At 51.6% G+C, this 70,290-nt stretch overlaps 2 protein-coding genes across 2 annotated transcripts; one reads left to right on the top strand and one right to left on the bottom strand.

The window, feature by feature from the left end:
* Positions 1–19,330: 19,330 nt before the first annotated feature.
* LOC103195561 lies at positions 19,331–26,804 on the bottom strand. Its single transcript, XM_007939147.1, has 4 exons — positions 26,732–26,804; positions 22,465–22,632; positions 20,445–20,576; positions 19,331–19,467 (listed from the first exon to the last, which is right to left on the bottom strand). The coding sequence occupies exons 1-4, from the start codon at positions 26,802–26,804 to the stop codon at positions 19,331–19,333; spliced, it is 510 nt and encodes a 169-aa protein (XP_007937338.1).
* Positions 26,805–28,368: 1,564 nt separating this feature from the next.
* Positions 28,369–47,214, top strand: EMC8 (ER membrane protein complex subunit 8). Its single transcript, XM_007939146.2, has 5 exons — positions 28,369–28,599; positions 37,236–37,312; positions 45,084–45,153; positions 46,430–46,524; positions 47,055–47,214. Exons 1-5 carry the CDS (start codon positions 28,369–28,371, stop codon positions 47,212–47,214), a joined length of 633 nt encoding a protein of 210 aa, XP_007937337.1.
* The last annotated feature ends 23,076 nt before the right edge of the window (positions 47,215–70,290 follow it).

Genomic DNA, 70,290 nt, shown 5'->3' with positions numbered 1-70,290 from the left:
TGCATTGACCTGCATCTGACCTTCGGAAACACACAGACACATAAACAGAGTGAGAAGGACGCAGCAGGGACATTCGCTGTGAAGAGAGACAGACAGCTGAGAACCTCAAGAGGGAAGTAAGTGGTCGTGTTGTTTAAATTGAGCACGTTTGTTGCTGCGTTGCAGCCCGGTTCCTGCCAACAGCTGTCCTTGGCTAGATTATTAAAGCCCAAGTGCTCTTGGCTCCAGAAACATGGAGGAACTGTGCAAGGAAGGGGTTAAAGTCTTGATACCTAGGGGCAGAGCAGCAGACACCTGGAGGAGCATTTCAGGAACCTTATGAAGCAAGGTGTTTGATGCACAAGTGTCAGGAGCCAAAGAATAATGACTAGACATCCCTATCCCTGAAAACTGAAGAGTAAAGCATGACACTAGAATCGCTCCCAGCACCTAACTGAGGCACTGCCAGCGTACAGCCAAGCGTTAGGCCTGAACTGGCCTGGCCCCTGTTCTGGATCACGTTGAGGGTTCTGGAAGTACCAGTGGTCGCCTGAGCCTCCTTGTGTTACTCATGGGTTGTTTGTCAAACATGCATCTTTCCTGATATCAGTAACCCCTGAAAAGCCAGGCCTCATCACCTTCTTTCACCTGTCTCTCCCAAGGACTTCATGCAGACCTAGCCAATAGTAACTTGGTGGGTTCATGTTTGTCAATGGACTCGCTGGAGCTATACAGAGTTAGGGTGTGTGGCCAGAGAGGGGGATAGAAGCTTCAGCATGATGGGACTGCCAGGAGGAGCAGGGGAAAGAGGGCCTAGGAGTCCAAGTCTTCATCTGTGGAAGGTGCACAGAAGCTAGCTCCTTCTTCCTTCCCCATGGCCCTGAAGCCCTGGACTAGGCATGAGTGCGGGGCCGCGGACCAGGCACGAGTGCGGGGCTGTGGCAGAAGAAGTAGGAGACCCTGATTCAGGTCCCACCTGCCCACGCCCGTGCCCACCCAACCTCATCCAGGCACTCTTTTTTAATTTAATTATGACAAAAATAACAATAAAATAAAATTTAAAAATATATATATAAAACAAAAAATTTGCCATTTTAACAATTTTAAATGTACAATCACCATGTTGTCTTAACATAACCTCTACTCATTTTCAAAAGATTTTTATCACCCCAAGGAGAAACTCAGGAATTCTTCTTATGAATTAAATTGTGCCCCCCACTAAAGTCAATTGGCATAACATGGTCCACAAAAAAAAATGTTCTATATCCCAATTTGGTGAGGAGCAACTGGGGTCTTAAGAGCTTGTGAACTGAGATCTGAGGTGCAATTATTGATCTCTCCCCATCCTGAGCAAAGAAGACTGAAGAAAATCAAAGATGCGAGGAAACAATTAGTCCAAAGGACTAATGGACCATGTGGACCTTAGCTCTATGACCCTGAGACCAGAAGAACAAGATGGTGCCCAGCTGGTCACTCTGACAAGGATCACAGTAGGAGCTCCCAGAAAGAGTGAAAGATGTGGAACAAAACTCACAATCATTAAAAAAAAAAAAACAGGCTTACTGGTCTGATAGGGTCTGGTGGAACCCCTGAAGCTGTGGCCCTTGTTGTTGTTGTTATGTGCCGTCGAGTCGGACCCGACTCATAGCGACCCCTCCTTGGGTTTCTGAGGCAGTATCACTACGGAAGTAGATTGCCCCATCTTCCTTCTGAGGAGTGGCTGGTGGGTTTGAACCTCCAGCCTTCTGATTAGCAGGCAAATGCCTTAGGCACTGCGCTACCAGAGTTCCTGTGGCCCTTAGACACCCTTCAAGCCTGGAACTGAACTCACACCCATGGCTCAGCTTTCAGCCAAAAGTTGGCCTAGAAGGTGAACAGTAACACCAGGGAGGTGTGCACCCCTTAGAACAACCAAGCACACATGGTCAAAAGGCAGCATTTGCCCGGGGAGAAAGCCCAGAAGGCAGGAAGGGCTGGGAAAGAAGGACGAATGGAAATGAACAGTAAACACCGGGAGGAAGTGGGAAGAGTGCTGTTACATGGAGGGGACTGCAAAGAACGTCACAAAACGAAATGTGTATGAATTGTTGAATGGAAAGCCAATTTGCTCTGTAAACTTTCACCTAAATCACAATAAAAATAAATTATGCCCCCCAAAATATGTGTTAGACTCCTAGTCCCTTTACCTGTGAAGATGAGCAATTTGGAAAGAGCGTCTGCTTTGTTCTGTTAATTAGATCAGACCCTGGTGGGGTGGGTTCGAAATCTAATCACTTGTGAGTTATAAAAAGAACAGATTAAACACCGAGGCACACGTCTACTGGGGACGACAGACACCATGTGAGGATTTTCTACAAGCCAAGGAACCAAGGAGCCCAGGGCTCCCAACAAAGAAGGAGTCAACACGGCCAAAAGGAACCCTGATTTGGACTTGAAGCCTCCAGGGCCGTGTTCTTCAAAGCCTCCCGTTATGGTATGTGTGCCCCAGCAGCACTGTTTTTGTGGTTGTTATGTGCCATTGTTGTCATGACCCGACTCATGGTGACCCCTCTTTGGGTTTCTGAGGCAGTATCTCTATGAAAGTAGATTGACCAGCCTTCCTTCTGAGGAACGGCTGGTGGGTTTGAACTGCCAGCCTTCTGATTAGCAGTCAAGTGCCTTAGGCAGCACTGTTGTTGTTGTTGTTATGTGCCGTCGAGTCGGCCCCAACTCATAGCGACCCCTCCTCGGGTTTCCGAGGCAATATCACTATGGAAGTAGATTGCCCAACCTTCCTTCCGAGGAGTGGCTGGTGGGTTTGAACCGCCAGCCTTCTGGTTAGCAGTCACGTGCTTTAGCCACTATGCTACCAGCACTAGGTAACTCAAAAAAAAAAAAAACCTCACCGCCATTGAGTCGATTCGTTGATTCTGACTCAGCGACTCCCACTGGGTTTCCAAAGTGGTAAATCTTTACAGAAGTAGATTGCCTCATCTTCCTTCCATGGAGTGGGTGGTGGGTTTGAACTGCCAACCTTCTGGTTAGTGGTCAAATGCCTAAGGCACTGCATCACCAGATTAGAAACCCATTAAACAGTCACTGCCCGTTCCTTCACCCAGTTGTGGAAATCACCTATCTACTTTCTGAATCTATGCGTTTGCCCAGTTGGACAGTTCATGTCATGGGACCACTTGCCCTGCTGTCTCTGGCTTCTGTCCCTCAGGGTCCTCTTCCTTGTGGTCCTGAGATGGTAGCTGCATGACATTTTACCCTTCTCTTCTTTGGTCAACACTAGCCCCCTTAGTGACAATGACTGAACGTCACTTGACTGAGTTCTCAGGGGCCAGCTGTTTCCCAATGTCCCGTCATGATGTTTCTTGTCACAAGGGGTGGTGTGTGGCATTCTCTCAGTCAAGAATGGAGCTCCGACAGCAATTCTGGAACAACACATGCTGAGTTCTTTGGGGCTGCCTTTCCCACCTGTTGTCACGTTTCATTAAGTTGATCTCTGTTCCATAGTGGTTCATTCCAAATTTACTACCTTGTACACCCTATTCAAGAGGAGTGTACACCCTATTCAAGAGGATCCCCTAAGTAAACACAGCTCATGGCCTCTCAATTTGGGGGTGCAGGGAAGCTTGCCCTCTCACCCCTCCTAGAGAGACAACCCTCATCTGTGTTAAAAATAGGAACACCTGGGGTTCAGCCTCTGGTCTGTGACTTATTTGTGTTGATTGGGTGAGTCACTCTGTGGTTCCCAGCTGTGAGGCTGGGAGACCAAACCGTACCTCCAGTGAAAGCAAGGAGTTGAACTGAAGGCTTCCTGAGGCCCCCAAGCTCTAAGATTTACAATTCCAAGTTATATAACCACTGTGGGCCATTTCCTCATCTGAAGATGGGAGCCTGCTGGTATCTCTGAAGGCACTTCCACTTCAGGAAGTCAGGAGCCATGGCCTGTGGATTCCATGCTCAGGACATCCCCCGGACGCTGGGCTTCCTTTAGTCGTTCTAATGCCAGTGTGCTTCCTTATAATGTGCCTCTTTCTCCTGAATGTGGAATTTCTAAGATTCCCTTATCTGAAGTTTTACTTCATTATAAATTCTCAGAACCACATTAACTCCTATATTTCAAAAGAATAGTGTGGTCTCTGACACCAAACATCATTTTTGATTGCCACTGTTTCAGTCTGAGAGTTTGGATGGAAATTTGACCAATCTCAGAAACCAGGAACCTATTTTGAAAGTCATCTTACTTAAGCCTCCAATTATTACTGCCCCAGCTTTTGAATCTGCTTTGAAGAGTGACCTTTGAAACTTGAGAGTTTCACTGGCTTCCCCAACAACCCCGAGGTGGAGACTAGGATCCCCTTTGACAAGAGGCAAACGGAGGCCTGAGGACAGGTTAGAAGGCACCATATGTGCACCATCTAAGTCCAGTGAGTGAGTCAGTCTACGGGATAGTGGCAGGTTTCTTCAACATACGAATGGCGAGGAAAAAGGATTAAAAGACACATTGGGGACATGGCAATGTGTTTGGGCTCTTAATTCAAGCAAACCAATTTTAGGAAGACATTTGCAAGAAAGTCAGGAGCATCTACACACTGACTGGGTATCACACGAAATAAAGAAATTGTGGTTAAACTGCCCAGATGGAGAACATGCTATTGTTGTGAAGTGATGGAGAAGTCCTCATCTCTAAGATGATGTACATGGACTTGTCATGAGATGAGGTTGGGGGATGCTTAAAAAAATACCAGCGTGGCTGTTGGGGACATGGAGATTGTTTGCACTAGTCACGGTACTTTTGTAGACATTTGGAATTTTCCATAAACATGTTGTTTCAAGAACTTATGAATTAAAACTGTCCAGCTGCCCAGGGCTGATGAGGACGTCACTGCACACCGCTGCAGCCTGGGCAATGCGTGGGAGAATCTGTCGTGTAAATGCTGCTGATGTCTCTACCACGATATGAGTTACACACAAAAACAAGGAGTGTGGCAAAATGAGAATTGCTACGGGGTTTAGGTCAGAGATCTGGGTACAATTTTTGTCTTTCTCTGAACTTTTCCTAAGAGAGTTAACTTAGTTTTTGGAAATGAGTTACACACAACCTGAGTAATAGGAGAGAGGATGTTAACACATGAGAAATAAGGAGAGAGCTGAGGGAGTGAGCTAGAAGCATCATTCCAGTGAGTTCCAGCAGCTTCTGTGTGTGTGTGTGCACGTGCATGCGTGCATGTGTGTGAAAACCTCTCCTGACTTTTGAGAATGGTGGTCTCATCCAATGTTTCTCCTCCAACAGCTTCTTGGGAGAGGCCAGCTGGAGTGTTATGTCTACCTCAGGGATATGCTAGAAGACCCAGGAGCCCAGAGCAAGGGGAGCTGTGCCACCGTGGAAAATGGAGATGTTGAAAATAGGTCCTCTCAGAAGGACAAGATGCCAGCTACCAGTCCCACTGTTCTCATCAAGGCCACAACAGATGGATTCTGACAAAGAGGAAGAGAAGCGTGGAACACAATCCAAATTCTTTGAAAGCCCAGACTGACTGGACTGGTTGAGACTTTCTGACCCTTGAACTTGAAGACTGGACGTCCCAAAGTGGCGCCACCCTGGGAACAGCTGTGAAAGGGGGTGGCTGTCTGCACAGCACGCCTGTACCCCGCCCCAGCACAGCCTGCGCCTCTGCCTGCTCACACAGCCCCTGTCATGGGGTCACTGCCCTTTGGCGGGCCCCAGGCCCCCAAGGCTCTTTCCACCCTAACCTCTCGCATCGCACACCCCGATCTATCAGGTTCCCGTACTTCAGGACACTGACGTCTCCAGGCCCTCATGGATGGCCCTCGGTGGTGTGCAGCGGGGCTTGGACGCAGGGCTCTGGCAGCAGCAGGACAACGGTACCCCTTGGCCCCTGTGCTGCAGCGGGCCCGCAGGTCCACGTGGAGGGGCTTCCGCTGCCCTGCCGCCCGCGGGCACTCGCGCTGCAGCTGCCGCCCCCGTGGCTGCGGTTCCCTGGGCCAATCTGGGCTCCACGTTGCTCAACGCCCCGGGCTCACCCTCTTCCCCTTTCCCGCGTCTGCAGCAGCAGCCCTCCGGGTGCGGTTCACCCACAGACCCCCGCCCGCAGGGCCGTTTCCACGTCTCAGATTGCTCTTCCGGGGTCGCTGTGCAGATGGTGAAGAAACCCTTCCTTTTGCTTTTTTATTTTGGGGAACAAGAGCCTGGCGCTGTCTGCTGGCCAGCACGGCCCAATCAAGATGGCAGGTATCTGGACGGGCCCCTGGCCACCACAAGGACAGCTGGATGTGCCCTCGCTGCTCAAGTGTCCTGCGCTGTGGCAACACAATACCACCCACTGGGAGGCTTTTAAAAACAGTTCATTGTCTCAGAGGGCTGGAGCTCATGAGTTCCAATTCAGGGCACCGCCAAGCTTGTCTCTGCCTCCTTCCCTCTCCCTCCCGGGTCTGCGGGCTCTAGGGGAAGAGCCAGGTCCCTCTCAGCTTCCACAGCCCTGGGCGTTTCTTGGCTGCTTGTCAACTTGTCTCCACATGGCACCTGTCTTCCTCCAGGTGTTTCTATCCACTTTGCTCTTTTTTCAAGACACCACTCGGAAGGGAGTAGGTGGCCCCACTCTGCTGTAGGATGGCCGGATCAACATGCAAGAAAAATTAGCTCCGAGCAAGGCCATACTTACAGGTACAGGTGCTGGGACTTCAACAGGACATCTGGGGGGACAAATTCAATCTATCTATAACAGTAGCCATTCCCCAAGGTGCACATCTGTGTCCCTGCTTTGTGAGAAGATTTGCTTTGAAACTCTAGCGCCTTCTAGAATTCCACAGCCGGAGCAACCACCCTTGTCATGTGAATCCAGGGATCCTAACCCAGGTGTCTACGTGTTGTCAAGTCCAAAGAAGACTAGACTGCCAAGACGTCTGAGACAAACATGGGCCTTTTGAACTCTGCATTCTCCAAAGATCTTTAAGGGGCCAAGATATCACTACTTCAAGTCCTTCAAGTGTGGCTTCATGGCCAGTGACCATCAGCATCTTGATGAGTAAAAGTCAAGCTGAGGCAGGCGCTGCGGGAGGAGAGGGCCCCCTGGACTTGGGGTGCTACGACGCCACGGTGGGCCTGCGACCAGGCTCCCCAAACACTGGCCCCCTTTGGCGCTCAGGGTGTTGGTGGGGGCTCGGGATCCTGAGACACCTTCACAAAGCAGTGAGCCTGTGCTTCTTATGTGGGACCTGGGGAGCATGGTGGTCTGCAGCTAAAAGGTTCCCCAGTGCCCCAAGCTCCCCGAGCCAACACTATGACATCTACCTGAGTTGGGGTCTTTGCTCACAAAGAACAAAAGCCAGCCCACCTTACTTAAGCAAGGGGGACGGAACTTATGGAACTGCATAACTGGAGTCCAGGAACAGAGCTACCGTGAAGGAGTCTAGAGTCTTAAAGTTGTCGGTCTTCAGAGAGACATGAATGGGTTGTGTGTGCACATATGTGTCTCTGCGTGTGTGTGCATGTGTGTATGCATCTGTGACTGTGTGTCTATGCAGGTGTGCACGCAGGTGTGTATGGATGCATGTGTTATGTGTGCATTGTGTACCTGTGTGTTTGTGCATGTATGTGTTATATGTGTGCACTGGTGTGCGTGAATAGGTGCCCTGTGTACATACATGCACACATATATGCATGTATATACATGCACATATTGTCACATATGCTCTCTGTCTGTGTGTGTGAAGCCTGTATTCCAGGAAGACCTCTGAGCTGGGGCCTCCCAGGGAGTCACTGGTGGCCTAGAACAGACCCCTGAGAGAGTTCCTGGTGCCAGGTTCCGTGGTTCTTCATACTATGGGTTCCTTTGAGACATCTAGAAACTTCTAGAAGTCTACACCCAGAGCAACCCCAATTCCAAAGGAGGGACACTGTCTTCCTCTCTCCTGTCCCTTTGACATTTCTAAATACTGCAAATTCTGCCACGTATAACATGATAACCACATGCCGCTGTTGAGAGCTGACCAATGTCGGCACGTTTCTGTATTTACCCCAGGTCATGTTAAAGAACTAAAACACAACAGGTGGCTAGCGGGCCCTTGTTCTCCTCCTGAGCCCCTGCCCGCCCTCCTCAGGGCAGCCCTTCCTGGTCGGCACGGACCCCACATCCATGTTTTTGTCCTTTTGTTATAGGTGAATGCATCCATGAGGATGGGGTCCTGTTTCTTCAGTGAACAGTTGTGCATGCGTGTTTCCACAGGCACACCTCCTCACACCTTGCTCCACTCCCAGGCTGAGCGGGTCCAGATCCTCCTGCTGATTCCTTAGATCTGTGCCTCCAGCTTCAGGGCTGGACACTGTCCTAGGTGGGGCTGTGCCACCGTTCGCTCCCTGTTCCTCTCTTGGCCAGCACTCGGGTGCTTTCCACCAGTATAAACAGGGCCACACACACGTCCTCAGAAGCTGGGGGATCCACATCCCGCTTTGCCTGGGTGGGCCCTTGCTGTGGTCCCAACTCACACTCCCACCCACAGTGTCTGAGAATTGGTGGGGGGTCCTCTCTCAGCCTGCCCGACTGGGACAGGCAGAGAATGGTGCGATGACTAATGTCCAGGAAGGGAAGGTGGGCCAGCCAGGGACTGGACGACTGCTACCTGCTCTACCTGCTCTGCCAAGGCGGGAGACCAGGGCACGAGGGACGCCATGGCTGGACTCCACTGACTTCAGAGCCCAGAGAGACCCTGGGTCACCTCATCACAACCAAATCCAACCCCCAAATAAAGGGATCCAAAGGGACTGATTGGCTCATGTAAGCAAAGGTCCAGGAGCACCTGGTCTCAGGTGAGACCGAACCCAGCCTCGGGCTCCCATCTCAGGGGCTGCCATGCTGTGAGAAAGCCCGGCCTCTCCCCCTCTGTTGGCTCCATCATCGGGGGCTCATGCCGCCAACGTCCCCAGTGGGCCCAGACTCACAGCCTTGGAGCCCAAGTCCAGTACAAAGAGACACCTCCCCCAGGATCTCAGCACAACCCCAGAGCAGTGACCACCACAGTCACCAGGCCCTTTGTGAACAAGTCCCACCAACAGGACTGGACCACAGAGATGGCGTAGGTCAGTTCCCCACCAGTCCTGGCCCAGGGGTGCTGATGTCCCCATAAGCATAGATGCCACGTGGGGTTACGAGGAAGGGGTGGGGACAGGAGTAGAAGCAGAAATGTCCACAGCACTCTGAAAGCTCCTCCAATGAGCTCAAGTCTGGGCACTCTGGTGGCTTCGGGTAAGGCCACCAGGCACGGCAAGAGGCCTGCGGGCCTGGCACCCTGTCTGCAGAGATGGGTTGAGGGCGCCATATGTTCTGGGTGAATGGTGTCACCAAAGTGACGTGTCTGATCCTACCTCTGGAACCTGCAAACATGCCTTTCTTTGGAATTAAGGACCTTGCAGACATGATCAAGTTCAACGAGCCAGTACCAGGGTCCTCATAAGGAGAAGGAGGCTGAAAGGCACAGACACACCGGGAGGAGAAGGCAGAAACTGGGGCAGCACGTCCACAAGCCACAGTGACCAGGTAATGCCGGACCCTCAGACCCTGGGAGGGCCTCTGGTGGAGCGCGGAGTGGTCTGTGCACCATTTCGACTTGAGAACTTCCAGAGAACATCGCCTGGTGTCTGCCACTGCCCAGTTGGGGCTGACTGTCATGCCAGACCCAGAACTCTCACACACAGCCAGCCCTTGACCCCCAGGTAGAGCAGACAGTACACCCACGCACATGGAGACGTGGTCCCTCAGCCTCCCCAAGTTCCCCGTCCGCCTAGGATGGCTGGCTCTCCCAGGCAGGAAGAGCCCTACTGGTGTTTTCCAAAGAGGCCATGGGAGGTTTGAGGAAACGGGGGCCCTCGTGGCTGGGGAAGTCCTCCCAGCAGCCTTGTGATGCCTGCACAGGTGACCCCAGAGAATGAAGAAGCACCTCTCAAAGTCCCCACAGGCTCCTGATCAAGGGGAAGCCCCACGAGCCCTACTGGCCCAGCATAGCCATGGCGCAAGGGAGATGCCTGGGCAGCACCAGGAAGCCATGAACCCAGTGGTCACACCCTCTGGACACGCGTGGTTGACTCCAGCTGGCACCCTGTGGTATCTGGGCACTGGACTGCCTCAGTGCCCAACAGAGGAGCTCAAGGGTAAGCCCTCTGGGCTCGTGTCTCGCCTGGGGCTGTGCTGGTGATGTCCCAACAAGTGTGAGGCTGGCACGGGGCGGACAGTGTCTCCTTCTTTTATACGTGAGGTCACTGCAAGTCAGGGCTGCCTCACCAGCACCCAATAACAAATGTGCCAGGCAATGTCCCAGAAGCCAGGGTTACAGAGGCGAGCAAAACCAACAGAGTGAGTTTGGAGCGTATGAAGATGAAGGAGGAAGGGGGCAGATGAGGAGAGGAAACGGGAGAGGAGGCAGGGGGATGTTGCTGTTGCTGTTGCTGTTGGTGATGAAGATGACGGTGAGGATGATGAAGATGGCGATGATGAAGATGAATCCAAGGTCCCTTTCTCCATGTGGACCACAAGACCCTAGAGAGCAGAAGCTGTATCCCGCATCTCTCGTCCCCTTGGTGTGTAGCCCAGTCCCCCGCACACACTAGGTGCTGTTGACACATTCCTCAAGCTGCTTCAGGCTGCGAGTAACCCCCTCAAGGGTCTGGAGACACAGCTCCCGCTGCCCCTGACGCAAATCCCTGTGAAGTCTTGTGTTTTCCCTTGAAGATCGATCTCAGCTTTTTATTCTAATACGTGGTCCCTCCATGTTTGCTTTGCCTATAAACAACAGGAACTTTTTTCCAAAACTGAGCGAAAATGATGACCCAAGAAAGTATGCCCTGTTTATTCCTGTGGTTTTTGAGGTACTACCTGCCCCCAACACACACCACCCCAGCCCCCGGGGCTGTCCCCACGGACTTGAAGGCCACAGAGCCCAGGGCCAGGGCAGGGAGCAGTCTCTGGGTGGTACTCGGCCGGGCAGGAAGGGCTGAAGTGGACTAGGCAGGGTCCTCTTAGCACAAGCTCCTCGCCACTCGGCATCCTGAATGGCAGGGATGCTAAGCCGAAATGAAGTACTGACAGGAAAAGGCCCTAGAAGATCTCGAGCCGTTTTCCCTTTAAACATAGCACGGGTACTCCAAATGCAGGGGCCAGGCCATGGGATGGGGCAAACCCTGGGTGATGAGGCAGCATGCACCAGTTCTAGGCCCGGATGAAGCCCGTGCTGGGCATGTCCTGAACAATTACTGTGTGCCGGCCACAGCTGTGGGGACTTTGCCTGTAATGGGGCACGCACTCCACAGGGACAGAAGTGCCACTGTCACTGCCTTTCAGGTGAAGCATGAAGAGTAAGGCCATCACCCAGGGAGATGGGGGAGGCCACGACTTGACTCAGAGTGGACCGCACGGCACGCAGCCCGCTGTCCCGGAGCTTGTTTCCGTTTCTAAAGTGGGTCCTCACAGACTCACTCTCTGGCGCAGCTCTGTGAGGTCACATCCATCCTCAGGAGCGTGAGCAGCTGTGCATGGTAATTTGATAAGGACACGTGTTTGGAGCAAATCAGAACGTATCGAGCAGATGAAGGTGGGTCTCACTGGCCCCCTGAGGAGGGGTGTCCTGCTGGGCACTGATGAGAACATCAGTCAAGGGTGGGGACCAACCGCATGTACTCTGCTCTCTGCTGGGAGGCAGGTGTTCAGCCCAGACCATTTAGCTCTGAGCATCTCAGACCCCAGAGGGTGCGTGGGCCGCTGCGGGCGTCGAGTGTGCAGGTGTGGTGTCTGCAGAAGCCAAGGCACCTTCCTGGGGTGTCTGTAACTCGTGATAGGTGGAAATGAGGATTTCTGTATTAAAACCGATGCAGTGGGACCTCAGAGCAAAATACAGGTTCCTTTGGGTTTTTAAGACCAAACACAGGCTTTTGTTGTTGTTGTGAATGTACCCAGCCAAACATGCAGCAAGTCAGCAGTTTGCACGTGTGCAATGCAGTGACACCAGTTACCCTCTAATTCATTACATGGTGCAACTTTTCTCACCCTCCTTCTCTGAGTTCTTCCTCCCCCATTAGCATAACCTCACTGCCCCTGCGTTTCCCAGAGATAGATTGTAAAGGGGCCCAGAGCAAGGCCGACCATTTTCACTAGGTAAGCTAGACCACTGTTCGGTTTTAAGAAGACTTCAGAGGAGATTGTGGTCTGAAGTTTAAAGGTTATCTCGACAATAGTTTCAGAGGTTCATCCAGCCTCCATGGCTCCAGAAAAGTCTGGAGTCCAGGAGAACGTGAAATTCTGTTCTACATTTTTCCTCTTTTGATCATGATTCTTCTAGAAAAATCGTTGATCAAAACAAATACAGGGTTTTAAAGAAAACCTCATGCACACAACAGGACAGTTCCAGCAGGGCATCTAAGCTTTCCCCGCAACTTAATCAGGGGATGAGCTGAAGAGCCAGCACTGTGGCAGGCTTCAGGACAAGTGTGGTGACTTGGTGCCACCTAGTGCTGGCTTGGGGTGTACCAGCCAGCCCACATCACTGTGATTAATGCGCCTATACAGGGCTTTGAACCAGCTGATTCTAGTTAAAACCCCTGCTGAGAGGTTGCATTTCTACCCCAGATACACTGAATCAGAGTCTTAATTTTAACAAGCTGTATGCATAAGAATCACCTGTGGTCTGTAAGCATCACCTGACCATCTTGTTAAAAATCACCAGGCTTTTCTCCCACAGAGCCACTGCGCGGGTTTGAACAGCCGGCTTCCTCATTAGCTGTCAGGCGCTTTAACCAGGGTGCAACAGGGCTCCTGTGCTATGTGCCACAGGTGGTGTATCTCTTATCTTGTTTGCTGTTACTGCAAATAACAGGTGTTGTGCTAAACTCCTGATACACACAACCAAAGTAAATTCTTCCCACCATAAGGAAGCGGGCGTGGTTAGGGTGCCCACTATATAGATTATACAGATGAGGTGCAAGGGGGTTAAGTAACCTGCCCAGGTCCAGGTGGGGCCCAGGCTGACACGAGGCACGTGACTGCAGTCCTGGAGGAAGGGGTAAGAAACCTGCTTGAGGCCCAGGTGGGTGCAGTCCTAGGGGAGGTCATTCATAGGCTGCCTGCCCTTCCCCGCCAGGCTGCTTCAACAGCTGGGATCCTCTGTTGATGGTGGTGTGTGTCGATGCCATCTGACCTCAAGGAGCACCTGTGGGCTTGCTCACCTGAGATGCCCAAGCCCGGAGAGTCTAATTTGGGAGCTCTGGGTTGGGATCCAGAAATGTGTTTTCAACCCATTTTCCAGACAACTCTTAGGACCAGGCGACTTGGGGCCTGGTGCAGAGGTGAGGACCTGTGTTAGAATCTCCCAGAGGAGCCCTCCAGATGCAGCTGGGTGAGGCCCAGCAATGCCTCCAAGACATTTCCCAGGTGGTTGTAACGGGCGGCCTGGCCCGAGCAGCAGTGCTGAAGCCCTACGTCATTGGGATTTCCTGAAGCGCAGGTGTCCTCCGGAAGGACCCGTTCTCACTGCGGCTTCTCCGCAGGGTGACCAGCCTTCTGGCCTGCCTGGGACTCAGCACTTCTGGCCACGGGCAGGTTGTCAGGTGTCCCGTGTTAAGTGACACTGTCTGTCCTGCTCTTGTATGGACTTTATCAGGACCCCCTAAATGCCCCATATTCAGGTCTTTTCAGCAAATCTCAAAAAGTCAGCATTTGGAGCTTTTTTCCACAACGGTTGTGGTGGTTGTTATGTGCTGTTGAGTCGATTTCGACTCATAGCGACCCCTCCTTAGGTTTCTGAGGTGGTATCACTACCGAAGTAGGTTGCCCAACCTTCCTTCCGAGGAGTGGCTGGTGGGTTTGAACCGCCAGCCTTGCGGTTAGCAGTCAAGTGCCTTAGCCACTAAGCTTAGACCATTGTTGTTATGTGCCGTGGAGTTCCACCCGACTCATAGAGACCCCTCCTTGGGTTTCCGAGGCAGTATCACTACGGATTGCCACATCTTCCTTCCGAGGAGTGGCTGGTGGTATTAAAATCACCTGGATGACACTATGGAGGCAGAGCTTCAGTGCGGACACTAGGGGGCGCCGGCGAGCTAGGCTCCTGCGTCCTCAGACCTGCTCAGCATCTTGCTGTGTACGTGTGGGGCGCAGCTGAAGCCTCCCTCACATTCTTAACCCGGTATGTAGTTCCCAAGGCTAGGCATGTCTGCATACACAATCACCCCCCACCCCGTGCTCTTGCAGAACACGCGGCAGCCGCCCTGTACAAGGACGTTCACTGAGAACCTGCAGGGCAGGTCCAGGAAGGGGAGGCACGGGTGTGAGAGGTCCGGCGGCGTGCAGCGGGCACCTGGGGCTGAGCTGGTTTCCTGTTGACTTTTGATGTGGTTCAGGGATCAAGAGGCCAAAAGACAAGGAAGTTGAGGGAGGGGAGACCCTTAGTTGGTGACCCATTCTGAGAGCTGGGGCACGTTCATTCATTTACTAAACACTGAACACCTACTGTGTGCCAAGCAGTGTACTGGGTGCTCAAGCACGAACAGCACCATCGCATGCATGGATCGGACTTGGAGAAGACAGTGCGTCTTTCCTGGCTGTGTGACCTTGGGCTCTCACTGAACCTCTCTGTGCCGCTACCTCATCATCTGCCTCATCATCTGCTAAGGAGGAGTCATAACCGAGCACCTCTGGCTGCAGTGCGGGAGAACGCACGCAGGGAGCACGCGAGACCTCGGGCTCAGATCTGCGTTCGGGCCACGCCCCTAACTCCTGCACCAGGCTGCTCCTAGGAACGCCCTCGGGCGCTTAGGTCAGGGGTTGGAAGCCAGAGCTCCATGCAAGCGGCTCGTAAAGCTGGCTTAGTCCATGGAATCCCACAGGCTCAGGGAGACTCAGGTCGGGGTTACTTAAGGCTACAGAGTCCGTGCACAGAACCCTGGAACAGCGCACCGTTGCGGAGCCAGCACCCACGCCAGGACGTCCGCACTGGCCACAGGAGGTCTGCGGGAAACAGGTTGGGCGGCCGGGGACACGAAGCCCCGGCGACGGTCGCTCGATCGCCTAGCGAGTAACGCGCTTGGTCGTAAACCCGCCTGGCGGCCCCTGGCTCCAGCTACGAGCCGTGGGAGGGGAAGGCGAGAAGCGTGGCCTCGCACCGGCCGCCCGGTCTGCAGGCAGCGCACAGGCTCCTGCCTGGGAGCCCTATTGGGGAACGCCTTCCGCTGCAAACAGGATGTCCGGTCTCGGAGCGCCCTCTGCTGACCCGAGCTGAGAATGCAAGCACCGAGGCCGCCCGCCCTTGACCGCGGGAACTCAGAGACACAGGTTCCAACTGCTTGGGCTTGAGGCACCTGCAGGCTGGAGACAGCCCTTCCAAAAGGCACCTGAGCCCCCGCCCCACGGCTGGCTCTGCAGCTCCGGGTGATAAACGGACAGGAGCAGAAGTCAACCGTGCCTGCCTCAGGTACACAGCTTTGGAGCACTCGTGGAATAGAGTTCCCTGGCCACCCCCCCCCCAACTCTCAAAGCCTCCCAGGCCCACCCCGCGGCTTCTGGGCTTTCGGGAGGTCACAGGAAACTCCCTGCCCCATGCTGCCCTCGACCTGTGCTAGGGCCTCTCAGAAATGGGACCCTCCCCTGTCGCTGTGGGAGTGTGGAACGGTGCGGGTGTGTGGAGTAGTCTGCAGCTCCTCGGGAATTAAATATGAAACTACGAATGACCCCGCGGTTCTATTCCTCGGTATCTACCCCAGGGAAATGGAAACATGGGTGACATAAAGACTGGCAAGCAAACTACGCTGCAGCAGCTTCGTTTAGGATAGCCAGAAATGAGATGACCAAGTGTCCACCCACCAGTGAACAGATGCACAAAACGTGGGGGGTGCACACAGTGATCACCTGGCCGTCAAAAGGGATGAAGTGGAGACGCAAGCTAGACAGGGACGAACTGTGAAGGTATTGCGTTGAGTGGGAGACCAAGGCTGCAGGGTGCAGAGCAGGGTCCATAGTGCAAGTGGGTCAGTGGTTCCGAGCCGCCTCCGCTGCACCCTCCTTCGCCCAGATGCTCACTAAAGCTCAGGCCCGCACGTCTCTCTTCTGTACTTTCTCGGGTTACTCCACTCATTGTCATGCCATCACATGGCACCTCTATACTGGCTCCTGGATTTAGATAATGAATTTGAACCTCTTTTCTGAGCACTAGAATTGCATTCTGAAGTACTAGTTGCCACCTCACACACACGGCAAACATTAAAAATAAAACTCTCATCCGCGCCCCCATCCAACACTGTCCCCTATTTCCATCTTGCCCATCTCAATAGATGGCACCACCATCCACTTGGTAACTCAAACCAGCAGCCCAGAAATCACCCTGAGCTCTTCATTCTCCCTCCACCCTCACCCTAACATCAGTCCAGCCCCAGGAGTGTTCACTCTGCCTTGAAGATGTGCGTCAATGCTGAGCGCAGAGCAGCTAGATGGTGCCCAGCTGCCTCGCCACCGCTCTGAAAGGGATCACGAGGCGGCCCTGGAGAGAGGGGAGAAAGATGTGCCACAGAACTCCCAATCATGAAACAGACCAGGGCTAGGTGCCCGATAAAGACGGTGAAACCCGAGACCATGGCCCCTACACACCCTTCAAGCCTGGACCTGAACTCATGCCCATGGCTCAACCTCCAGGCTTATTAGGTAAACAATAACTTCAGGGAACTACTCCTGTCAGAAACATCAACCATGTGAGAGCAGAAGGGCGGCATTTGCCCAGGGATGAAGCTCAGAAGGCAGGGACAGAAAAAAAAACAAAACTCATATAAAAAAAGCTGTCCCTCAAGCCCATCCATTTCTTCCCTTTTCCACACCGTAGCCTGGCCCAACCCCCACCCTCTCCCTCCAGGCCTCTGCAGCAGCCTCCTGACCGGCCCCTGCATCCAGGCTCCTCTTCCCCAACACGGATCAAGCCAGAACTGTGCTCTGAAGAAAAGGCCAAAGTATGTCCACTTGTGGTTATGGGGAGGGCACAGCTCATGGTGATGGAAGACTGCACTAAGGGTGGGGTTGCACAGCTGACTCTTGTAATTGATATCAAAAGCTGTACATCTGTGGAAAGGTGAAGTGACCAAAAACAAAACCATCTTGCCCTGCTCCCGTTTAACCCTTTCAAGACCAAATCATTTTGTTTCGAAGTTTTGTTGGAACCATGTTTTCAGCAACGGAAGGCATTTTCAATGAAGTGAAATCAGTTGTTTTGAGGTAATATGGATTTTGATACGATGGGTGGGACACATGTCCCAAGGAGTCACTGGGGCTGGGGTTGGTGGGGCAGTTATATAGGCCCCCAGCTGGTGGCAGCACACTGTAAAAATGCGATAGCAGGTTCCCAGTAAAACCCAGAGGTAGATGTGGGTGGGCACCGTATGTCCCAGGTCATGCAAGCAGCTTCCTATTGAACCTAGAATTTGGTTCACCTCTTCCCCAGTGCCCACAGGGCTCCATCTTCTCTAGAACCTGGACTCTCAGGCCTCAGACCTCCATCCTGTCAGTGCTCTGGCCCACTGGTCCACCTTCAGCTCTCCTACCCCAAGGCCCTGTTTGCTGTTCTCCCTGGCCTGAACTGTCTCCACCTGCCACCCCCAGGCCACCCAAGTTCCAACATAAAGGCTCCTTGTCAGTCTCCAAGCCTCAGCTAAGCGTTCCTCCGCTGTGAGGGCCCTCCAACCAACCTGACTGTTCCCTCCAATCCACCCACAAGGCTCTCCATGGCCCCTTCAGAGCACACACTAACCCCCCAGTTATCTTGTCTCCATCACTAGAATGGGGTCCCATGAGGAGGACCATGCAGGCCATGTTCATGGTGGCATCCTCACGACACAGATGGCCAATGTATGTCTGCCCAGTGGATCCATGGCTTAAGGACAGAACCCCTGCCCCATCCCATTCCCACTGAGAATGAAGGTGTCAAATGGCAGAAACCACAAAGACCAAGTATAGGAGGGAGTCGCGTTTTGGAATCTGGAAAGTGATGTGAAAGTGGTCATTCTCAGCCAACTCAAGGGAGCAGGTTCCTGAGTGGCAACAGGGGTCAGAAGAGCTGGCTTAGTCCATGGAATCCCACAGGCTCAGGGAGACTCAGGTCGGGGCTACTTCAGGCTACAGCAGAGTTTGGGAGGCAGGTGACCTACAGTCCCAGTCCTATCACCACCACTTACGGTCACTCAGGACACCACTGCCTCCCTCAGCTCCGTTCAGTCCCATCAAGCAGACCGGGGTCACTGCCATGCCTCTGGGGGATGCTCTGGGGGTGGAGGGATAGCAGAGACCAGGTGCCGGCCCTGAGCAGGGGCTCAGCCTCACAGAAGGAGCCCTCCTTGGGAAGGAGCTGGACGTGGCACAGCCCAGACAGGAGCTGTGTGGTGAAGCCATTCGGGGCCCACACCTGGCTCTCCTAGCAGGACTCCGCACCCCACAGCCTCTGGCATTTCCTCTCTTCCCCAGAAGCATGGCGGCCTCCCAGGGAAGGCACAGGGCCCTGTGAGACCCAGAGATCAAGGGCGTCTCCAGAGCAGCAGGCAGCCGATGCCATCAGACACCCACCCAGCTCTTCAACGGTTCCAGTGGTCCAGCTCCCTAGGCCCCTTTCTGGCTCTAAGCGTCCAGCCTTCCTTCCAGTTACAGCTGGGCTTCTCGGGGATGACTCCGTGACCCCTGCCCCACCGGCCCCTCTGCTGCGCTCACTGGAAGCAGATGCCCTTCAAGGCCAGGAGGACCTTCTCCACGCAGGATGCCACGCCCGGGCCTGAGATCAGTCGGGGGACTGGTGGGATGAGACCCCCACAGGGAGCTAGTCAGTGCCAGGATGCACTGCCTCGTGAAACATTAACATGAGATAGAAAGGAGCCGGGGGACTGGCCCAACTGGTTCTCATCCAGACCTCAGCCAGGAGGCTCTGGCCCACCCTGGCCTCCCCAGGCCGGTGGCTGCCCACTCCAGCAAGTGTCAGTGACTCCGAGGTGGAGGAGGGCACGGTCCCAGAAAGAAGGTGGGCCGTGGTCATTCCTCTATCAATCTGGTTACTGCAATGGGCCCTTACCCATATGTGGAAATCTCTTGTCAAAACCCCAACGGCCAGACAGGGGACTCTCTTGTTTTGACATGATATCCCCTGGCACAACTTAAGATATGAGATTCTTTCTAGGTACTTCAGACACTCGGGAGGAAGCTACTGCATGCCAACCACAGACACCGCCACAGAGGACACCATGTAAACTGTGCGTTTATTAGCGTCACCACTGTTTGCCGGATGGCTTCCAGTAGTCAAGGTAGGCTGCATGGAGGAGGCAGAACACGTGCACAGCAGGTTCCTATTTCTTCCACTCATTCTTGTCGTAGTCCCACTTCGCAGAGAAGCCCTGGATGGGGCTGACCTTCATGTCTAGCATCCTCTTGGTCTGCTTGGCCACCCACTCCTCCTCAAAGGTGTGAGGGACAGGGCCATACACTGCAGTTCAAGACAACAGCGGGAGGCAAGGTGGTCTTTACAAGTGGTTTGCAAGCCAGCGAGCCAGGTGGGTTAGGGCCCGACACTGGCCAGCTGGCCGGCAGTCATCTGCCACACTGGTACCCCCCACAAACACAGTTCTGGGCAGGGACAGCTGTCAGTTCTTTTAAATAACTCCTTTGTTTACAGAATAACCTAAAAGCAGCACGTGACCTCTACAGGAGTGGACAGTAGGGCCCACAGGCTAGTACGTAGCACAAACAGAACCTAAGAGGACTTGGGAGAGCCAACACAGGAGCAGGATGTGTTACCTGCTACCGGAAGAACAGGTTGCACCTATTCAAAGTGAAGCAGCTCTGGTGGCACAGTGGTTAAAGTGCTCGGCTGCTCCAAGGGACAAAGATTAAGGCAGGCGGTCTGCTGCTGTGACGTTACCAGCCCTGGAAGCCTCTGGGCGGTCCCACGCTACAGAGTCGCCGAGCTGACATCAACTCAGCAGCGGTGGGTTTGGGTTTACAGAGTGACAGGCTGCCTAATGTGCCTGACAGAAAACCCAGAAAGAGAGGTGCTCCAGAGCGTCTAGGCAGAAACCCCAAGGTCAGAAGCCCCAGAGCACTTGTCACTGGGACGCTGTCCTATACCAGCCCAGAACTGATGCACCCTTCTTCCCTAAGCCAGCGGATACTGGTCACAGACACTGCCACTAGGTGGTCTTGTGGGGAGAGTACGGGGGCATTTCCACTCCAGGCCAGAGAGGCCCACGGGAAGTCACAGTCTGGCTTCTAAGTCAGCCTCCCATGACATCAGCCAACTTGAGCCAGCATCTGGAAACCTGGTAAGCAATCTTAAGGTGGACCCTGCAGGGGGTCACCATCCTGCAACTCAACATGCCTGGAGGCCACCCCACAGCCCGCCCCTCGGCTGAACGGGAACCTTCAGCCGACAGGAGAGGTGCCTGCCACCCGCCCCTCGCTCACCATAGTGCTTCTCCCAGATGAGGATGAGTGCAGTGAAGCCGATGAAGAACAGGGCAGTGCCCACAACCGTCTTCCACTCGTTGGTGCTCCTGTTCATTTCTGCGAAGCTCTCGTTGAATTTAATGCGGTACACTGCAAGGAGGAAGAGCCGGCTCGTGGGCGGGGGAGCCTCAACCAACAGCTCTCTTTCCCGCCGTCCTCAGCCATCAACACAACTTGTCTGATCACAGGGCAGAGGGCATCCCACGCACACTCAGCCACACGGCCTCACACATGCTTGCTCATTCTCTCTCACTCGCTCTTTCACACACACACACACACACACAGGGTCAAGAAGGAAAGAAAACGAAGGTGGGAGTTTGCTCTGTAAACCCACCACCACCACGAGCCACGCTGTGTCCTTGCCCCGCTCCTGTGGGTGTGCAGTCACGTGCACAGAGCCCCGCTAACGGAGAGCAAAGGGCCCTGGTAGGATCCGGACAGCAGACAGAGCAGAGAAAGGGGCCGTGGAACGCCCCAGAGAAAGCCAGCACACCTCCTTGTCCCCCTACTCTCCCACTCCCCAGGACACACAACGGAGGACTCACACCCCAAGGCACGAACAATTCTTGCCCTCACACACGCTTTCCGGTGACGCCCAGCAAGATGCTGGTTCAACCGAAACCAGGGTAGAGGCAGCAGCCTCTATGGCAGGAGCACCACCCTACATGTTCTGTGAACCATCCCACTAGTCCGCCCAAGAGCCCAGGTGGCAGGGACTGTACCCTTTCCACAGACAACCACTAAGGCCAAGGACACACAGGGAGTGGAGGGGAGCCGGGGTGCAGAAGCAGGCCCAGGGAGCTGGCCCGCCCGGCACACGCACAGTGCAGTGGTCAGCTCCCAACATCCGCCCAGCCTTCCCGTCCCCCAGCTGCAGCGAGCAGGGCTGCCCTGGCACCCACCAGCCTCAGGTTGACCCCCACTGCTGACGGATATACTGCAAGGGTTCACTGAGGCCAGGCACTAGTAACCAGGCAGCTGGAGTCACCTCACTGAGAATTTTAGAAGATGGTACTGGCAGCCGTGACGACAGCTGCCAGGGGCCCAGGGTGAAGAACCCTGGAGCTCAGAGTCCAACTCTCCTTGCAAGGAGGAGGGCCCGAGGCCCAGAGAGGGAAAGACTGAGCTGGTACACCACACAGCTACTACACGGCCAGCTCCAGACCCAAACCCATGTCCTCAGCCCGTGGCTTTCTGCTTAAGGACCCTGGTGAGGACACTAGGCCACAAGCTTCACTGCCAGCAGGCGTCACAGAACAAAGAAACCATGTGACCTAGAAAGCAGGTCTATGGACAGAATTCTCTTCCTTCAAGCTCTGCAGTGGCGGCAGGCTGCCGACTAAACGTGCACCCTCTATTCCCACACTAAGCGGGTGCTGGGGTGCAGGCCTTCTGGTGAGAGGGTGGGAAAACCTGGGGACAGACACAGGGTGGCTGAGCAACCGGATACACGGAAGCAATGGCACCGGCTGGACACGGGCAGAGCGCAAGCGGCAACTGTTCGACACCTGAATGTTACCACGGAGAGAAAAGCAAGCAGGACAAACAAAACCAAACGTCCGTCTTGGTCTCCAGGAGGTGGGGCTGGCGCTGAGCCGCGGCACACGCCTCCGAAGCAGCGCTGCCTCCTCTCTGGGCCGGAGGACGACGGGAAGCACGCCGGGCACTCCAACCCGGCCAGCAGCGCGGGGCTATGCCGCTTCCTAACTGCACAGGTCAGGACACGCACCTGGGGGCTCGCTACGCAGTCCCGGGACTCCACCCGTCACCCATCACCATCAAGTCCCAGGATCCCATCAAGCCTGACTCCCAGCTCCTCCGGCACAGGCAGCCCTCATGCACACGTGCGCCACACTTTCCCCTGGGGGTGAAGGACGGTGTCTAGCCACGAAGCCACAGGCAGCACCAGAACTGAAGGCATTACTGTCAAACAGATGACACCAGGGTGGGCGTGGCTGCAATGCCCATCGATACCCACGTTCTACTTTCTCGTCGATGGACAGGGAGCTCCAGGCAGCCTTCTCCTTCTCCTTCAAGGCCTTCTGCTGGGCAGACAGGTTCTTCACGTGGGCCACATCAGGCAAGGGGTAGTCACGCCGGTCAACATAGGCCGGGAGAGCATAATCTTCATGCTTCACGACACTTCCTAAAAGCAAGATAAACACACGTGAAGTTCACACAGGCTGAGACCAAAACCAGATTCACTAACCTCGAGTCCATTCCGACTCGTCATGACCCCCACGGGGTTTCCAAGGCTCTCAACCTTGACGGGAGGAGACTGTGTCAGCTTCCTTCCATGGGGCAGTTGGTGAGTTTGAACCACCAACCTCTTGGTTAGCCGCTAAATGCCTTACCCACTACACCACCAGAGCTCCTCACAGGCCAACGGTACTCGTAAAACCAGCAACAAGCATGCGGACACACACTGAAAGGCCTGTGTGTGGGACAGGGAGCAGACGTGTCCTGCGCAGCCCCGGACACACAGTGAGGCTGGTAGGCAGCCGCGTGATAGGAAGCTCTTCCCATCACAGAAGAGGCCTGCCGGCCACATCGCGAATAAGCACAGGCTTGCTGCCTCCCGAGCGGGCACGCTTCCTGCCACCAAAGTGGTCAAGCAGAAGTAGAGAGCTGCTTGCAGGGTTCCCTGCCCTGGACTAGAGGCCCTTCTGCTGGAACCCAAACTAACGAGGAAGAAGAAACGCAAGGCATGATCCACAGGAGAAAGGTGTTCCAGGTTCAGACACATGTGAAAAGGTGGCTCCCGCGGCCTCGTTTACAACAGCAGAGAACTGGGAACAGTCTGTGCCCCACAGAGACCGAGCGCAGAGATGACACCGTCTCCTCAGAAACCTGTGTCATGGAGCCATTTACTCCACAAACATCGGCCAAGCACCCGCTCCATGCTAAGCATGGTTCCAGACGAGCAGACCAAACGCCATCGAGTAGAGCCCCACTCCGGAGGCGGGAAACGAAAGACCTAACCAATGGGCATGCAGCAAGCAAAAAGAAGAGCTGGCCCCAGAACAAGATGGCCTGTGTTCTTTCAGTCACACTGTGTGTAAATAAACACAGAGTCCTGAAGAGGAAACCCCAAATCGTGACCAATGGGAGGAGGGGTGGACTGAGCAGGGTCTTTTGCTGCTGGCGTAGTGCCTAAGGCATGTGACTGCTAACCAGATGGCTACAAACCCCCCAGCCGCTCTCCGGAAGGAAAACTGGGCAATCTACTTCCGTGAAGATTTACTGCCTTGGAAACCCAAGGAGGGGTCGCTATGAGTCGGAATCGACCCGATGGCAGTGAGTTCTCTGCTGTCTTACGGCCTCACCACCTATCACCAAGGGGAAAAGCAGACAGCAGAGGAAAGGCCTGTCTCGCCAAGGACTGCCTCACTGCTCGGAGCCCTCTGTACAGCTCTGTCCGACACGTGCTTCAACACTGCGTCCCCGCTTGGCCGCAGATCAGAAGGCCTACTTCCCCTCCACCACAAGGCCCAGTTACCCAAATCTCCCCAATCTTGTTAGCAGTGAAGGGACATGTTAATCTGAAAGCAGTGAGATGTCTCTAGATGCTTATCTTGGCTACCAAGTGGCCAGAGCCCTTCCATACTCCTACCCAACCTCACCTCAAAAGTTCTGGGGTGAAGATGCTAGAATCGTTTTCTGATTTCAAGATTACAGCATTCTATTACAGTGACAACCACACTAAAAATAACGGCCAGACACTGGACAGTGATCAAGTTCACCCCCCCCCAGATGCACAGAGCTCCAGAGGATCTAAAGCACTCAACAAGCACATCCATCATTAAAGAGACGCCAACCAGGACAATGAAAAGGTTAGAAGACCGAGTGTGGTGATGGCACCTGCTCTCTGAATAACTAAAGACCCTGAGTAGTACACGTCACATGATTGCACTTGATGTGAATTACATCTCAATAAAGCTGTTACAAAGAAAGCTACAGGGAAACTCTCATAACCCCAGAGCAAACTATGCATAAGGCTGAAACTTCTAGAACAGGGCAGCCAGCTCAAGGTCGTAGCATTGCCAGGGATCCTTTGGTCTGGTCCCCAGAAAATAGAGGGTGAAAGCAAAAACTCACACCCCAGATGCTCCTTAAGGAAAAAACGAGAGAGAATAAAGGCGGCATGTTCTACCGAGGGCTTGTCTTCCACTGAGGCTGTCTCGTGGGCTGAGTGCCTTGCTGGTGAAATCAAGCTCACCTGTCAATCAGATGAGTCACTGTACCAAAAAAGAGCCAAACCAACTACAGTGGTTACCAGGCACACTCCTTACTGTTTCAGTATTTTATACGGACAAGTTTGAGTACTCATGCAGGACCTGAAGATAACAACTGAAGGACAACTCTGTCTAGAGTTGGTCTTGTTCGTCGGCCTACTATGTGCTGGAGGTAGACAAGCAAGGTCCCTGGCCGCAGGTGTACACTCACGCAGACAACACACAGCCGCACAACTGAACACGAGCACGTCACGCCAAGGAAAACCAGGCAGGTGCTGTGCAATGGGGAGGGCTAAGAATGGGTTCAGGAAAGGGCCTTCTGAAATCACACTGGCACTGCGTGAACAGTCTGAGAGCCAGCCAAGCACAGCTCAGGGACTCTGGGGCAGGAGGCGCCAGCTGGTGTACGAGGTGCAAATGGGGCGGGGGTGTGGGCACTGAGCAAGCGGGCAGAGGTGGTTTGGGCGTTGGTTTTGAGTAGCGTGGTGAGATCCGAGAGGCAGGCAAGAGCAGCTGAAGGGGCCAGGTTGTAGGCATTACTCTGGGCACAAAGAGAAGTCACTGGCGGTTTCACCAGGGGAAACGACGTGGTCTTGCTCTCCCTGCCAAAAACACGATGCCTAGTGAGTAACCTGTGGCCATCACACTACCCCGTGGAGCTATAAATTGCCTTCATACAAAGTTCTGAACGACCAGGAAAGGGCATGAGGAACTTTTGTGGGTGATGGGGATGTTCTAGGCCTGGCTGTGGTTATTCAACCGTGTCAGGTGGTCAAATGCAGAGACCACTGCACCCAGACTGTCAGTTATACCTCAAACAAACAAAACAAGCTAAGGAAATGTATCAGCAAAGCCAAACTAAAACAAAATGTAACTTGCATGTAATTGCATGTAAGTTCTCTCTGCATGTACTAGTTAAAACAAGTCCTTTTTCTTTATGCCCCAATTACTGATACAACTATTTCACTAAGGCTCTCACTAGAATTACCTGTTTTAGACTCAGGTCCACAGTGCTACCCCGGGCAGAATAAAGAACAGAGAGCAACATGGCAGCACCATCCACTGACGAGCAGCATCTCGGAGAAGCACAGAAAGCGTGGACATGACAGTGGTCACCACAGACAAAGCACTAGAGGCTAAGGCCTCCCGGCATCATCAGTGACCCTCAATGCTGGGCAAGCCGCCACGCCAACTCATGGTTCTAACTCTGCTGCTTTTCCCTTCGCCTGGAATGCCATTCCACTCTCCAACGTAAGGCTAATGCTACTCGCCCTTCAGTAAAGCAGAACCTCTCTCCTAAACCGAGTCAAGCTAAAACCCTCTCCTCCAGTGCTACCATCTCTTACTGAGGCACTGTCTTCGCGTGTTCGTCCTGCAGACTGTAACCATCACTATCTCGTGGTTTTTTTTTCACTGTCTCCAGCGTTACACAATGAAGATGCTTCCTATACAGAACTCACCTTGCTACATGCTGTGCACTGCACTAGGCTCGTTCCATGAACCTCAGAGGAGGAAACAGAGTCCTGAATGAAACAGCTTGTCCAAGATCGAACTGAAATTTGAACACAGCTCAGTCGCTATAAAGTCCAGTTTTGTTCACTTCCATGACACCTACACTGTAAATGGTACTACATGGTTGGGAGTTTTGTCGGGGGAAAGAAGGTTAAGGTCAAGTACAGTGGAGATGATCTTCTGATCATCTAAGGCATCTGGTACCTAAAGATGATTCGAAGAAAGAAACTGAGTCCAAGAGAAAAAGATTGAGCAGGGTAGTTAAGGAAAGGGGAAAGAAAAATCAGTAGAAGAAAAGACTAACGGTGAGTACGATTCCTCACACTCCTGAATCCAGAACGAGGCCCTACTGAAACAGGCATCCCTGCTCAAGTCCCTCAACAGCACGGTCAGGAGGTCAGTGATCTCTGTGTGAAACTCCAGTGCCCAGGAAAGGGTCTTCTACGTCACAGGAGCAAAAATGGAACATATTTATGTAAGAGCAAAAATCACACTTACCATGCGCTCGCACACACACCGAGGTGGAGATGGCTCGTTTGCCGATCAGGCTGAACACCCTGGTAGCCAACATTCTGAAAGACAAGAGCAAACACCTTCTCCATGAACAAGGGACCCCTGCCAGGAATGAGCTTGCTTTCTGTCCCTTGGCATCTTGGGCTTTCATGTCATTTTTCTTTTCCTGCTTCTGGCCAACACAAACCATCCATTCTTCATCACTAACTCTGGACTCTCAATAACCCAGGATGAGGTTTTACAACAGGTTTTTATGCAGCTTTGCTATAGACCAAGTACCGCAATAGGCTTCCGGGACTTAGTAGAAAATTAACCTTCTTTAAACGGGAAAAAAAAAGGAATAGGAGACTGAGAAAATCCGTGTTGCCAGGTGGGTAACATTCCTAGGTACTGGCCCCCATTAGATTCGACTATTTGTTTCAAAATTTAACACGTGCATAAGATCTGAAGGTGCACTAGTGACAATACTGCAAAAACAGTGCGGTCCACGAGCAAGTGCCGCACAACTGTGACCTCGATGACTCACTCCCTCCTGGGCTCTTTCTGATTCGGGCCCATTTACCGCCCCCCCATCTGCCCTTTAAAACTGGACCCTTCAGAGGACTGTTGACTAAAAGTATTCCAAACGCACCCGGAAAACACCCCCAGGAAGACAGAGCTAGCAGAGGAAGGACGTCGCTCCCATCTCGAGCTTCTCCTCCCGCAGGGCCCGCGCGTGGGTGGACGCAGAGCGCCCTCCGGGCCCGGAAGCGGGGCGCCTCCCCGGGAGTCCCGTATTAACCCCGGCGGTGGTGGCAACGAGATCGTTTCAAGAGGTGAAGGGCCGAGGCTGCAGCGCGGACACTGGTACTGCCTCCCGGGGCCCGCACCATCGCCTAGCGGGCACCTCAAGGTCAAGGCCCGAAACCCGACAAGGGCCGCGTAGTCGCAGGTGAAACCGAGCGGAACGCCTCTGCGACTCACAAAGGCCGCGGCCCCGCGACCCCGGAGCCCGGAACCCCCACGGGCGGGCTTCAATGTCACCGGGCTCCGCGGTCCAACCGCCGCGTCCCGCTCAGCATCAAGCCGCCGGGCCGCTAGGGAGGCCTGGCTCCTGGCCCTTCGACCCTCCTCGGCCTAGCTGCGCGGCGTCTAGCGTCCCAGCCTCACCTGCTACCGCCGCCCAGCAGCTACCCGCCGCGACCGCCCTCTAAGCCGGGCTGCTTGCGACCGGAAGAGCGCGAGGCCGCCCCGCGAAGCACCACGGGATCGAAGCAGACTCCGCCCCGCGCCCGGCCGCGCGGAGGTCAAGGCAGAGCGGAACAAGGTGAGTGCAGCGAACGCCGTAAAAAGCCCGGCCGCTCTGCTTTCCGGCCTGCGCTGGAGACACCACTTTCCGGCAGTAGCCACGAGCGAGCGGGCTGAGGCGGGGCGTCTCTGGCTTTCTGGAGAAGTGAGTTGGTCTCCGAGGAACCAAGGCCGAGAGGGAGACCGAGCCTTTGGGGGCCTCTGCCAGCCGCGGGGCCGCGCCGGAGCGTCACCGTCGCCTCATTCTGCTTCTCTGCTGAGGCGCCGCGCGGCCGGACAGCGGGTCCAGGCCTAAGCCGGGCGCCCAGGGCCTTCCGGGGCCACCCGGGCTCAGCATGCCCGGGGTGAAGCTGACCACCCAGGCTTACTGCAAAATGGTGCTGCACGGCGCCAAGTACCCCCACTGCGCCGTCAACGGACTCCTGGTGGCCGAGAAGCAGAAGCCGCGCAAGGAGCACCTCCCGCTGGGCGGCCCGGGCGCGCACCACACCCTCTTCGTGGACTGCATCCCCCTTTTCCACGGCACCCTGGCCCTCGCCCCCATGCTGGAGGTAGCTCTCACCTTGGTAAGCCCCGCAGAGGGCGCCTCGGGTCGGGTCGGCGGAGGGGAGCGCGGCCGCTCCGGGGGGACCTCCGGAAGGTGGGATGAGCCACGCCGAGCGCTCGGGTCCCGGCCGCGCTCGGAGGAGCAGCAGCGGTGACCTTAGCCGCCGGGGATGTTCCGAACCGGGTGAAAGGACCCGACGGGCTTGTTGAGGTTCGGAGTTGCGAGACGTTTTCCAGGCTAGCGCTTGGCGTGTCAGCACCTTCCCAGGGGCCGTTCGTGATCGGACGTTGGGTGCAAACGCAGGGGCTCTTTGGACCGTAGGCCTCGGGACGCAGGTCAGACAGGTTGGGGAAGGGCGGCGTGGACGGCCGAACCCGGCGCTCGGGACCGGGCGTCTGCCTCGTGCGAGGAGAGCTCGGCTGCTCCCGGTCGGGGTTAGTGACTTCTCCGGAACGCCTCCCCTGGTTTCCCAAGGGAAAGCATTTTTGCGGAATTAAAGAGCAGGATCCGCGCGTCTTCCGACGCACGGGACCCTTGGGTGTCGCTGCGTGCAGGGGACGGCCTTGCTGAAGCGCCGGGAGGAAAATGTGGGGCGCCCGCCTAGACTGGCTGGGCACTGAACTCGAGGCAAACCCACTGCCGTCGGGTCGATCCGACTCACAGCGACCCCCTTGGCTTTCCCAGGCGGTGTCACTACGGAAGTAGGTGGCCCAGTCTTCTTCCGAGGAATGGCTGGTGGCTTTGAACCGCCAGCCTTCTGGTTAGCAGTCAGACGCCTTAGGCACTGTGCCACCGTTTTTGAGAAGAAGAAAGGAGTGTGGGTAAATTCCCTTGCGTTGTTAAAACCTTAGGAAGACACGAACTGTTGGTCTCAGCCCTTCCTGGGAGCTGTGTGGTTTCTTTTCCACTGAAGTATCACCTGTGATATAGAGTCGTATTCATTAATTCATTCAAAGGGTGGTTGAGAAGGTGTAGGTTGAAATCCTTTCTCTATGGTTCCAACTAAGTAAAGTGAATTAGTTCATAATTAACCTGGTAATAATATCCCTGTAAATTCCTGGGAAGCCAGAAGTGCTTTGGGGTGAGTAGTCATGCCTACGGTTACTGAGGACGTCTTTCAATAGCTGTTAAAATTAAACTGAGTCACGGTGGGGCTTTCGTTTTCTCTCACACTGAGTTTCTGTCTTCGAACCATCTGTAGGTACCAGATCAGAAGTCACAAATACTGCTCACCAGTCTTGGGCAAGTCTCTTGCTTGAATATTTGAGTTAGAAACAGCAAAATTTCTTCAAGTCACTTCTAGATAGGAGAGAATATTTGCAAGATCACTGATTTTAAACTCCCAAAGAAATGTGCTGTAGGTACTAGCACTGCACTGAGAAGTGCAGGTGTGGGTGTTGGGCAAGTCTCTAGCCAGTGGTCCCCATCCTTAATAGCGTTTGGCGTGTGAAATACAATGACTTGCAAGGACCCAGATTTATTGGTAGCACCACGCACGAAGATGTGTTTCTCCAGTAGATGTTTTCTGAGTGCCTGCTGTGTGCCAGGCCTGCCCTGGGGAAGGATGTGGCTGTGGATCAAACACACTCCAGGCCTGGAACTCATAACAAGTCTACATTAGTCCGGAAGATCTAGTGCCATGTGTGGGATTAATGGAAAAAAGGTGAGGGACTCAGGACAAGCCAGCCAGCGCAGGGATGGGGAGTCAGGGAAGGAAGGCTTTCCAGAGAGACACGCGAGAGTGATTGAGGGACGGCGTTTGATGCAGAAGCACCAGCACACGCAAAGGCCAGGAGCAAGGGGAGTGGGGTCTGAGGCAGAGGAGAGTGTAAGGGAGCGGGGGCAGGGAGGAGGTGTGAGAGGTAAGCAGTGGGCAGGCGCGGAGGACCTTGTCACTTGAGAGATCCGGGGCACCATCCTGGGGACGAGGAAGCCGCTGGAGGTGAGCTGCGTGAGTGTGACTTTGAGCGGTCGTGCCAGCCTGCAGGGCGGAGGGTATTAGAGATGCGACCAGAGGCAGGGCAGTGAAGACCAAGGCAGGCGGAGGCCTGTGCTGAGCGCAGTGTGGAAGCACGGGACATGGTGAGGGGGAGCCAGGAGGGAGAAGCCGCAGGATTGGTAACAGCTCAGTTACTGCCGTATGCGCAGGCAGGAGACCGGTATGTCCACGGAAGGCACAGAGGCGGAAGCAGGTTTGCACGAGCAGTGCTTACGTCTGTTGGGGACATGGTGGGTTTAAGGTTCAAATGAAGTCTTAAGTGTCGAAAGTTGAAAATAGGTCTTGGGCTCAGAGGACAGGTGGGCTGGCAGTGTGGACTGGGAGCCAGTAGCCCCTCAGTGCCTTTTGAAGCCTGAGAGCAGTCCTGTCTGTGCCTAGGGACAGTGTGTGCAAAGAGAAGAGAGCTATGGGCAGGAGCCTGGGGAGCTCTAGCTTTTTTGGGGTGGTGGGAAGAAGAACCAGCAAGGTGACAGGAGCTTGGGGAGGAGGGAGATGTGCTGCTGCCTCTAAGCCCATCTGTGAATTACTGGAAACAAGGCTGTAAAGTCCTATGAGAAATATCTGAGAGCACCTTAGGGGTCCCTGGGTGGGGCAGAGGTCAAGCACTTGACTACCTGCTGGAAGGCTGGCAGTTGGGAACCACCCGAGGCAGCTCAGAAGACCGGCCTGGCGGTCTGCTTCTGAAAGGTCCCAGCCTTGAAAACCCCATGGAGCAGTTCTGCTCTGCACACGTGGGGTCACCGTGAGTCAGAGTGACTTGACAGCAGCTTATGAGAATGTCTTGAGGACAGACTTGTGCGAGCTTCTCATTCCTAAGTAATTTCACAGGGTTAAAGGGTATGTTCCTGTTACGCGAAAGGGATGCTCTGCTTCAGAGAGGAAATGTGTAAACTACAGACAACTGCGTTTTGAGTCTCCTGCATGGGTTTTCCCCAGTTTCCACTCACTTCGTTGACATTTATCTGCCTGTACTGGTCCCACAGCCACCACCCGTTGGTCATTTTGTCATACTGTGATGACTTGTGTGTGGCTGTGCCAGAAGCCATGCCCCTGGCATTTCAGACACCAGCAGGCTCAACCATGGTGGACAGGTTGCAGAGGCGCTTTCAGACGAAGACTAGGCCTGTTGGTGGACTTCTGAAAGTGAGCCGCTGAAAACCCTATGGATCCTGGTAGAGTGTTGTCCCAGATGGTGCTGGAAGGCGAACCCCCGGCTGGAGGGCACTCGGAACACACAGTGGCCGCACACTGGACTTGAGCAGACTGAGAACAGTGCGGATGGTGCAGGCCTGGGCAGCGTTTCATTCTCTTGGTCATGGGGTTGCCGGGAAGCAGAGCAACTTAATGACAACAGTGGCCCCGAGCAGGCTGCCTCCCAAACCACTTACGTGGTGAGGGAAGGCGCCCAGAGGGAGTCTTGGCTCTAGGCACTAAGGTGGGGCGGCACTGCCACCCGCTTTTCTCACAGTGAAAGGGGCCCGGCACTGGCCCCATGGCCATCTTGCACCCCGCCCTCAGTACTCATGCACTACAGACTCCTGTCACCACTTTCCCCAAACCACCCATCAGCATTGGAGTCTCTTGTCTGGAATAAGTGCTTTCCAGCAATAAAAACAAACAGCTAAACTGTTGTCCCTGTGGAGCAATGGCTGTTTATACCAGCTTTTATTATGTTCACCACAAATTTGAGTTATAGCCTCAGCAGGGGACAAATACGTAAAAGATGCTGATTGGTTCAAATTACGTGGATTTCAGGGGAAAGTTAGAGAGGAAAATTCATAGCTTGAGTCCATCTGAAAGTTTTGTTCTTGGTAGCTGCCTTTGAGTCAGCCCCCAACTAATGGTGACCCACATATTACGGAGTAGAACTGTTCCGAGGGTTTTCTTGACTAATTTGTACAGGAGCATGTTGCCAGGCCCTTCTTCCGTGGAGCTGCGGTGTGGGTTCAAACCACCAGCCTTTCTGTTGGCAGTCCATTGGAGATTACTTGCACCACCCAGGTTCCTGTTGTGCAGTTGAGCTATTTAAATTTATTTCACTCAACTTTTAACTCAGTGACTTTAAAGTCAGTGTTAGGCCCCAGAAAACTCATCTTTGACCATAGTTTGTCACTGTAATTTTCAGAGAGCATCTAAATGCACGTCACTGTGTAAATGCAGCCTTCCTGTCATGGCCCTTTTCTACCCGGGGAGTGTCACGTGGAAATTATTTTTGATAAGTGGGAAAGGCTGACTTGATAAGCAGTCCATCAAAGGCAACATTAGATTCCTTTGAAAGGTTTTTCATTATAATTTTCCATTAAAAAAAAAAAAATCCTTGCATTCCTCTGTGCTTTTTATAGTTTTTATTCCTATTATCTTATTTATCCTTACAACCCTTTGACGTAGGTACTGAAGGAATTATTTCTAATAGCAAAAACCCATAACCTGTTAGAAGGCAAATTAGCATAAACCTGTGGTTCCTCTAAGCCCTCTCTGTCCTTTTCCCTCCGTTGATTTCCTGGTGTTTCACTTCTATTACTGCCTGCCCACAGGGCTCTCCCACCTGCCTCTTGGCCTGATCCACAGGGTTTCCCTGTAGAATTCTTCCAGCTCTGCCTCTTTTCTAAGGCCCCCGACTTGTTTATCTTCAGGCTGCTCTCCAAGCTGCTCACCTGGCGATGCCCTCCTTTCAGTTCCCCCCCGAACCTGGCCCTCGTCTCCATCCCCATTTACCTCCAGGTGCTTCTTCCCCAGGGCCCTGCTCCTTTTTTGCACCACAGAAACCTTCAGCACTGGCTGCAGGGGGGCTGCTTTCCCCATCCACGTTTGGACTCCACGGCCTGCTTGCTGCTCGCCAACACTCTTCCCCCCTTGACCTTCCCTACTTCATGGTTCTTGCACGTCACATGACATAGGTGATACCAAACCCACTGTCGGCAACTCCATTCTGACTCAAAGCGACCCTCTGGGACAGAGGAGAACTGCTGCGTAGGGTTTCCGAGGCTGCTGCTTTGTGGAAACAGAGTGCCTCATCTTTCTTCCGTGGAGCAGCTGGTGGATTCAAACCACTGGCCTTTTGGTTAGCAGCCAGATGTTTGCACCACTATGCCACAAGAGTTCCGAGATAGGTCATACCAAAAAACAAACCAAGCTTATTGTCGTTGAGTCAGTTCCAACTTCTGGCGACCTCATTGGGTTTCCAAGACTAAATCTTTGCAAAAGCAGACAGCCTCATCTTTCTTCCACAGAGTAGCTTGTGGGTTTGAACCACTGACGTTTTGGTTGGTAGCCAGATGCCACAACCACTACACCACCAGAACTCCTAAGATAGGTCGTAGTGTTTTGAAAATTGCAGAGTGCCTCGCACATGCAAAATGCTAGCAGGGTTGCTGAGAGAAGGTGGTGTTTGTCTGCAGAGTCTAATGGGAAATGAGTGGGCTGGGCCCAGTACCTTTCATCATACTCCTCCTTGTTTGGAATGGAACAAACCAGAAAGGACAGGCGAAGGGCCTGGTGCTGAAGTGAAAGTGTCTACCCTCTTTCTGTGGACAGTAGAGGAAACTACAGGAGTAAATGCAGAACCGGGGGCCAGCTGCATTCAGAGCCATTTGTACTGAGTTGACATCAGGTTTCACAGTGTTTTGCCCTGAACTTTTATTTCAGTTTCTTTATAAAGGTGCACAATAGGGGCATGGGTGTCACAGCAGCAGGGCAAGGAGGTGGGAGCGGATTGGTTGAGGGCACAGGTCAGCTGGAGGGAGCGAGCGGGCTCTGCGGTGAAACCAGCACTCCGATCCACTGCCATCAGGTTCCTGCAGGATTCTGGAGCCTGTCGAAACATTGGCCTGCTTGTCCTCACCCTGCACTAATCATCTCCTTCCACACAAGCTCTACTCTGGCCTCCAAGACTCTCACTTAATGTCTGTTTCCGCATTTTAGAGTATCAAAGAAATCCCTGTCCCTTTTCAGCCTCCCTCTGAGCTCTGGTGACTGTTGGGTAACCCTGAGTCTGTGCCCCGCTTCCCACTTTCATGGTCTCCATTCCCCAGTGGTGTGTTGGCCTGCACAGCTATGGGCATCCGTGCAGTAAGCCAGCTCTTTCAGGTGTGTAAAGCCAAGCCAGACCTTGTGTCCCTGGTGTGCCTATAGGGCAGCCTTTTCAAAAGCCCTGGCAGTTTGATGGCACGGTGGGGTTTTGCTGCTGGAGGTTGCTTGGGCCCTTGGGCTTTGCCCCTCATCACACACTGTGGGAGGTGAGACAGCACTGTGATTATCACCATTGCTTGTAAGGATCGTCCTTCCCGTCCGAGGCTGGCTTTGCTCCCGGTGCATTGCTACCTACTCCACAGAGTGAGGGTGGGTGCGTTTGCTGGGGACCAGTCCTAAGCGATGGGTCAAAGCTCAGGAAAGGTACTTCTCCTAGGTACTTGGTGTGCTCAACAAGGACTGCTGCTGGGGATCACCAGGACACCGTCAGTGCTGACACAGGGTGTCGGATCCTTCTAATAAGCCTGGCAGGGCTGTAAATAACGGCCCCAGCAGATGCCCACATCTAATGCCTGGAACCTGTGCAGATGTTGCTCCCTTCCATAGCAAAAAGGACTTTGAAGGTGCAATTAAATTAGCCCAGACCCACTGCGGCCGTGGACAATGCAGAACTGCCCCAGAGGGTTTCCAGGGCTGTGATCTTTACGGAGCAGACTGCCACGTCTTTCTCCCACAGAGCAACTGGTAGCTTCGACCCACCCCCACCTCTCAGTTAGCAGCTGGGCTCTTTAACCGCTGTACTACCAAGGCTCTTGCAGTTAAATTAAGGATCTTTAAATGGGAGAAGATCTGGATTCTCCAGGTGGACCCGGTGTCACAGGGTCCTTATAAGAGGGAAGCAGGGTCAGAGCAGGGTAACGAAGGAGGCTGAAGGCTGAGTGATGCAGGCCGCCATCCAAGGGATGTGGCCTCCAGACACTGGGAAGACCAAGGGGTGACTTCCGGCCTGAAGACAGTGTGTGTTTTCAGTCCCTAATTTGTGGTCATTGTGATGGTGCAACAGAGAACTAAGAGTAGCTTAACCTGAAATGCCATCTGTAGGTCTGGCCTCTGTGTTTAAGGACAGGCCACACTGGAGAGCTGGGGGCAGCGCCCAGCAGTGCAGACAGCTGAGGGCCACTCGTGAGAGACACTCAAGAGATGGGTCAGTCCCCGAAAGCACCGAGGTCGAGAGAGCTGTGTTCATCATACAGGTTTGAGTTGGGGAATGTGGCCACATCCCCAAATTTTTGAGCGAGGCTATGTCTTTTGAGATTTATTAAGAAAAAAATTAAAGAAGTTGCTGCTCTAGGCAGGGATAGAAAGTTTCTAAAACCCCTTTCGTTACGAAGTGATAGGAACAAAACGTAAACAGCTCCGGAGTCGTTTGCAGCAAAAGTCCCACGATGGAGCCGTTGTAAATATATGGGGAACAGTAACCTAATTTTGTGAGTGGACGACCAGAACATGCAGTTGGTTCAGTGAGCCCTGGTTTTGACCCAATATGGTCATTTGTTAGCTCTTGAGAGGGCAGAATTGTGATTTTAATCCTGAGCCAGGGAAGCTTGGCCTGTGGCTGTCTCGTAATATTGGCTTTTAGTCATAAAGGAAACTGTCAGAGCCCAGAAAACCCCAGACCAAAATCCAAGAAAAAGCATTGGGTTGTGTTTAAAATGTAACTATACATGTTTTTAGCCAGTTAATTGACTGCAGAAGAGCAGGGTACCAATTTTGTTTTCGTTTCTGAAGACAGAACAGAATTTACGATGGTTTGTTATTAAAATTCCATTATGGGAAAACAGTTAAGATGACCTTTTGTTATTTTTAATAATGGCATTAGACCTGCAGGAAACTAAGTCTGCTAAAAGGGATTATAAAACAGACCCCTCAAAAAAAAAAAAAAAAAAACCATTCTGGCCCTGTGCTTCCATTTCAGAGCTTACCACCGGGAGTGCACTGTGTGTGCACGTCCCTTCCCGCACCTGCCATGCTTGCCTGTGTACCTGCTTGCCCCACGGCCAGCGTGAAGGGTTTCTCATGGTACATGGGTAGGAATACCGGGATTTAGTCCCGGAAGACGCGAGCAAGTTCCCATTCCGACTCTGCAGCTACCTGGCTGTACAGACGTGTGACCTCTGAGCTTTAGTTTGCTTCTCTACGAAGGACCTGATTTATAGGTTCTTGGGGCCTTACCAGCCCATAGCGCCCCAGTTCTCTGTTTGAAGTGGAGGAGGGTGAAGATCATCCTCCCCCCGCTCCTCACAGCACTGCACCCAACAACGCGCGTGGACACTGGGACCTCCTGCCAACCTGGGGAGGGAGGCCGTTGCTCTTGTCCCCTGCTCTCTCTTCTCCTGCTGATTACAGGGACCTAGCCATCGGTGGAAGCCCATCTCAGGCAGGGCAAGGCATCTGTGCCCTTCCTGCACTTTCTCGGCCTTGCGGGGACAGTGGGAGGCAGGTCAGCTTGGTGTTTTCCTCTGATGAGTGCCTGTTTCATTCTGTAGCCTTTCTTCTGGTGAGCAGGATCCAGGAATATATTGGGTCTTGTCCAGCATTTGGGTGGAGGGGTGCTCCGTGTTTATTGAGACTTGATGTGTAAGGGAGAATCATTCATTTTTTCTTTCCAATTTTTGTTCCTCTTTCAGATTGATTCATGGTGCAAAGATAATAGCTATGTGATTGCTGGTTATTATCAAGCGAATGAGCGTGTGAAGGACGCCAGGTATGTCCCTGTCAAACCTCCTATGTCTGCAGAAGTGCTCGGGGCAGACGGAGACTGTCTCGGTGTGCATTTGCTCTCACCTCCAAACAAATGTTCTGAACGTTTGCACTTAACTTTGGGGTTCTGTTTTCTATCTTCTTTGTTTGGCTGGAAGGAAATTCATCTGATGGACATACCAGTTGGGCCTGCAGCTTTTGCCTCAGCTCAGCCTTGCTTCCCATCCCCAAGCCAGGTGTGACATAGGGCAGAGCAGTGGGGAGCACTTCTGCTCCCCTTTTTTTGGCCCCTGGTTCCTTTGATTCAGACAGTTCCCTCTCTGTGCTTCTCACCAGTGAGCAGCACTGAGAACTGTGTTCTGTCCGCGTCAGTCAGGTCCTGCAGAAGAGCAGAGGGACACCCAAGGTGCGGTAATGTAAGGCGCTCTGTACAGGTGTGAGCAGTGTGCGGGAGCACTCAGGGCAGTGCAGGAACCCAAAGGTCTTGATCAAAGCTGATGTCATCCCTGGGCCTCAGACACGGGGAGGAAAGAATTGGATGAAGAAGACCACCTTGAGAGGAGACACAGCCATCTCTGTGTCACCTCACAAGGTGGGGGAGAGGAGTCAAGGCCCGGCCTGCCCGGTTCCCCTCGTCTGCCTGCCTCCCTTCCCTCTGGTACTCCTTTGGCTGAGCAGATCCAGAAGTCAGGGGACAGATGGAAACAGTCTGCAGGACAGAAAGAACTAGCACCAGCATGCCCAGACAAGGCTGCCCTGTGCTGTTGGGTGCACAGACTGGCTCCAGGTTCCAGGGAGTTAGAGGAGGGAGCAAAGGGATTCAGACCCAAATGCCCCCAGGAGTTATGGACTTATATCCACTTATCCTGTGTTTTGGTTACCTTTGTGCCATTCTAACAGAAAATACCACAAATGACATGCTTTGAACAAACAGGAGTTTATTCTCTTACTGTTTGGAGGCTTTAAGTCCAAGTTCAAAGTGCCAGGCTCTAGGGGCTGGGTGAAAGTTCCTCGACTTTGGCTTCAGCTCTGCCTTCTGCTCCTGACGCACTGAAGCTAAAGTCTTTTCTTCACTCAGACAGCTGCTGGCTGCTGAGACTGACAACTCCAAGGTCAACAAGTAATATGGTGCAGTTCCGATGTTATCAAACCACACGGCAGGCCATTAATTCAAGTCCATTAAAAGTCCCAAGGTCAGCAGAGCATAGCAGGCTGCTGAACAATGACACAGCTACATGCAGGGTTAAAGGTGCCATAAGCTAGAGACCGTTCCCCAAGGCTTCTCCTTATATACAGGAAGCAGACCACATCCCTAAGGCAGCTACTCAGCTGCTCACTGTAGATTCCACCATGGAATTGATTACCAGTCTCATCATGGGGAATACTACCAGCTGCCCAGCCACTCAACCAGGCCCAGTCAAGTTGACACACACACTCAACTACCGTACCCGGTGTGGGCAAGAGGTGGCTTCAACAGCATGTGTGGAAACAACACAACGATCTGATGACCGGTCATTGTTATCCTTATGGATGCACTTGAGAAACATAAGCCTTGTCCTCGGAAGACCGATTGTGGTCTCAGGGCGGTGGGAGGTGGGATAGCCGGAGAAAGCTGGACCAGATGCCTCCTGCCAGCGAGCTTTGCTAAGGGCGCCTCTGCAGATCTGTGGGCTTTGCCCACTGCCTCTCTGGCTGTTCCTCTGAGCACTTGTTTCTCCTCCTTCAGTGCACCTCTTACTTGCCTTGCTCCTTCTCTGATTTCAGATACCTCTCTCCCTGTTCAGATGAGTAGGTGTCTGCGTTGCCACCTGAGCTGCAGTCCCTGTACTTACTGTGTGGGACACCTGCCATGGGCCAAGCTCTGTGCTGAGCGAGGAAGACACATAGCTCTAAGCTCAAGAGGAAATACCACAGACACACAAATGAAGTGCACAGTGTGACCTGTACTGGGAGGCTGGGAGAGCGTGTTGTGACAGCAGACGTTAGGGAGGAGCTTCTTCAGTTGATGTGACCAGGAACGTCCTCAGAGACTTCCTGTGAGCCAGCCCTCAGGAATGGATGGGATTCTGTAAGGTGCAGATGTGGAAACCAGGAGGTGAGGGTGTTCCTGGCAGAGGGGGACTGTGGCAACAACTCAGGTTGAACATGTGAGAAGCTGCATTTAGGCAGGAGTGTAATATACACACCCAAAAGGAAGTGGTAGAAAGTGAGACAGGAAAGGTAGGTTGAGGCCACAACCTCAGGGTCTTAAGGAATTTTGAGCTTTATCCAGAGTGGGTGGCTGACCCTGGGAGCAAGGCGTTCTCATAGCCACTCCTATAGACAGAGAAGAAACTAGGCAGTAGCTAATGGCAGCAGATGGTCAGTTTAGTGTGGACTCCTCAGTGCCGCATCCCAAATGCATGCCTCTCATCAGCACCCTGCACTGGTGCCCCAGCTCCTGCCTCTGTCTGACCTCATTCACGCCCTTCATTCTGCTCATTTCAAGATCTGTCCTGAAGAACAATACTGTCGGTGATAGGCTAACATTCATTCGCCTGCAGGGAAGACCAGTTAATTGTTGTTGTTATGTGCCGTAGAGTCGCCCCGACTCATAGCGACCCTTCCTTGGATTTCCGAGGCAGTATCACTACGGAAGTAGGATTGCCCAACCAACTGTTTAAATTTACACACCAACCAGAGATGAAGAAATTGATGATTTTTACCAATTTCTGCAGTTTGAAATTGATCAAACATACAATCAAGAGGAATTGATAACTCCTAGTTATTATACAAAAGTTGTAAATGATAAAGATGGTAGTTCGAAAATAATGGCCTTGGTAATACAAATGACACAGGAGATTACATGATTAGAGTTTTGCAAGACCAGTGAGTGACCTATTCATTCAACAACAAATGGTAACAATACACATGGACCTCATCAGATGGAATACACAGGAATCAAAATGACTGCATCTGCGGAAAGAGATGATGGATAAGCTCACTGTCGTCAGTCAGAACAAGGCGAGGGGCTGCCTGTGAAACAGATCATCATTTGCTCATATGCAAGTTCAAGTTGAAGCTGAAGAAAATTGAAACAAGTCCAGGAGAGACTGCATTTGAGTATATCCCACCTGAATTTAGAGACCATCTCAAGAACAGATTTTGACACACTGAACACTAATACCAAACACCAGATGAGTTGTGGGATAACATCAGGGAGACCATGCATAAAGAAAGCAAAAGGTCATTACAAAGATAGGAAAGAAAGAAAAGATCAAAGTGGATGTTAGAAAAGACTCTGAAACTTACTCTTGAACATAGAATAGCTAAAGTGAATGGAACAGATAATGGAATAAAAGAGCTGAACAGATTTCAGAGAGTGACGTGAGAAGACAAAGTATTATAATGAACTGTGCAAAGACCTGGAGTTAGAAAACCAAAAGAAAAGAACACACTTGGCATTTCTCAAGCTGAAAGAACTAAAGAAAAAATTCAACCCTCAAGTTGCAGTATTGAAGGATTCTGTTGGCAAGATGTTATATGATGCAGCGACCATCAAGGGAAGATGGAATACAGAGTTACTGTACCAAAAAGAACTGGTGGATGATCAGCCATCGCAGGAGGTAGCATATGATCAGGAAACCATGGTACCGAAAGAAGTCCAAGCTGCACTGAAGCCATTGGCGAAAAACAAGTCTCCAGGAATTGGCAGAATACCCATTGAGGAGTGCGGTGTAGTAATTACTTAGTGTGGCTTTTCTACCCATGAGTCTTTGTAAATTCCAAGGTGGGATTTTCTATGAGCATCTGAGGAGCTCCTGATTGCTGAAGCTATCCACCTGGGTTATTTCTGTTGGGCGTGGCACAATACAATGTTCTGGGAGGTTCCCACTCTCTCTCACATGCTTAGAGTTCTGATGCTGTGATTGGCTAGTTGGACCACCCTTCCGGGCTCAAAAGGAGGCCTCCTGGAGGCAGAGCTCTCTCTGACTGCTGGTTGAGGAAGATGTGCTGCCAAAAGAGACACGCGCCCCTGAAAGGGACACGTGTTGCTGGGAAAGAGACACAAGAGACACGTATTGCTGAGTGAGACACCGAGGGACCAGCGCTGCTGGGAAAGAGACTGTGAGAGACTCTTGGCTGAGGGACGGTGGGCTGAGAGAGAGACTGAGCATTTTTCCTGAACTTGAATTGTAGCCTGTGGTGCTTCCCTAATAAACCCTGTGATCTGTGAGTTCTGTGTGGCCACTGCAGTGAATTATCGAACCCAGGAGAGAGGTGGTGGGTGCTTTGGGAGGAACGGTTGGTGAAAGGGCTGGAGGGAGGCAGCATGTCTGGCCTTGCAGTAATAGGCCTTGGGTTACTGCTGGTAATCCTGTCTTCCTCTCATGGGATTACAGGAGGTCAGAACATGTGGCCTCCTTGCCGTTTTTGCAGGGAGTTTCAACAAACGTATATGACTGGAAGTGCTCACTTATCTATACCAAGAAATTTAGAATACAACTACTTGCCCAACCAACTGAAAGAGATCCATATCTGTGCCCAAACCAAAGAAAGGTGATCCAGCAAAATATGGAATTTACCAAACAATGTCACTCGCATCATATGCAAGTAAAGTTTTGCTGAAAATAATTTAAAAAAAAATTGGATCAGTGCGTCAACAGGACCTCCAGAAATTCAAGCCAGAGTCAGGGAGGACATGGAATGAGGGAGATCTTTGCTGATGTCAGATGGATTTCAGCAGAGAATATCCTGAAGATGTTTACCTGTGTTTTGTTAATTATGCATAGGCATTCGACTGTGTGGATCAGAGCAAACTATGGAGAACATATCAAAGAATAAGAATTCCATAATACTTAATTATGCTCATGAGGGATCTGTATATACACCAAGAAGCAGTCATTCATACAGAACAAAGGGATACTGCATGGTTTAAAATCGGGAAAGGTGTGTGTCAGGGTTGTATCCTTTCACCATTGTTACTCACTCTGTGCTGAGCAAATAAACCGAGAAGCTGAGCTATGAAGAACACAAAGAACAAGATTTCATTTTACTTGGATCCGCAATCAATGCCCATGGAAGGAACAGTCAAGAAATCAAATGACATATTGCCTTGGGTAAATCTGCAAAAGACCTCTTCTAAAGTGTTAAAAAGCAAAGACGACACTTAGAGAATTTTGAAAATGGTATTTTCAGTCACCTCACACGCCTGTGCAACTGACAGGAATGAGTTAGATCATAATCCACACTGTAAGAAAGAAGAAACACAAACTGAATGCAGGCCATTCGGGGATCATGAGCGCCAGCGTTTTTTAAAACTTCTTTCAAAAGAATGAAATTTGAAATTTGAGGTCTTAGGTATCTGAAATGGAAGTTTTTGTTTTTAATAAATGTTTCTTGATCCCCTTCCATATATGGCTTTATAAGTTTCTTTGTGTCAGGTTTGCTTTACTTGTTCCTAAGACATAACACAAGGACCCCTGGTGGTGCAGTGGTTAAGTGCTCACCTGCTATCCTAAAGGTTAGCACTTCAAACCCATCAGCACCTCCATTGCAGCCTAGGAAACTCTGGGGCAGTTCCACTCTGTCCTCTCCGGGCATTGTGAGCTAGATTGGACTCCACAGCAGTGGGTTTGGTTTGACCTCTGCATGCTTCCGTAAAGGCTGGCAGCCTTGGAAACCCTCTGAGGTGATTCTACTCAGTCATCGAGTGTCACTCTGAGTCAGAATTGACTTGGCAGCACCCAACAACAGCAGGACGTTGCACAGACGTGCAGCTGCTGACTTTAGTTCACTTTGTGTCTGCAGCATAAGTGAGTCAGGCTGGCTGAGGCTCAGGGGCCGGCGGCGGTTCTGTTGTGGAACGCTGCGGATGAGCCCTGAGTCGGGCCCTCTCAGTGGCTCTGCGTGTCCTCCTTGCTTTTGGCCGTTGTGGCTGCCGGAACCCGTGTACGCGTGGAGCTTTTGCTGGGAACCTGAGGGTGGGGCCCGGTGGCGCCCCTGGGGTCTGGCCTGGTTTCCTTTTTCCTAACGCATTTCTGTGTATATTCCACGGGCACATCACTGTCAGGTCTCATTTTTGAAGGTAGAAATGAAATAATTAGAACAGTTTGTCCTGAGACGGTATGAATCTCCTTTTCTCAGTTCAATCACAGACAAAGGATTGGAATTGTAGAGTGTGCTTTAAATAAACTCAAAACAATTCATGTGTTTTTATGCCATAAAATAAAAAAGTGTGATCCAGTCCTGCCTCAAAAAGCGGAGAGTCTAATCCCTGTGGCACAAGGTCACAGAACAAAAATGACATGCCAGGGAGTGAAGGCCGAAGCATTTCAGAAATAAACATGCAGAGTTTAAAGATGGGAAAAGAGCTTCCTCTGAGCAGCATGGCAAGGCTTCCTGGAGAGGATGGGACTTGTAGGCATTCAGAGATGGGTGGGGATTCAGTAAGCAGGCATTGGCGTGGAAGGGCATTCCAAACGGAGTACAATATGAGTGAGGAAGGACACACACAGCTCCTGTGAGGGTCTAAGGAGGCTTCTTGGGACATACAGCATAGGGCAGCCTAGATGCTGTGAGGCCAGTGAGGAGGCAGTTTTAGAAATACATGGCAGGGAGAGTGCAGGAGGCCAAGATAAGGTAAGAACACATCCCTTGGGGTGACTGAGTTAAAGAGGAAATAGGCCAGTCTGCCTGGAGTCACTTGAGCCAGGCACTGCGAGGGGTGGCAAGTGGGAATTTGACCTTGGTCGTTGTAGTTAGACTTCCAGGTTGTGGATCCAGGGAGCCATGCGGAGGGGCCTGATTGGACAGAGCTGAGGGCGAGGAGATGAGGCTCGGGAGGGCAGGGAGGCTACTGAGGACATTAGGGAACTTGATTGAGACGGAAGAGGACAGACAGTTGGACGTGCGTGGAGACCAGTTACTCTTTGTTTTCTCCCCAAAAAAAGATCTGAAAGCAGAAATGGACCTAGTGGCGAGAGAGGATAAGTCATTCCCCAGAGGCCAGGGGAGGATGGGCTCGTGTGCCCCAGGATGGTAGAGTAGGGGTGGTGTCGCCAGCACTCTGTTCGGCTCTGTTGCATTGGTAGGGAGTCTCTATTTGCCAAGATTGGGTGGTGTGGGCCCAGGGCTGGCAAACAGAAGATTTGGACTGAGCTCTAGTGCTACAGTGGTTAAGGGATTCACCTGCTAACCAAAACGTTGGCACTGCAAACCCACCAGGTGTTCCATGGGAGAAAGATGAGTAAGTCTGCTTCCGTAAGTATTTCTAGCCTCAGAAACCCTATGTGGCAGTTCACTGCCTTGCAGGGTCGCTGTGAGTTCCCTGTGAGTTGGAATTGACTTGATGCAGTGGGTTTGGGAATTTTAAGGAGTTTTTTTTAAAAAAAAAAGTTTCCCAGTACCTTGACTGCCAGCATCTGTGGGGTTTCTGTTGGTTTGCTAGCATGCCAATGGAGAGGCAGCCCTGAGGGCACCGGGCCACAGCTTGGCACGGGCAGAGTGCTCATGCACTGTCGTTCTCCCTGGACACCCTTCTCCAGGTCCCCTGCACTAGGGCTTCCTGGCTGGAGCCCGTGTCGGACTTGCTCCCCGTGGCCCTTGTACGTCCCTGTCCTCTCACAAGTCATCACAGTGGGACCGCAGGTGCCGAGAGCCTGTCCGAGCAGGTGCTGCAAGTAGATGCGGCTTGTTGGTCCTGCTGGCCTTTGTGTGTGCTCTCGTTAGTTCTTGGTAGCATTAGCTGTGCCGCTTTGGGGAATGTGCAGCACTAACCGGCTCTCCTTTTGTAGTCCAAACCAGGTTGCTGAGAAGGTGGCTTCTCGGATTGCTGAGGGCTTCGGTGACGCCGCGCTCATCATGGTACGTCCCCTGCTGCTCTGAACGGTGGTGGGTGGTCTGTGGGTACGGTGACGAGTAAGCAGCCCCTTGCTCCCGTGGCATTTCTGTGGCTACTTTGATAAGTTCATCCTCATTGGACTATTGCTGCCTCTTGCAGTCTTCTCCCAGCTGCAGCTTTAACCTTTTCAAGACTAAATTATTTCCTGCTTTGAATTTTTTGTTGTGTTTTTGAATGAAATGAAAAAAAAAAAGTTGAGGTCATAAAGATTTTGATACGATTACCAGAACACATACGGTCATAACGATTTTGATACAATTACTGGAACATACATGTCAGAGATCTCTGGTGCTGGGGTTGGTGAGATGAGGCCCATTTCTTCAGTCACACAGTTACAGAGGCCCGCACCAGATAGCAGCACCCACTAAAAGTTGGAATATCAGCTTCCCACTAAACTCCAGAGGCAGAAAATGTCGATGGGTACTGCCTGTCCCGTAGGTCATGAAAGGGTCAGAGTTGTAGAACGAGAAGCAACGGTTTGAGTACCACTGCAGTCACAGCACAGGTCCATCCAAAAGGGGATACGCTTTCAGGTGCAGTGGCCCTGGAAGGGGCTTCCAAAAGCGTATCCCCGGAAGGGGCTTCCATCCCGGCAGCATCACACCACCTGGGAACTGGGTGGACATGCGGGCTCTCGTGCCCCAGTGGGCCTGCTGACTGAGAAGTGCTGGGTGCTTCCCAGCAGCCTCTGCTGGAACAAGCCTCCCCAGGCATCTGATGCTCACTCAGGTGTGAGGACCCGTGAGAGAGCAGTCAGCTCAGCCCTGGGGAGAAGTAGGTGGGGTCCACCATGAGCCTTGTAAGATGCTCTTGCTTCTGAGAATTCCAGCAGTGATGTTTGGGGGGAGGAGGGAACAGTTGATATGAAAGATGTGATATTTATCTGAAGGAGTGCTGGTGACCTGTTGGTTAAGCACTCAGCTGCTATAACCAAAAGGTCGGAGGTTTGAACCCACCCAGTGGCTCCATGGAAGAAAGACCTGATGTTGTGGTCCCGTAAAGGTGACAGTCTAAGAAACCCCGTGGGGCAGTTGTACTCTGTCACCTGGGGTCACTAGGAGTCAGAATTGACCTGACACCCAACAGCAACCTTTTCTTATAATCCAGCTGTCTTTTGGTGAGATCCCACACATCAGCTTTGTGGCATCGACATGCTGTAAGGAAGGTTCTGCTCTGAGCCAGTGTTTGCCCTGCTCCTCGGCAGCTGTGTGATGGCGTTTGTCCTTTGCCTTTGCTCAGGTAGACAACACGAAGTTTACAATGGACTGCCTCGTGCCTACGGTCCACGTGTACGAACACCATGAGAACAGATGGCGGTGCAGAGACCCACACTAGTGAGTGCTGGCCAGCCGCGTGGTTCATGGGTTCCAATGACAAGCTGGGGTCTGTGCCTGGGCACCTAGCTCCCACAGGAAAGCCGGTCCAAGCCTCCTTGGGTTTCCGAGTTAGTGTGTTTTCCAGGGGCGTTTACTGACCTTCCAAATTCTGACAGTAGAGGAAAGGTGCCAACACATCTGAGTCCTGTCACCCTGGCCCCAGGCGCCTCTCCCCAAGCCAAACCCTCCATCCCTTTGTGTGGTGGGCTTCTCCCACTGTGTGGTGGGCTTCTCTGGTGCTCATTCTGAAAGCATCAGTCATCTTCCAGCATTTTCAGAATTTTATTTGACGTATCTCTCATGCACTGACCATGCTTTCTGGGGGTTTTTGTGTGCATCTGTATGTGTTTAAAATGTGTGTTTCCTAATCCTCATTACTGTCTTCCTTTATGCTGCTTTGCATATGGCCGGTGTCTTCCGTTTACTCTGTTGAGAAGCCACGTGTCTACTGTGGTCCAAGATTAATTTCTCCATCTTTGGCCTCATAGTGATTACTGTGAAGACTGGCCTGAAGCCCAGAGGATCTCAGCCTCACTCCTAGACAGCCGGTCCTATGAAACCCTTGTGGATTTCGACAATCACCTGGATGACATTCGGAATGACTGGACAAACCCCGAAATCAACAAAGCTATTCTGCACCTGTGTTAGAGAGGGAGTCCCCTGACTGGCCTCCACAGCACTGAAGAGTAAAACACAGTTTAAATGTAAATAGACAGTCACTTAGCGTGAGCGGAAAGCCAGCTTGTCAAGAAGTGGCTGGTGCCCTGAGGGAGAGCAGGAGGTCGCTCGGCCATCTTTCTCCTGCAGGCTCCGGAAGAGGCACAGAGGACCCAGGCTGAGCTCCTTGGGCTCCCTTCCCAGTCGTGTGTCACTGTAATCTTCAAATCAGAGTTATTTCTGCTTGTCCAAGATTGTTCCTATTAAACCGTTTTAACTAACCTTTTCTAATCTGGAGAGAATACTTTTTAAGGTTTATGAACTATCTTAAAAACAAAAAAAAAACACCTCTTTTACTCAGTGAGTGTGCTTGTGAGTTTTTATGCAGTTTGGGGTGATGTCATCCCGTCCCATGGGCAACATACAACAGTCGGTACCACTCAGCCGGTACCCAGGAACCAAGAACCTGTGTCCTGGTACTGCAATGGTCAGGCAGGCCGCAGCGTCGTACTCTCATAGTAGCAGTGACTTTCCTCAGTGGAAATAAAACCACTGTTGCCTGAGAAACCTCCATAATTGAGGGAGAAACAAACCATGTTTGTGATGAGCACTTGGATGCGTGCACAGCTCGCTCCATGAACTGCAATGCTGGCCAGCGTCCTGCAGAATCGGGAGAGGAGAGTGGGACTGCTGTGGTCATGTGTCCTTTGCTTTCTTCCAAAAGCACTTTAGTCAGGGCTCCCAGATGACTTGACGTGATCATCCGGTTGCTTCTGATCTGTCTTCAGAGCAGTTGTGTCTTTTGTGTTTATAGCAACAGAAGAAAAACAAAGTGAGACTTAGACTTGTCTGCAAGTCTGACAGATGCCTGTAGTTTTGACACCTGAAATATTTGGTCAGGTTTTCTAACCCAACAAGTAGGGGAGATCCAGACATGGCAGGCAGCAGGTATGCTGTTCCAGCCTGCCAAATCCTCTCCCTCTCTTCAGACACCTCTTAGCCTTGGCTTTTTAGGCTCACACTTCACGTGAGGATCAAGAGACCAAAGCCTGTGGACGTGAAGGAAAGGACCCTATCGGTGTGCATGGTCTTCACCGTCCTCGTCCCCAGAGGCCAAGATCTTCACAACTGGAGCGTAGTGGGTGATCAGGCACCAGCTGCATCTGTGTCCGTTTCAGAAAAGGAGACAAGCAGCCCAGCCTGTACCGTGTGAGGCTCTGTTCCGGGAATTGACAGGAACTCTGCAGCCTGCATCCCGGGGCCACGGGGAGCTGGCAGAGCTGTTGGGATCAAGTAAGAGGTAAAGGCTGGTTTCTGGGGTGTATTAGCTCCGTGAGGTGGTCTTCCCACAGTTTCACCTCTGTCTGACTCTTGGCCTTTGACTCCCCTGTATCTTCCTGGGAGTGTGTGCTGTGTCCATCTTGTGGGTAGGTCTAAGCTGACACCAGGTACCTCCTCGTGGGCTTCCCTGTCTGTGATTGAGTCAGGCACACATTTTCAAAAGAAAGTATATTATATCCTCTGAAGGGAAACGTGCATTTGTCCAAAATGAGACAAAAGCTGGATTTCTAAAGCTTAGGTGGCTCCTTATCCTTAGTAAAAATAGCCAAAACTTCTCCTGAGCCCCCCACCCTGCAGGGTGGGTGAATTGGTCAGGGCCCTACTGCCACCTGGGGCCGGACCTGGCTGTGTGCACCACCACCAGGCTGGTCTTGGTATTATTCCACACCTGGAGCAAAAGGAGGGTTGCGGCTATAGCCACCTGAAATGTGAAGCTCCACCCTCTTATAGAGAAGACTTACAGGAGCCACACAGCACGTTTGGATGCTGCCAAATCTCTGTTCATCAGAATGCTCTGGACAGAGTGTGTGTGTGAGAAAGAGAGAGAGACCAGGGAAGGTGTCCCTTTCAGCCAGCCATGTTTCAAATCATTCCGGTGGACGTTTTTATCTGTTCACAAGATCATCGTTAAAGGTAAGGAGGACAGGTTATTAACGTGTATGAAAATGTCCTCCATTTCTCATCACAGTGCCCAAGGGCACTGAGCATAGGAAGGTGGGCAGTGTGCTTCCAGAGGAAGATTCCGTTCTCATTGATCCAGAACACGGTTAGGGGTGGGTTGGTGATTGAAGTTCTCAAGTCACTTTCTGTATTTTTGGGCCACCGTTGTGTGGTTCTAAGTGATTTGCTCCAGTGACTGCTTTTTGTTGATAGATGTTCTTGGAAGCCTGTTGTTTCTGCATCTCATTTTCTCAGCTTTTCTGACCTACCTTTTTGTTTTGCCTTCAAAAGAAAACTGCTTGCTTCTGGAGAGATCCCTCTTTGGCATTCATATGTCCCACCACCATAGCTGCTTCGTGACATTGATGACTGGAGGAGAGAGAAGGAGCCGTGGGCGGGACTCCCCGGGCCCTGCAGGCATTTTTAGCAATTTCGCTGAAGAGGGCTGAATCTAAAACTTCCGCTTTGCGGGCAGTTCAGGAGGCTTTCTGCTGGCTCTCACTGCCTTTTGGTGTCGGACTGTTTCTCAGTTCAGTGAAAAGCCTGGTAGGCTCTCGGGTGGATGGTGTGACTCGGACTGAAACCCGTGCATTTTGGAATCTGGGGAAGGCCTTCACCGTTTTCATCCTCATAATGTTGACTGTCACTCCCCAAAATGCTTAAGATACGCTTGAACAGGAAGCAACGTCAGATCACTGCTGCTTTCTTAAAGCAAATTCCATTCTTCCATGCATCTCCTCTTCCTTGAGGATAGTCCTCGGAGGGAACTTGTCCTTGCAGGACTCTGAAATGCTGCAGGTGGAGACTGAGCTGAGATTTCTCTGTGGAGAATGGACGGACAAGTCCAACTTGACAGCAACCGAGCGTTCTGTTCTTGGTCAGTGCACAAGTGCCAGCAAAGACGTTACAAGAGGAAACTGTAGCTGAACCTATGTTCCCTTATAAACCAGAGTAAACCAAAAGCTGAACCCTCTGCTGTCAAGTCAATTCTAACTCCTAGAGACCCTGTAGCACAGAGTAGAACTGCCCTACAAGGTTTCCAAGGAGCTCTGGTAGCATAGTAGCTGAAGCACTTGACTGCTAACCAGAAGGCTGGCGGTTCAAACCCACCAGCCACTCCTCGGAAGGAAGGTTGGGCAATCCTACTTCCATAGTGATACTGCCTCGGAAACCCAAGGAGGGGTCGCTATGAGTTGGGGCCGACTCGACGGCACATAACAACAACAACAAGGTTTCCAAGGCTGTAATCTACGGCAGCAGACTGTCACGTCTTTGTCCCGCAGAGTGGCTAGTGGGTTCAAACTGCCAAAAGGTTGGCAGTTGAGCACTTTAACCCCTGTGCCACCAGGGCACCTCCAAAGCAGAATAGCATTCGTTTAAAAAAAAAAAAATGTTGCATGGATTCTGGCTCACAGCAGGCTGGTGTGTGTCCAAGTACAACTGTGCTCCACAGGTTTTGTTTTTAACTTCACTGTCATTTGGGTGAAAATTTACAGAGCAGATTGGTTTTCCGTCGGCGGTATTCCGTGACTGTGATTGCAGTCCCCACCATGTGACAGCACTCTTCCCACTTCCTCCCTGGGTTCACCATTTCCCTTCATCCTCTGTCCTCTTTTTGTGTTCGGAGCTTTATTCCTGGGCAGATGCTGCCCTTTTGATCTTGGATAGTGAATGTTCTCAGGAGTGTGTCCCTCCCTCGTGTTAATGTTCACCTGATCAGCCTGTCTGTTGTTTGGCTGAAAGTTGAGCCGTGGGGGTGAGTTCAGTTCCAGGCTTAAAGGGTTTCTAAAGGCCATACTTCTGGGAGTACTACCAGTCTCTGTGAGACCAGTAAGCCTGATTTTGCGTTTTGTTCCACATTTTTCTCCCCTTTTCTCCAGGACCTCCTGCTGTGATCCCTTTCAGAGCAGTCAGCAGCAGTAGCTGGTCACCATCTAGTTCTGGTTCCAGGATCATGGAGGCTGGGGTTCACATGGTCCATTAGTCCTTTTGACCAGTTCTTTCCTTGAGTCTTTGATTCTCTTTGTTCTTTGCTCCAAACAAGGAGAGAGTAAGAGCTGCACCTTAGATGGCCAGTCACAAGCTTTTAAGACTCAATCGCTCTTCAACAAAATAGGATGTAGACCATTGTCTTTGTGGGCCGTTAGCCAGTTGACCTTGGTGTCCCCCAGGATCCATGGTTTTCATCTGCTGATTGTTCAGAAGTGAATCAAAAGGCCTTCCTTTGAGGCGGCTCTGGATTGACTCAAAGCACCAACCTTTTGGTTAGCAGCCAAGTGCCTTAACCATTTGCATTGCTCAGGGACTTCCAGAAAGTACTGTAAATATCATAAGTAAGTCTGTAAATAACTACATTTCAAAATAAGCATCACAGCCCGTGGTAGGTGGAGGGTTGGCCCAGGAGGCCGGCCACCACCAGGTGGAACTGAGAACCCCCAGTGGTTCTGAGCGGGGTGGAGGTGAAGCCTTCAAGATGGGCCAAAGGCGTAACCCTGAGATCATCTCTGCTGCATTTAACTCCTCCTTCCTTAGAGAGAGTGTCCTCAAAGAGACTGTCCCGTCCCTCCCCACAGGGTCTCACTGCCCGTTCTTGAGAACCAAGTGCTGTAGCCACGTGTGGAGTGATGGGCTCACAGGCAGGGGCAGGAGTGGGACAGTCAGCCAAGAGTGCTGGCCCTCGAATCCTCAGCTGGTGCAAGGCTCAACTTTGTCCCTGCAGGGGCAGAAGCAGGACAGTCAGCCAAGAGTGCTGGCCCTCAAATCCTCAGCTGGTGCAAGGCTTAACTTTGTCCTTCTCTAGTCCTTGGTCCAGGGGCGAGATACCTCTCATATCCAGTGCCTCATCTGGAAAAGGAGAGCGGTGACACCTACTTGCAGGGCGTTACAGTGGCCTTAAGGGATAGTATGTGTGCTAACACTGAGTGTTGCGTCTGCATTGGAAAATATTCTTGTCTGCTAAGTTTTTAAATAATTCTACAGCAGCCTGTTGGCCAGACTGAGCTGGGGGCTGAAGGGCTAAGTGCTTATCCATAGTAAATGTTCAGTGACTACTCACCAGATGAAGGAATGAGTGACCCATTTTTCCCTCAAAAGGTAATAGCAGTTGTGTTTCTTCAACCCTTTATGTTTACAGCGTTTGCCTCCCCAGGCATCTGATCTTCCCCTGCACTGGTGCTCCTTTCTGCTCCCTACCCACCATCCCTGGTTTTATACCTTTCCTCCTGCAAAGAATCTGTATTCTTCACACACAGTCACTCCCATCCCCACCCCACCCCCTTCACTAAGTCAAGGCTTTTGGCCACATGCAAGAAAGATGGAAAGCAGCCGTCTCAACAAGGGGTCTCGTGAGGACCACTGGCGTCCTGGTGTTGAGAGAGAAGAAGTAGAGAACGTGGCACCTGCGTTTGAGGCACTTAAAATGTGATCTCACAGGTGAGGACCTAACGTCGGGTAGGTTGTTAGAAGATTTGTGCAGATTCTGGGTCCAGGCCCAGAGAACTCTGAGTCACTGGACTCCAGGCGCAAAAGTCTACGTGTTGGCAGATGGACTCAGGCCACACTTGAACTCTGCTCCCTGACCAAGCCTGTGTTCTGTGATGTGATGAGCATCCCTGTGATGAAGCACTTTGCCCAAGGCCAGGGACTGAGGAATTGGACCAGTGGGTTGAACCATGTGAGCTGGCCGGTGAATGTCAGGACCTCTGTACAATCCGACCCAACAGAACCCAGGTCTCCTGGAGAGACTGCAGCTTTGGTCCCTGCAGGAGCCTGTTGGGTCCTCTCCTGAAGCGTACTGCACGAGTAGTGCACGGACGTGTGCTTGTTCAACAGCGTTTGCACAGTGCAGAAGCAGGCAGACCAATGCCAGCCTTTAAACAGCATCGTAACCCTAGGCCCACTATGGCTGAGTTAAGGGTTTACACGTCTGTCTCCTTAGCGGTCTTTTAAGTGGGAAGACCTGTTATCTTTACTTTAAGCTCAGTCTCACATCTGCTATGCACACCCCACTTCCACGAAGCAGCAAGAGTGGTGTAGTGAGCTCTCTGCAGGCTATCTCCTGTCTCTAGGTCCCTCTCCTGGTCCTTGTGTGTACCAGACATGCCCCCAGAGGCAGGGCAGTGATCTCTGTTCCAAAGATAATGGCTTATTGGGTTTTGTTTTATTTTTTTAAATTCAGACAAAACGATAGCAACTAAGAAAGCAGAGTCACCTGAAATGCCTCCAGTGGGCAGACACCCTAATGTGCTCTCCCTGAGGATTAGGGTTCTTTATTTCTTTGTATTCTGAAGACGAATCTTTAAATTTATTGAAACATGTCATGAAACACCTTTACTTATAAAATTCTGATGCACATTTTCTGGGTTATTTAGTGACCTTATTTCCAGAACTATTAAATGTCCCGTTACCCTAACGTCCTGGCTGCAGTTTGTATCCTCATCTCAGATGTGTTGGACAGAAAGTTGGGTTGCTGTAATAGAAACATGGCGTGCATAAAGGGTACGAATCACAGGCATGAAGCTCCGATTGGCACTGAATGGACGCTGGAACATGTCCAGCACTGAGGAGCCCTCTCATCTGAGCCCTAGATTAGTTCTGCCCAGTTTTGGAGCTCTGAGGAAGTGGAAATGTTCTTATTACGTGAATGACATTCATCCGTGTTATAGCTAGCCTTTTTCCATTCATTTTCAGTGTATGTTCCTTCCTTGTACAGATGTGTTACAGTTTCGCCATTTCCCTGTTGGTGGACCTTTGAGGCTAACAGAGAGATGGCTGCAGTTGACATTCTCGTGATTGTCTGGCACGTCAGCATGGGAGCGGGTTGATGAGGAGAGTGTCCGGTTCAGTTACGCTGCAGTTGACAAAACAGTTGGACCAGTTGAGTGCCCCACCTGCCCCTCTGACTCTGCACACCCTGACCACCACTTTCTGTGTCACTTGTCACTTCAGCCATTCTGGTGGTGTATAGTGACCTCTCACAGATTGTGGATCTAAATGTGAAAACAAAGCAGTAAAGCTGATAAAAATAAGAGGAAGACACGGTCGTGACCTTGGGCTAGGCGGAAATTTTTTAAGACAGGTCGTAAAAAAGACAGTGGATTTAGAAATGATAAATTGGACATTAAAATTTATAACTCTGTTGATTAACATTTAACAAAAAAGAACTGTCATCGAGTAGATCCTGACTCATCGTGACTATATACGACAGAGTAGGATTGCCTCATAGGGATTCCAAGGCTGTAAATCTTTACAGGAGCAGACGGTCCCGTGGAGCAGCTGATAGGTTCTAATCATCCACCTTTCCGTTAGCAACCAAGTGCTTAACCACTGCGCCACCAGGGCTCCTAGAGTTAGCTGGTGGAAATGTAAAATAGTTCAGCCACTGCAGAGCAGTTTGACGGTTCCTCAGGAAACTTGAACTTAAATGATAGCCTGTAAGGTGGACAGCAACATCAGGAAGGTGTGCACTCGGTGCACCAATCAGGCATATGTGATCCAGAGGACAGTGTCTGCCCAGGGGCAGAGCTAGGAAGGAGGGAGGGGATGGAGGAAAGGGGTGGGCATAGGAGAAAGTGGGACAGATGCTGTTACAGTGCAGGGATTGCAGTAAACGTCACAGAACAGTTTGGGTTGTTGCCTGGAAATCTGCACCCAAATCACAACTTAAAAAAGAAAACTTGGTCATAGAACCACCACACGACCCAGCAGTTGCAATCCTAGGTGTACAGCCAGGAGAGATGAGAGCAGGAATGTGAACAGGACCCTGTTGATCACTTCACTGCAGCCCTTTCTGCGATAGCCAAGACAGACATGACCACTGTGGCCGTCGACAGATGAGCACATCAGTGAAGTGTGGTATGGACTCATGGGGGTGCCGCTCAGCTGTAAAGGGAAGTGAAGCCCTGACATGGGGCACAACGTAGGTGAACCTTGGAAACATCCTGCTGAGCAAAGTCACAAATACCGTGTGACTTCATGTACGTGGAATAAACATGGAAGCCACCAGTGATTAATGCCAGTGGTGGGGAAAGGGAGGGTTTTGTTTAGGGGACATTGAGTTTGCATTGGTGGTAGAATTATTTGGAAAAGGCTAGTGAGGATGGTTGCACAACTTGAGGAATGTAGTCAATGTCACTGTAGAAACTGTTGAATCGGCATGTTGTGTTAATGTGTATTTTCACCACAGTTAAAAAAAAAAAAAGTGAAAAGGCAAGCCACAGAGTGGGAAAAATATTCATAACACAGGTGTGCACCGCTTAATGTCCACAATACTTACGTGAAATGGGACGTTCTGTGATTTGGATGTTGTGTGAGCACAGTATTAAAACCTCACGGGAGCCCACTTCTGATCGACCTTGTCGCTGCTGCTGGAGCTGCTGGCAGAGGCTGGAGGAACTGGCAGAGGCTGAGAGGCAGCTGGAGGCAGACAGAAGGAGGGATCAGAGCGTGCCCAGCCCCACCTGACAACCCCAAGAGCTGCGTCCTCTGCCTGGCCTGTATGCTACCTGTGGTCTACTGCTGCAAGAGTTTGACTCTGGAGTCTTTAAAACCATTAGGGAGAAACAGTAACTAAGTACAACTGCTTTCCCCTTTAAAAAAAAAAAACGCAGAGGACCCCGGATGTTTATGCGGTCTGACATTGCTTGAACAGATGTTAAGCAATACATACCTGTACGTGTATCCAGCAAATGACCTCCATCCGGATGTATAAAAACTGTATCTCAATGAAGGGGGAAAAAAATCAGCTAATACCAGGGAAGCAAACTGAAAACAATGAGAGTCTGTAATGGGAAGAAAAATGGGAGGGCTGAGTCCTCTGTGTGTATACCCGGTGCCCCAATAGCCCAGGACAGTCTCAGGAGAACAGTGGTCACCACCAGCTCCTTCCCTGCCACAGCAGGTGTCCTTGAAACAGTATTTGGCCTGGGCTGACAGGGAGTAAGGTCTCCCAGCTCCATCACACACTGCTTAGGGCTTCTCCCTCAGCAGGGCGTCTGAGGGTGACCTACCCTCCCATTGCTGAGTGTGGTCACCTGCTGCTGCGTCTGCCATCTGGCCTCCCACCTTGTCCTGCCCCGAGTTTCTAGCTAGACCACCCACTGTCAAATTGTTTTGCTGATCATTGACAGTGCCTGCCTTCTGATGGTCTCAAGGCCATTTGCAGATCCTGCTGGTAAAGTGGGGGCCCTGGAGGTCAGCTAAGCTCTCTTCCAATGACATCTGCACTAAGAGCCAGTTCTCAGAAGGGGGCCTTGGCAGCCGAGACCCATGATGCCACTTTGCACGGAGGCGCTGGGCTGCCTCGGAGCCCTGTGGAGGAAGAAGACCCTGTTCTCCCAGGTGTTCTGGAGGGTCCCCTTGAGAGATGGTGTTTTCCATAATTACGCAGGCATGGGTGCCACAGTGGGCTGGTGCATCTGCAGAGGGAGCCCCACACCATGCTGCCACTCTGGCCTGGGCAGAGGGAAATGGAGACGGGGCTGGGGCGAGGGGGCACAGGCTAGACGCCAAGAGTGCATTTTGGTTGGGAGACCAGTGCAGGACCCAAAAAGGCTAAGACCAACCTGAACATCTTCCCACTTCAGGAAGGGGTCCCTTGACCCCCTGCCCATATGTGTCTGCTAAGCAGACCCCATCTGAAAGAGCTTCATGCAGGCACAGCCTCAGCGCCATGCCTAGCCATGGAACAGGGCACGGAGACACAGTGACTGATGACCTGTCTCTTCCCTGGACTCCAGGAAGAGTGGGGTGCCGGGCACTGTACACTCACTACCTTTGTAGCATCCAACCCCAGCTGGCTCGCCACCCCTGCCCCTTCAGTGGCATGTTGGGGCAGTATGAGGCACAAAGAAGAGTAACTCGACTCTGCCCACAGGTTAGCACATAAACATTAAGTATTCAATATTAATTACTAGTAGTTAAATGCCAATAAGGAGTTCTGCTGCTGTAGTGGTTAAGGCATTTGGCTGCTAACCAAACAGTTGGTGGTTCAAACCCATCAACTGCTACACAGAAGAAAGATGAGATCGTCTGCTTCCATAAAGATTTATAGCCTTGGAAACCCAGTGGGGGTTGCTATGACTCAGAATTGACCCAATGCCAGTGAGTTTGGTTTTGGGTTTGGAGTTAAATGCCAGAAGACCCCTGGTGGTGCAGTGGTTACATGCTCAGATGCTAACCAAAAGGTTAGCGGTAGCCCGCCAGCCAACTGATGTGGCATTCTGCTCCCATGAAGATTACATACAGCCTTGGAAACACTAGGAGGCAGTTGGGGTCTGTCCACTAGGGTCGCTATGAGTTGGAATCCCCTCGATGGCAATGAGTTTTGGGATTGGATTGGTTAAGTGCCAGCAGTACGGCAGGAAGGACTGGACTCGAGGCTAGAGCCATCCCTGTGGTTGAGGAGGTTTTCTGGAGAAGCCAGGTCCCCCAAGGAGATGGCAGGGTGTGAGGTGGGAAGGTCGGGCAGGGGCAGAGAGGCAAGTTGAGACCCCTGCCTTCCTCCACTCCACTCACCCGTCTCCTGGGGACTGAGGCTGTGGACAGGAGCCGCACTAAGCATGGCACCCCCACGAGGCGAGCGGACTTGGCGCTGGCACTGGGGTGATGCACCTCCTTATGTCTGTCCAGCACACACAAGGTCCCTGACGGCCCCCGATGTCCAGCACAGCAGACCTGTGGTGCAGTCCATACCAGCTCCATCAAGGAGGGCATTTGGGAGGGAAGTAGTCGAGTGGATTGAAGAAGAGGCCTTTCCCTTTTCTCTGTGCCAGAGACCTAGTGACAGCTTGGTAAGAGACCACGTGCCCAGCCAGCCCATGTGGGCTTACCACTGGCTTGGTGTTTGAAACTGCTGATGGCAGTTGCAGTCACATCACTGGGGGCACCATTCAGAATAGACCCCTTGGGGAGGGGAGTTAGTGTTTAAGGGGTGGAGTCTCCATCGTGATGGTGGAAAGTGCCTGAGTTCTTAGGGCTGCTCGTACAGTAGTATCACGTGGATGGCTTTATCAGACATTTACTCCCTCACAGTTCAGGAGGCTAGAAGTTTGAGTCAGAGTGCCTTGCGCTAGCGACAGCTTTCTCTCTGTATCTCTTGGTCCTAGGAGAATCCCAGTGCAGAGACCTGGGTCCAAAGGACCGGTTCCGCTCCTGGCTCCTCTCTCTCGGTGGTAGTAAGTCCCACTCTGATCCCCTTTCTCTCCTTTTATCTCTAATATGGTAAAAGGTTTTGCAGGCCACACCGTAGGGAAACTCCCGGATCTCAGAGAAGGGTTGTGACAGGACTGAGGGTATTGCCTCCCACCCTTACTTACACCTGATGGGCTTCTTGTATCCAGTGACATCCTGGGGACTCATTCCATATCTGCCAAACCACATCATGACGTCACTGCCAAACCACTGAGAACCACGGCCCGGCCAAGTTGACACCGATTCTGGGAAGACACAGTTCAATCCATGACACAGCTTTTGGAAACGGTGGTTATGACTATACAACGTGGTGATGTGATTAGTGGCACTGGAGTGTATGCGTACGAATAGTTCGAATGGCCACTCCCCCAAAATAAAGACTCCCGGGGCCAACTCCAGTCCCTGGGAGACAGGCGCTCGAGGGAGGAGTCCTGGGAATCTACCTGTTCACCAAGCTGCTGCACATTCCGACAGAGTTCTACAGAACCTTGGCTTTCTGTCTCAGTTTTCTTGCACTGACTTAGTGGGAGATTGAGGGTCGCTGCCTGGGTCTGGAGTGGACATCAGACCTTGTTATTTACTGGCCTGGCTCCCCAGGGTGCTGTCAGCTGCAGCAGGCCCTCCCCAGGGCTCCAGACAGTGAGCCCTGCTGAGTCACCAGCAGACAGCCGGCGCCCGAGCACCTCAGCTCACCTCCGTGTCTCTCAGACTGTCTCCCAGGACTCCCCATTTCCCCTCAGGGCCAGGAGAACCGTGTATTCATCTTGGTGCACTTAACGTTTCACTAGCCAGACTCTCCCCTTCCCGGGCAGCTGGTGCCTCCCCAATCAACTAGAGAAGGCGAGGGGAGACCCCCAGACCTTTCCCTGGGACCTGCCCCACCTACTTGATAGGCCTGGCCACCTGCCAACACTGGCTCTGATGGGATATTGACACCCCCAAAGCTTCAGGGGTTCCGTCTCAGGGTGCCTATAGCCTGATAGTGCACAGCTGCCAGTCAGCCAGGCCTGGGGTGACCAGATGTACCACTCGATGCTCCCCCTTAGCCCCAAGCTGTTAGCACGGGGTTGAGAACTTAGACTTCCTGGGTGAGAGCCGGGCAGCCTCGGATGTAAGGGCTAGGGAGGCAGAGCTTTGGGGAGTCAGGTCCTTTGTGAGGTTCCCTGATGCAGGTGCCAGCCCACCCACATCTGCTCCCTTCCCATCATAAGCAGGCGAGCACGTGACCCCATGTGACAGAGTAGAGCCGCCCAACAGGGTTTCCTAGACTGAAGCCTTCGTGGGAGCAGATTACCAGGTCTTTTCTCCCGTGGAGCAGCTGATGGGCTCAAACCTCCAGCCTTTGGGTTAACCAGCAATGCTTAACCGTTGCACCACCAGGGTTCCTTAACAAAGAGGATTGTGACTAGGTACCGTCGAGTTGGTTCCGGCTCACGGCAACCCTGTGTGCACTGGAACAAGGACACTGGGCAGCACGCTCCTTTGTTACACTGGCCCCCTTCCATCCAGAAGGGTGGAACTCTGCCAAACCGAAAACCAAACCTGGTGCTGTCGAGTCGATCTGAACTGACAGTGACCCTACAGGACAGAGCAGAGCTGCCCGCTGGGCTTTTCAGGGCCGTCACCTGCGCTGAAGGAAATGGCCACATCGTTCTCCTGTGGAGCCGCACCACCAGCCTTTGGGTCAGCAGCTGAACTCTCACCCACTGCACCCCCAGGGCTCCTTGCAGGACTGGCGGAAGCAAAAGCACGTGGGTTGTCCCGCACCACTGCACAAGAGCGCCCCTCATGGGCTGGGACCTGTGCTGGACTCACTGGTGGTGGGAAGGGCATGTCTCTTGGTTCTGCTGCTGCCGTTTCTTGCCATCTCAGGAGTGTGTCACAGCTCTGTCTCCTGGGTCAGAGAGATTCAGCGCAGGGATCTCAGGTCCAAAAACTGTGCTCCACTCCTAGCTGTTCATTTCTGATGGCGGTGACATCCCCCTTTCTGCCTCTGGGTTGGCTCATTTTAATTCTAGCAGGATGGCAAAACTGACCAATCCCCACATTAGGGTTCCATACCCATTAGTTTCATGGTCTCAGGCCTGCAAGAGTGCCTTGCCCCTTATTTACATTATCAGCAAACCTTGGTGGGCCACAAGCACCCGTTTTCATAGTCCCACCCAGGAGTGGGAGTCTGTGGGAGTCTCGGAGACTGTGGCTAGAAGGGTCACACCAAGTAATTGACTGCATCACGATAGGGTTGCACAGCCAGTTACTGTCATTGCTGTCAATAAGCTGTACACCTGTAAAACACTGAATTAGCAACAGTTGTGTGATACATTGACGACAATGACCAAAAAAAAAAAAGAAAAAAAAAAGCTGTTTATGTACAACCAAACGCCTCATAGAATTTGGTTCCTTGTTTTGGAAGTTTGTTGTGGTTAGGTGCCCTCGAGTTGTTTCCGACTCATAGCAACCCCATGCACAGCAGAACGAAACACCGCCCGATCCCATGCCAGCTCCATGATCCTTGCTATACTTGCGCCCATCGTCGAAGCCACTGTGTCAATCCATCTCGTTAAAGGCCTTCCCTCTTTCATTGACCTTCCACCTTACCAAGCATGACATTCTTATCCAGGGAATGGTCCCTTCTGACAACATGACCAAAGTAGGTGAGACAAAGTCTGGCCATTCTCACTTCCAAGGAGCATTTTGGCTGCACTTCCTCCAGGACAGATCTGTTAGTTCTTTTAGCAGTCCATGGTACTTTGAGCATTCTTTGCCAGCACCACATCTCAAAGGCATGAACTCTGCTTCGGTCTTCCTTATTCATTGTCCAGCTTTCACATGCATACGAGGCAATTGAAAATATCATGGCTTGTGTCAGGTGCACCTTAGTCCTCTAGGAGACATCCTTGCTCCTCAGCACTTAAAAGAGTTCCTTTGCCACCAACTTGCCCAGTGCTGTACATCATCTAATGTCCTGACTGCTGCTTCCATTGGCATCAATTGTAGAACCAAGCAATGTGTATTCCTTTACAACCTCAATCTTTTCTCCATTTATTGTGATGCTGCTTATTGGTTCCGTTGTGAGGATTTTTGTTTTCTTTATATTGAGATGTAATCCATACTGCAGACTGTATTCTTCAGTCTTCATCAGTAAGTGCCTCAAGTCATTCTCACTTTCAGCAAGCAAAGTTGTATCGTCTGTGTATCTCAGGTTGTTAATGATTCTTCCTCCAATCCTGATGCCACGTTTTTCTTCATATAGTCCAGCTTCTCAGATTACTGCTCAGCATATAGATTGAATAAGTATGGGGAAAGGTTGTATCCTTTCCCCCCTTCTTGATTTTAAACCATGTAGTGTCCCCTTGTTCCGTTTGAACGACAGCCTCCTGGTCAAGGTACAGGTTCCTCATGAGTACAATCAAGGGTTTGGGAATTCCCATTCTTCTCAATGTTATCCATAATTTGTCATGAACCACACAATCAAATGCCTTTGCATAGTCAATAAAACACAAGTAAACATCTTTCTGGTATTCTTTGCCTTGAGCCAAGATCCATTTGACAGCAGTTATGATATCTCTTGTTCCACGTCCTCTTCTGAATCCAACTTGCACCTCTGGAAGTTCTCTTTCAATATACTGCTGCAAATGTTTTTGAATTATCTTCAGTAAGATGTTACTTGCGTGCAATATTAATGATATTGCTCTATAATTTCCACATTCTGTGGGATCACCTTTCTTTGGAATGGGTACACATATGGATCTCTTCCAGTCAGTTGGCCAGGTAGCTGTCTTCCACATCTCTTGGCATAACCGAGTGAGTGCCTCCAATGGGGCATCCATTTGTTGAAGTATCTCAATGAGTGTTCTGTCGATTCCTGGAGCCTTGTTCTTCCCCATTTCCTTCATTGCAGCTTCAACTTCCTCCTTCAATACCATTGGTTCTAGATCATATGCCACCTCCTGAAATGGATGAAGATCAACCAGTTCTTTTTGCTACAGTGACTCTGTGTATTCTTTCTGTCTTCTTTTGATGTTTCCTGCATCATTCAATATTTTGCCCATAGAATCTTTCAGTATTGCAACTCAAGGCTTAAATTTTTTCCTCAGTTCTATCAGCTTGATAAATGCCGAGCGTGTTCTTCCTTTTTGGTTTTCTAACTCCAAGTCTTTGCACATTTCTTTATAGTAATTGGCTGTCTTTTTGAGTTGCTCTTTGAAATCTTCAGTTCAGTTCTTTGATCTTGTCATTTCTTCCATTTGCTTTAGCTACTCTCCACTCAAGGGCAAGTTTCAGGGTCTCTTCTGGCATCCATTTTGGTCTTCTCTTTTGTTCTCGTCTTTAGTGACCTCTTGCTTTTTTCATGGATGATATTCTTGATGGCATCCCACAATTCTGGTTTTCAGTCCTTGGTCTTCAACACATCAAATCTATTCTTTAGATGGTCTCTAAGTTCAGGAGGAACATATTCAAGATCATATTTTGGCTCTCGTGGACTTTTTTTAATTGTCTTTAACTTCAAGTTGAACTTGCATATGAGCAGTTGATGGTCTGTTCCACAATCAGCTCCTGGTCTGGTTTTGGCTGAAGATACTGAGCTTTTCCATAGCCTCTTGCCCCAGATGTAGTCAATCTGATTCCTGTGTGTTCCTTCTGGCAAAGTCCATGTGTCCAGCTGCCATTGGTGTTGTTGAAAAAAGGTATTTGCAATGAGTAAGTCGTTGGTCCTGCAGAATTCTGCCATGCAAATTTCAGCATTACTTCTGTCAGCAAGGTCAAATATTCCAACTACTGGTGATTCTTCTTTGTTTCCAACTTTTGCATTCTAGTCACCAGTGATAATTAACACATCCTCATTGCATGTTCAGTCAATTTCAGTCTGTGGAAGTTGCTAAAAATCTTCAATTTCCTCATCTTTGGCTTTGGTGGTTGGTGCATAAATTTGAATAATAATAGTAGTAATGGGTCTTCCTTGTAGGTGTATAGATATTATCCTATCACTGACAGCACTGTACTTCAGGACAGATCTTGAAACATCCTTCGTGATGATGAGTGCCATGCCATTCCTCTTCAATTTGTCATTCCCGGCATAGTAGATCATATGGCTGTCTGATTCAAAATGGCCAAAACCCGTCAATTTCAGCTCACTAATGCCTAGGATGCCATCTCCTCTGGTAGCGTAGTGCCTAAGGCACTTGACTGCTAACCAGAAGGCTGGCGGTTCAAACCCACCAGCTACTCCTTGGAAAGAAGGTTGGGCAATCTACTTCCGTAGTGATACTGCCTCGGAAACCCAAGGAGGGGTCGCTATGAGTCAGGTCCAACTCTATGGCACATAACAACAACAACAGCAATGCCGAGGATATCAATCTTTGTGCGTTTCATTTCATTTTTGACAACTTCCAATTTTCCTAGATTCATACTTCATACATTCCATGTTCTGATTATTAATGGATGTTTGCAGCTGTTTCTCAATTTGAGTGGTGCCATTTCAGCAAATGGAGGTCTGGAAAGCTTTCCTTATCCATATGAGTAAGGCTGATTTTACTCTAATGATACAGCTCTTTCCTAGTCCTGTTTTGAGAGCCTTCTAACCTAAGTGACTCATCCTCCTCCTCTGTATTGGACAGTGTTTCTGGACTATTCATAAAGTTGCTCAGTAATGTATCAGACAGTGTTTCTCTGCTATTCATAAGGTTTTCCCTGGCCAGTTCTTTGAGAAGTGGATGGCTTCTTCCTTCTTCCTAGTCTGTATCAGTCTGCAAGCCATGCTGATACCTGTGTACTATGTGCACTCCGCTGGGTTTGAAACACCAGTGGCACAGGCTCAAGACTCACAGCAACACGTCACCACAGTAGGACAAACCAACAGACAAGTTTATCTTCCTTAGCTGTTTGAAACCTCTCCAACCTCTCCTTATCTGGATCCTACTGCTGCCTCCTTGCTCTGTCTCGGTTTAGGATCATGGTTTCATGAGGCTTCTCAGTCCATTGGCCTAGTGACATAGTGCGTGCTTCTTTGCTACCTCCTGGTTAGTTGTGTAGTGCCTGGCATCTTAAAAGGTTACAGGTGGCCAGCCAAGGCACTATAATTGATCTTTATAGAACAACAGAAGAAGAAGGAGCATCAGGAATAGAAGGAGAGTGTGGAATGTGTGACTAATTATCTCTATGAGTAACTGCCACCTCTGCCGTGAGACCAGAGAGCTAGTTGGTGCCCAGCTGCCATTCCTGAACATTTTGGTGAAAGGTTCCATAGAAGAACCCTGATCAAAAGGGGGAAATTTCAGAACAGAATTTCTAATTCTCATGGAATCCAGATTTTCTGGAGCCATGGAGGCTGGACGATCCCCTGGAACCATTGCCCTGAGATAATCTTCAAACCTTCTACCAAAAATCTCCCCAGAAGTCTTCTTAAAACCAAACACTAGTTTAGCTTAGCTGGTAACGAATGTCGCCTTGAGCACTGTGCTTTCAAGATCTATCTGTGTGGGATCAAAGTGACACCAGAAACTGGAAGGATTAACTAGGAGTTTAGAGGTCAGTGGGTTGATGTGAATGGAGGAGGCACAACTCAGGAAGAAGGTGGGAATGGTCGCACAGCTCATAGAGGGCAGTCCATGTCACGGAACCATACACGTAGACACTGTTCAACTGCTGGCTGTTTGGCTGTGTGTGTTCTCGTGACAACAACAAATGTCAGGAGGTCCCCCTCTGCTTTTCCTCCCTGAGGTCCTGTGCAAAGAGCCCAGGGGCCAGCGACACCTCAGTGGGTGGTGGGAGGTTGAAAAGGGCGTTGAGCCAAAGCTACAGGTACAGCTCTCTCTCCTTGGTCCTCGGGATTGGTCGCCACGGCTCCAAGGGCCACCAGAGACAACCATTGCAGCAAAGTACACAGGCCACCCTGCCTGAGCCTGCACCCCTCGAACTCAGGGAACACCCTCAGCTTGAGGTGGCTCACCCTAGTTCTGACTGTGCACACGCACCTATCTCCTGAAACCCCACCCCACCCCCCAGGTGCCGTCGGATTCCTGCGGCCGTCTTCCCTAGGACAGCCTCCCCCAGCAAAGCATCACTCTGTCCCCCTGGCCGTGGTTTTCATCCCCTTCCTGGGTGGTTTCCCTACTCGGGGGTTCACATTGGCCCATCCCTCATACCTGGAGGGAGGAATGTGTGGGTCAGAAATGAGGGATTAATGGCACAGGGTAAGCTTCCTAAAGCCACAGGGCAATTGGGGGCCTGAGCTTAGGATAAGTTCCCTCTTCTGCAGAGGCCAGGCATTTAGTCCAAACGAACAGAGTGGGGAGCGAGCCAGAACAGGAGGCACGGAGCACCCCACCCCAGATGGCCACCTCAGTGGGCTGAGCGGCTGGCCCCAGCTTTAGCAGGACCCCGGGGATGCCCACTGAAGACGGCCGCTGAGCTTCCCTCCGAGAGGTAGGAGGGGGTGCAGTGGGAGCCTGCGGGGGCTTCCGGGCGGGCTGGCCACCTCTTTATGCCCACTGTGCAATGTGCCATCAGTGACGGGGGCCCACCTGTGGGTCCAGAGGGGTCTGAGGACTTCTAGGTGTCTCCCCGATGCCCTGTGAATCCTTTTCAGTGTCTCTCTGTTTTCTCACTGCAGAGGTCCTGGTTGGTTGGTTTGTTTTAAAGTAAGCATTAGAGAAGTATTTGACTGAGAAGGAAGTAGTGGGACGCCTTCCACTCCTGCCCCACCAAGCCGCAGTTTAATGGGAGTGTGTCAGGCTTAAATTAAATGAGGTATTGAAATGGCACACGGGGAAGAGAGCTCATCTTGCTGTCGGCCGCAGGTCACTCGCTGGAGGAATAGAACTTGCTGTGAGGGGAGTCTTCAGCACCCTGGGGTCTCTTCATTAGGAGCCGCAGGGATGTTTAACCACCCTCGCTCCTCAGCTCAGGAAGCCAGCAGCATCCAGGGAGATGCATGCAGCCGCATCCAGTACTCGGGATGCCCACTTTGCGAGAACACTCACCCCGTGGAGTGTTTTATAGACAGGAGACATAAGGGTCCTGGGAACATGAATAAGGTGATTGAACCAGTGTACTCAGGGACACCCTGTAGTTGGCAGGTGGCACTTTGGGTCTTGCAGACAGTGTGGGGTTTAGAACAGGGCTTCCAACCAGCTCCGTCACAGCCAATGCAGCAGCATCAGAGCAGACACGGATTTGTAAAATGATGTCCCAGAAGGAACAGTAACCCAAATGAGAAAACTGACAGGTCGAAGCTCTGGAATAGGAGTCTTGGAAGAGGCACAGTGAGCTGCTTCAGGACCCTGATCTGGAAGACTGAATTATTGCCAGGACTGGAGAGATCGACACACGTTCAGAGTGGCATGGTTGGTGCCGTCTTTGAGCAGGGCACCATTGTTTCTGATTATGCCGGTCTAGAGATTGGATTGCAGTGCAGTTCACATGCTGCCCTTGTGTTTCTATCAGAGTATGGGTTTGTCCTTATTCCTGTCAGGGTTATTGTTCCAGCCACCCACATACTGAAACTTTGGGTCTGTCCCAGTTTCACTTCGTCAGCCAGGATTAAACTGGGAAGAAGAACTGGTTTGAAGACCTGGTTTAGAATTTAACCTTCCCCAAAGAATTTGGTCTTTATCCTGGGTTCCTGAGAGATAAACTCTAAAACCTTGGAATTTCCCTAGAGGCCTCCAGAGCACCTGAGGTTTACGCTCATAAGAAGACTTTCAGGTGGGGGCTGGCCTGGCTAGAAAGACTACCTGTGCTCCCAGCCCACCTAGGGGGTGGGCGTGAGTCAGTCGATCATCAGTCATGCTCACCTAATGAAGCCCCAGGAAAGGCTCTGGACACTGGAGCTCCGTGGCCACCTTGGTTGTTAGAAGACATTAGTGTAAGTGGGAGGGAAGTGTGTCACTTCCTGGGATGTGGACACTCTCTGCTGGGAGCCCTCCCAGACCACATTCACCCCTCTCTTCACCTCTATCCTTTTAGCTCTAATATAGCTGTAGTCGTAAGTGCAGCACTTTCCTGAGTTCTGGGAGTCCTTCTAATGAATTATCGAACCTGAGGAAGTAGTGGGAGCTGGCAGGTCAGAAATGAGAGGGTAAGAACCCCTGAGCTTGTGGCTGGCATCCTGAGGGGTAGAGGGAACCCCCTGCATTTGTAGCCAGCAGGTCAGAAGTGGAGGTGTTGTGGGAATGCCCCAGCTTGTGTCATGGGCTGACTTGGCCGTCTGGAGGAAGGTGCCTTTTGAGATCCAACCTCGCTCTGGGGCCAGGCCTGGAGGGAAAATGCTGCCTGCACAGGTGGTGTGAGAAGAGAGACGGGGAAAGAGGGGGTTTTGACTTATGCTGATTTTTATCCTCGAAGACAGCCTCTGTCCCTGTTGGGGAAGGTACCCAACACTGCAGTGGAGTGGGCACAGCCTGCTCTCAGAGAAATTAGCCCCAGTACCGAGCCCCGGTGGGTGACTGGGCACCTAAGGACTTTGAAATAGTTTTCAGTCTCTGGAAAAGAAAAGAGAATTAGTGTTAGAGGCAGTTTATGGAAGAGGGTAAAAATGCAAACTCTGAACCTGGGTGTCTGCACTCGAATCCTGTTTGTACCACACATTAGCTGGGTAACTCTGGGCAGCTTACTTAGCCTCTCTGTGCGTCAGTGTTCTCCTCTGTAGAATGGGCATAGTGACACCTCTCTTATCATGGGTTGTGGTGAAGTGTGCATTCGGTCTGGCAGATGGCAGCACTCAGCACACACTTGTTACTGATCAAGGGCTCAGACCCTGGTCGTAAGGAAGGACCACCTTTGTGCCCCGTACCCACCTGATGACAGGGGTCTTGTTACCCCAGTCTTTCAGGGCTGGAAGCTGAAGTGCAGGGCAGCTAAGTGACTCTCTGATTGATTTCTTTTTTCAATTCAGAGGAATTCTAATATTTTGTTTATGAAATAATGCATGCTCACATACTCACATACTTAACGAATACCGGCCTATTCCCGTATTTGCTTAATCTGTTAAGAGACGTGTGGCAGCTGCCTTGGTGGCAGTCTCCTGGAGGAGATGCGCCTGAGGTCGGTGGGCCTCCCTGGCAGCACCGGTGTTCTCTGTTCATCCACGTGCAGCTTTGCCTTGTTGGATGTCCTCACCACCGGTGTTACCCCGACAGCTTGTGCTTTTCTTGTGCCCTGGACACTCTTGAATGTTCGGCGTGTTGGTACCTGCAGGTCTAGTTCTTCCATTTTGTGGTCCCCCATATATGGATAGGTCACATGATGTGTCACCAATGAGGTCCTCGTTCCCCCGATGGACGATTAGTGGTTCCATGGTTTCAGCTTTACAGGTGCTACTGCAGGGAGCAGCTCCCTGCCCACCGCCTTGTATTCATGTGCGTGAGTTTTCTGGGGCACTGCCAAGTAAAAGGGCCTGGTGGCACAGCAGTTAAGTGCTCAGTTGCTAACTGAAGAGTTGATGATTGCAACCCACCCAGCACCTCCTAGGGAGAAAGACCTGCTGACAGAAAGATGACAGCCTAGACACGCTGTAGGGTGGTCACACTCGTCACATGCTCCCCTGGAGTCAGAACCAACTCAACAGCTCACAACTACAGCAGACGTCCAAGTGGGATTGCTGGTCGAAGGGACACCTTCCTCTGATGTCAGGTTGCTCCCCAGAGAATTGTACACTGCCCCGTCCCCAGCCATGACCAGCTCTTTCAATCTTGCCAGTCTGGGGAGAGGGGTCGTCATTAATTCATTAAGTATTTGCCGCTGTCCATACCTCACCAGGCACCATGACAACTACCACGTGACAAAGTGGAGACAGAAGCCCCAACTCCCAACTCCAGATAGAGGATTCTAGACAGACCACCTCCCACTCTTGCATCCCGGTAGCACTTACCAAGCTCTGGTTTACACAGCCAAATGTTTACAGGTCTGTCCCCCAGTCCCCAGGCAGCCGTCCCTTCCAGGAAGGGGTCTATCGTTACTATTTATCACATCTCTAGAGCTGGGCTGTCCAGTACGGGAACCACCGGCCATGAGTGGCAGCTAAGCATGTGAGACATGGCGGTCCCATTCAAGATGGACTTTTAAGTGCAGAATACACACCAGCTCTCAAAGACAAAGAGAGAAAGCAAGCCATCCTAATTTTTATATTGACTACAAGTTGAAATAATATGGTTTCAGATAAATTGGGGTAGATGAAATATGTTACTAAAATTCATTCTGTGAGGGCTCAGGACCATGATGTCAGGGAACGTCAAGGTTACTTGGCATAACATAGTCTACAAAGACAATGTTCTCCACTCTACTTTGGTGAGTAGAGATGGGGTCTTAAAGGCTTGTGCGTGGCCATCTGAGGTGCGGCTATTGGGCTCTCTCTGTCTGGAGCCAAGAAAAGTGAAGAAAATTAAAGACGAATGAAAACAATTAGTCTAAAGAACTAATAGACCGTGTGGACCTCAGCCTCCGTGACCCTGAGACCAGAAGAACTAGATGGTGCCTGGCTACTACTGCTGACTGCTCTGAAATGGGATCACAGTAGGAGGTCCTGGAGAGAGTGAGGGAAAATGTGGAACAAAACACAAAATCTTAAAAAAGACCAGGCTTACTGGTCAGGTGGAGACTGGTGGAAGCCCTGAGACTGTGGCCCTGACACACCCTTCAAGCTTGGAATTCACCTCTCCCCCATGCCTCAACTTTGAGCCAAGCAATAATATCCAGGCCTATAAGGTGAATAAAGACACCAGAGAGGCCTGCACTCCTTACAGCAATGCACCAGATAAGATCCAAAGGGCGCGTTTGCCCAGGGATGAGGCTCAGAAGGCAGGAAGGGGTAGGAAAGAAGGGTGCAGGGAAACAGGAAACACAGGGAGGAGCAGGAGGAGCGCTGCCACGGCGCAGAGA

The sequence above is a fragment of the Orycteropus afer genome, unplaced genomic scaffold, assembly GCF_000298275.1.
Source record: "Orycteropus afer afer isolate SDZICR_OR568_19922 unplaced genomic scaffold, OryAfe1.0 scaffold00057, whole genome shotgun sequence".
Lineage (NCBI taxonomy): Eukaryota > Metazoa > Chordata > Mammalia > Tubulidentata > Orycteropodidae > Orycteropus > Orycteropus afer.
This window is presented reverse-complemented; position numbering and strand designations above follow the sequence as displayed.

Excerpts from the sequence above, each read along its gene's own strand:
- LOC103195561 (XM_007939147.1), bottom strand. The coding sequence starts at position 26,804 with ATGTTGGCTACCAGGGTGTTCAGCCTGATCGGCAAACGAGCCATCTCC. Across the intron at positions 22,633-26,731 it reads GGTGTGTGTGCGAGCGCATG|GAAGTGTCGTGAAGCATGAA; the intron begins GTAAGTGTGATT and ends TCTTGCTTTTAG. Across the intron at positions 20,577-22,464 it reads CATCGACGAGAAAGTAGAAC|TGTACCGCATTAAATTCAAC; the intron begins GTGGGTATCGAT and ends TCCTCCTTGCAG.
- EMC8 (XM_007939146.2), top strand. The coding sequence starts at position 28,369 with ATGCCCGGGGTGAAGCTGACCACCCAGGCTTACTGCAAAATGGTGCTG. Across the intron at positions 37,313-45,083 it reads GAGCGTGTGAAGGACGCCAG|TCCAAACCAGGTTGCTGAGA; the intron begins GTATGTCCCTGT and ends CTCCTTTTGTAG. Across the intron at positions 45,154-46,429 it reads GTGACGCCGCGCTCATCATG|GTAGACAACACGAAGTTTAC; the intron begins GTACGTCCCCTG and ends GCCTTTGCTCAG.